This window comes from Trichechus manatus, unplaced genomic scaffold, assembly GCF_000243295.1.
Source record: "Trichechus manatus latirostris isolate Lorelei unplaced genomic scaffold, TriManLat1.0 scaffold00155, whole genome shotgun sequence".
NCBI lineage: Eukaryota > Metazoa > Chordata > Mammalia > Sirenia > Trichechidae > Trichechus > Trichechus manatus.
The window spans coordinates 2,271,097-2,342,781 of record NW_004444091.1 but is presented as its reverse complement, the minus strand read 5'-3'; the positions used below and the strand labels follow the sequence as shown (position 1 = coordinate 2,342,781).

Genomic DNA, 71,685 nt, shown 5'->3' with positions numbered 1-71,685 from the left:
CCCTCGGGGATATTCCTAAAGTACATTATCAGAATCTTGAAATCCGAAACAGGGAAGCCAGCCCTGGGGACTCCCTACAAGTCAAGGATTCTTAACATGGGGTCTGTCCATTGTCCAAGGGTTGTACAAATGGTTAATGCACTTAGCTGCTAGCCCAAAGGTTGGAGGTTTGAGTCCACCCAGAAGAAAAGCCTGGCTATGTACTTCGAAAAAATCAGCAATTGAAAACCCTATGGAGCACAGTTCTACTCTGACACACATGGGATCACCATGAATTTGAATCAACTCCATGGCAATGAATTTTTTTATCCATTGTCCAAAGACACAATTTAGTCATTGAATCCCTGAAAATTAGGTGAATGCATTTCATTCTGGGGAGAATGCATAGCTTTTATCAGATTCTCAAAGGAGTGCAGGACCCAAAGTAGGTTAATAACTCCTGAGAAATTTGGCAAAATGTTCCATATACCCTCAGGACCCAAAATACTATGAAACTGCATAAAATACTTGCCCAAAATATTTAAACTTTTATAAACAGACCAATCTAAAGACTATAGATTTAACATACTTGGAGCAAGAGAGTTTGACCTGGACAGCCTACGGCAGGATCACTAGCGCACCATAGAGGATACATGGAGAGCCAAAAAGAGTCCTGGGGAGGCCCTGGATGGTCTCACCGTAGGAGCCAGAGAGGGGCTGAGTGAGTTTTCCATAGAGTCCCCTAGGGTGCTTCCATTGCCTTTTTTGCAGGAATTGATGCTGAAATTCCAGACTGAAGTCTGCTGCTTTTATGATTCAAATTTCCACAACACCCAGGTCTTGCAGTGCAGTCTGGAGCTCAAGACCCTGAACATCAGTTTGCCCAATGCATTGTTAAATATTCCATAGCCAGAGGCCCTCATACATTAGACTTGGAGATACCTTCAGGGCATTAGAGGCCCCAGAAATTTCTCTGGGGCTACTGGGCACTAAAGCTCTTGCAGCTGAGCTTGAGAATGAGAGAGCCACCCTGAATTGTGTGAGGAGACAGTGGCTCCACCCAATGAGCAGGGAACCCAAAATTGGCCGGTGGCTCACAAGAGAAGGCCGTGGGCCTAAGGGAACCTGGGTGCTTTGATGAAAGCATGAACCAAGTAAATGCAGTCTTGGAGTAAATAGGTCTGTGTCTTAAGCTGGGTTCTCTAGAGAAGCAAAACGAGTGAAGCATATACATATGCGTGTGTCTGTCTGTCTTAGGCTGGGTTCTCTAGAGAAGCAAAACCAGTAAGGCCTATAAATATACATAGAGAGAGAGATTTATATCAAGGAAATGGCTCACACGGTTGTAGAGGCTGCAATGTCACAAGTCCATGGGTCAGGATAGAGGCTTCTCCTGAGTCACACAGCTGCAGGGGCTGGTGAACCCAAGATTGGTAGGTCAGAGAGCAGGGCTTTTGCTCACAGGCTGTGAAGATCGACGAATCCCAAGATTGGCAGGCAAGACCGCAGGTAAGCTGCTAGCTCAAATCCCAAGAACCGGAGGTCAGATAACAGGAGCCAGCTGCAGGAGCCAGCACAAGCAAAAAGCTCTCAAGCTTTGCCAGACTATCCACTTAAATTCAATGCAGGTCACATGCCCCAAGGAAACTCCCTTTCAACTGACTGGCTACTCACAGCAGATCCCATCTCGAGGTGATCACATAGTATCAGATCTCATCATGGAACTGATCACAACATCAAAGACTGCCCAACCACTGAGAATCATGGCCCAGCCAAGTTGACACACAACTGTCACAATATATATATGTATATATGTGTGCATGTGTGTGTGTATTTATATACATAGAGAGGGAGAGATTTATCTCAAGGAAATGGCTCATGCAGTTATAGAGGCCGGTAAGTCCCAAGTCCATCGGTCAGACGTCAGGCTGCATCTCCTGACTCCCGTAGCTGCAGGGGCTGACAAAACCAAGATTGGCAAGTCAGATGGCAAGCTGCTGGCTCATGGGCTGCAGAGGCTGATCAATCCAAGAATCAGAGGTCAGATGATGATGAGCCAAATGCAGGATCCAGAGCAAACAAGTGAGCTTTGTCAGAACATACATATATATATATTGGATGCAGGCCACACACCTGAAGAAACTCCCCTTAAAACTGATTGTCTGATCACATCAGATCACATCATGAAGGATGACTACAACATTATATAACTGCCAAACCACTGAAAATCATGGCCCAGCCAAGTTGACACACAGCCTTAGCCATTGCAGCCTGGGAGTGTTTGAGACAAGATATCTCTCCCAAGTGCCCGTAGTGAAATGGAGGCAGGATGGGGCTCACTTAAGCTTGTGGGGTACCCTGCTTGGTTCTGAATCTTGGCCTTCTTTCAAGGAATTATGTGACCCTTGAGCAAAGTTACTCAACTTCTCTGAGCCTTACTTCCCCCTACTCGTATCTGCTTAGGAATGGAAAGTGCTTTCCCAGTGCTTGCCACACAGTAAGTGCCCCACAAAGGTTGGCTTTGGAGAAGCCTGCTGGTGCGTAGAACTGGCACCAGCTGATCAGTGGTATTTGCCACCATCTTCACGACAAGGAAACTTCCCACCTCTACATCAGTCTCTAACCTACTGTATTTGATCAGTTCAAAGATGCATAATTTTTTATATTTTAATGTCAAATCAGGATTCATCTCATAATCTTAAAATTAATTTGCAACCATTTTTCTTTCTTAATGGTCTGTAAAACAATGGCACGTCTTCTAATCGATGTTATCTTAGATTTATTCGAATAAGAAAAAAATCCCTTCTCTTTTTCTGAGTCAGTAATAAAAAATGATTTTGGCTATAAACCTATCCTAAGTTCCTATAAGTCTCCAAAACAATTACATCAGAGTGAGCCTTTATGAGCTCCGTGAGTCAGGTCTGCAGAAGAGAGAGCCCCAAATGATCTGGATTCTGGTTCTCCTGACTCTCCACTTCTCACCCACAGCACCCACACTCTACTCTCCATGACTTCATCTATGCTGTTCCTTGCCAGGAGCTTCCTTCTGCTTTCCTTGGCCCTGGTGGACCCTGCTCTTCTTTTATGACTCGGCACAGGCATTTCTTCCTCAGCACAGCCCCACCTCCAGACACCCAACCTGAGGAGGGTTATAATGGGGCCTTTTACAGGCTCCCTTCACAGTCATTGTACCACATTTAATTGTCCATTTTTCTGTCCTGCCTACCAGAGCTCTCTGAGGGAGGCAAGGTGACTCACTCATTCATTCTTGTGTCCACATTGACAGCAGGGAGGGTAGGTCACAGTTACCAGCTAACATGAGGCTGGTCCCTCTGTCTTGTCTTTCTTGGGGCAGGTTATTGCCTATCTACTCCCAGCCCTGGTTTGGCCCGTTGGGGTTCTGACTTTTAGCTCAGAGTCCCAGTGTGGCACTGACAACTTGGTCCTCATCTCCCATGGGTCTGATATCAGGGGAGAGGATTGTTATAGGATCCTTGTCACTGGGTGGAGGAAAATACGGCTCAAAGCTGCAGTCAGTAATTACAGCTTGGTAGATTTTCAGTTAGGAACCTAACCTCTGCCCACAGCATCTACTCCTCTCTCTGTGCCTCAGCAGAGGGAGGGTCGGGTGGGCGAACAAGCCCGAGCTCACAGTGTGTGTGTGTGACCGGAGCTGCTCTGGTTCCTGTGTGTGAGAAAGATTGGGTGATTTTGAGACACCTCTCTGCTTCAGTTCAGGGGATTCCAGCAGCTGGTGGACTATTTCCCAAAATAGAGCTGAGAGCCTTTGGGATTCTTGGTGAATGGGTTGGTTATTAGGAGAAAATGAATTACCAAGAGTATTGTAAAAGATGTGGATTTACAAAACTTAAGAGGTCAGCAGTTCTTAGGATAACTCAGAGAACCAGCATGAATAGAGGTATCTGGCTAACCCTCCTGGCCAGCAGGAGGCAGATGTCACTCAGGCTGGGGCACCCCTTCTGTGAGGCTAGGTTCTGGTGAGTTGCTCGCAGAGAAGGCCTCGGGCCTAAGGTTGCTCTTGTGAGCAGCTTGTCCCATCACAGGTGCCCTAGTCACCGGATGGAGCCATTCCCTCCTCACACAACTTACACACCATGTTCAAGGCTGGACCGTGCTCCGGAAATGCAGGTGTTCCAGAGGGACCCCCCCGCCTCCACGCACACACACACACACACACACACACACAGTGTCTCCACATGGCCTGCCAGTGCTACGTCTGCTCTATCCTCCGAGCACTGCTCCAGGTGAGCCCATGGCAGCCTGCACAGGGCCCACCTGGATAGACCGCCCAGCAATCTCCTCATCTGCCTTGTGGCTCAAGAGTGGCAGGTCTGGGTGAAGGCCAGTCACCTCAAGATTAGAGCTGTTCCCAACAGAGTCCCTGATGGAGCAGGAGAAAAGTGGGGTGCGGAACTCAAATTCTAGTAAAAAGACCAGACTTAATGGTTTGATTGAGACTGGAGGGACCCCAGAAGACATGGCCCCCAGATTCTCTGTTAGCCCAAAACTAAAACCATTCTAGAGGCCAACTCTTCAGACCAAGATTAGACTGGACTATGGGACATAAAATGATACTCGTGAAGAGTGTGCTTCTTAGCTCAAGTAGATACATGAGACTAAATGGGCAGCTCCTGTCTGGAGGTGAGATGAGAAATCAGAGAGGGTCAGGAGCTGGTTGAATGGACACGGGAAATCGGGTGGAAAGGAGGACTGTGCTGTCACAGTATAGGAAAGCAATTAGGGTCACATAACTATGTATAAATCTTTGTATGAGAGACTAACTTGAATTGTAAACTTTCACTTAAAGTATAATAAAATTAAAAAAAAAAAAAGATAAGAGCTGTTTTTCGAGTCTTCTTCCATCCAGACCTAAGCTGCCAGGGTCTCCCAGGACGGTTAGAGAAAGAGCATCCAACCAGCCTTCTCCCCCAAAAGGGATCTCTGCAGATACCAGTTCTGGGAGTCTCTCAAATAAACTGAGTTTAGGGCACTAGTTCTCAACCTTGGATGCAAATTGGCATCATCTAAGGAGTGTTTAAAAAGTACTGCTGGCTAGGCCCCACCCCAGAGATTCTTATTTAATTGTTCTGGTGTGGGGCCTGAGCACGAGGCTTTTAAAAAAAAGCTTTCCAAGAGATGAGAACCACTGGTTTCAGCACATAGAAATGACTCCTGGCTGCTGGTTATCACGTGGAGAACAAAGAGGCTCATGTCTGAGAGAAAGCCACTTCATATGTGTCTCCCTCACAGGTTCCCCAGCAGGAGCACGGGGGGCCTGTAGTGTGGGGTCACCCTTAGGGGGGTTTCACCTGGGCCTGGATGGGGCTGCTACATATCTAGTCTGGAACGGTCTGCCCCCAGGCTACCCCCATCCTAACATTGTTCTGGACCCCCACCTCAATCTACCAGTGACGCAGTGGAACCCCAGATGTGGAAAGAGCATGTGCTTTGGAAGAAGACGTCACCATTTGCTAACTCTATAACCTCGGGAGTGTCTCAGCCTCTATCTTCCAATCTGTAAAACCTGTATAATATTGCCCTTTTGTACGGAATAGTTGGGAGAAGCAAAGTGCATCAAAACAAAATGGAAGTTACGGAAAAATAAAATAGCCCCATCGATTCCCCCACCCCCACCCCCGGCCACGGGTGATTTAAAACCATGTAACAACTCATACTAATGTATAAAAAAATGTCACTAAGTTATTTTAATCATGCAAACGCACTCAAATGACCCCTCTCCCTCCCAAGGAACTAACTGAAACTTTTTGCAACAAGGTAGAATATAAACAAAGATAATAAATGAAGGGTAGGTAACAAGGTGTTTGAACCATGGAAATGTTTGCTGACTGAAATGGTCATTGTAACGCTTGGAAAAGATCTAGATCAGTTTGGAATTCCTGGCGGACACCTCAGGCCTAAGGAAGAGTGACTTCAAAAGGGAAAACACAGATTTGATCATGTTATTGCCCACTGCTTTCAGGACAAAATGTGAGCTCCCAAGCAAAGCTTTTGTGATGTGGCTTCTGTTCAGCTTGTCAGGTGGCCCCAACAGGTGTTTAGGCCTTTGTCACCTGGTCAGGATGGGTTCCTATGAGTTCTTTTAGAACTCTAAATAGCTGATTCATCTAGGAGGATGTAGATATCAGGGATTCTGTTCTTTTTAAAAAATATTAACTGCTTACTTTGTGCCAGGCATTTTACACTGTAATTTTCACAACAACCACTGTTGTCCCCATTTTACCAATGAGAGAAGCTAAACCTCAGGGAGTTGAAGTCACAGCCAGGAAGCAGCAGGTCCAGGATTTGCATTCAGACAATTCAAACGCCAGATCCATGTTCCTCACCATCTTGGAGGAGGTTTACAAAACTTATCAAATTATAAAATTATTAAACTTCCTAGAAACTTTAAAAAGGAAAAGCTGCTGCCACTCTACCAGGATTTTTTAGAAAAAGCTGAGAGTTCTTACGGAAAGTATTGTGGATTGAAGAACATCTCATCCCTCTTCTGTACCCTTATCCAATATGCAGAACATTTGAGGCCATAGTTTTAAAACTTAAAAATAAAACATTGCTAGTGAAGTGCACACTAACCCTGTTCCTTTATCCAGGGGTTTTATGAGGACCCAGCTTTAAGCATCATGAGGAACCTGTACATAGATCAAGAGGCAGTCATTCCAACAGAACAAGCAGATAACTTCATGGTTTAAAATCAGGAAAGGTGTGCATTCGGGTTGTATCCTTTCACCATACTTATTCGATCTGTATGCTGAGCGAATAATCCGAGAAGGTGGACTATATGAAGAAGAACTCCCATCAGGATTGGAGGAAGACTTATTAAGAACCTGCAGATGACACAACCTTGCTTGCTGAAAGTGAAGAGGACTTGAAGCACTTACTGATGAATATTAAAGGCTTCATCCTTAGTATGGATTACACCTCAACATAAAGAAAACAAAAATCCTCACAATTGGACTAATAAGCAAAATCATGATAAACAGAGAAAAGATTGAAGTTGTCAAGGATTTCATCTTATTTGGATCCACAATCAACACCCATGGAAGCAGCAGTCAAGAAATCAAATGGTGTATTGCATTGGGCAAATCTGCTACAAAAGACCTTTAAAGTGTTAAAAAGCAAAGACGTCACTTTGAGGACTAAGGTGTGCCTAACTCAAGCCAGGGTGTTTGCAGTCGTCTCATATGCATGCAAAAGCTAGATAATGAATAAGGAAGACCAATGGGATTGACGCCTTTGAATTAGTGTGTTGACAAAGAATACTGAATATAATAATGAACAAATCTTCTTGGAAGAAGTAGAGCCAGAATGCGTCTTAGAAGCAAGGATGGTGAGACTTCATCTCACATACTTTGAACACGTTATCAGGAGGAACCAGTCCCTGGAGGACATCATGCTTGGTAAAGTAGAGGGTCAGCAAAAAAAAGGAAAGTCCTCAATGAAATCGACTGACACAGTGGCCGTAACAATGGGCTCAACATAATAATGATTGTGAGCATGGCGCAGGACTGGGCAGTGTTTCCTTCTGTTGTACACAGGGTGTCTATGATTCAGAACTGACTGGACAGTATCTAACAGCAGCATCATGTAATGGAAAATGTGCTGGAGGGAAGGAAGTCAAGAGGCTTGTGTCTTGGTCCCTCTCTGCCTCTCTCTAGTGTGACCTTGGGCAACTCACTTTCCACTTTGCCTTCATTTGCCTGCCTCCCCCATAGATGATAACCTAGTCTCCCCCTCCACAGGAAATAATTGAAAAAACACTCTAAACCACAGCAGTATTCAAATGACATTAGGGTGAACCATATGCAATTGACATCTTTATAGGTCAGAAACTGTCAAATATTATAATCTCACACCATTCACCCTAATACAAAGAATAACAGCTATCATTTATTAAATACTTTCTCTTGATTCCTAACAGGGTAAGTAAAGCCCATTTTGCAGATAAAGGAACTGAGGCTTAACTGTATCAGGACTTTTATACCTGGACCTGAGTCCAGAGCCCACGTTTGTTTGTTTTTACTGTGGTGAGTTCTGAAGGAAGATAACCAGTGTCGCTATTTTTCCTCTGACAGTAATTAAACCAAAAACCAAACCTGTTGCTGTCCAGTTGATTCCGACTCTCATAGCGACCCTCTAGGACAGAGTAGAACTGCCCCATAGGGTTTCCAAGGCTTTAATGTCTTTCTCCAGCAGAGTGAGTGGTGGGTTCCAACGTGGACCTTTCTGTTAGCAGCCGAGCTCTTAACCACTGCGCCACCAGGGCCCCTTACATTAATAATTACTGGACACCAATTACAGTGGCAAGGGTCTGGTTTAAGTATTACAGATCCTGTGATATCCTCATCATTTACCTTCTTCTTGGGCCCCTTGCCCCTTAAAATTTCCCTTCCCCAAAGGCCAGCCAGACACTAGGCTTATGGTCTTAATGTAGCCAGACCTTACTCTCTGCATAACTCATCATTGAAGAATTGGGTAAAGCTTTAACCACAACATGCTTCTTCTTTATTAGGAGATCAAAGCGTAAATTTTAACAAAATATATTATTTGGAGACGGGGAGAGCCAGCCCAGGTTTACCTCCTTTCCTTAAAGGCGCAGAGCTCAGTAGCCTAATTACTAGGACCTGGAAAAACGACCCCCTCCCCTCCGAGCCCCGAGGGCCCCCGGTGGAGTCCGGTGGGCGCCCGGGACGCTCCGGTGGAGCCGCGACTTTTTTAGCCCTTCTTGGTTTTCAGAACACCCATCGTCCTTCCTCACGCTAGCTCTCTGAGGACGAAACCTCATTTTTTGCATTATGAAATTTTCGTATCTGAAATCCGATGGAATGAGGTGGCAGAGCGGAGAACTGCAGGCACGAGCATTTACAAGCCTTCTGGGGAACGCAGGAAAACTCCCATTTTCAGCTCCTAGAACTACCGGGACCGCGTCCAGCTGGTGTAACAGCAGCGGAGCGGCGACTTCCGCTCTCAGAGCCAACCCACACAAGGGATAGGCTCCCGATTTCTCCGCCCCGGCCGAGCCCTGCCCCCGGCCGAGCACGCCCCGAGGGCTTCACTTGGCCCAAAATGGCCGCGCCGGTGTGCGGCGGGTGGTTTTGGCTGAGCGTGAGTTGGCGACACGGGAGGGGACGGCGGCGGGGAACCGCGGGGGCGGTGGGCCCTGGCTTCCGTCTTACACCTTTCTCCCGCAGGTCCTGGCCGGGAGCCGAGAGCTGCTGTGCGCCTGGCGCGCCCTGCACACTTCCTCGGCCTGCGCCAAGGTGAGCGCGTGGAGAGGGCGGGAGGTGGGCGCGCGCCTGCCGAGGTCCATGGGCGCGGGGGTCACGATCCCGTTTTGCTTTTAGAACCGGGCGGCCCGAGTGCGCGTGGGCAAGGGGGACAAACCAGTGACCTACGAGGAGGCGCACGCCCCGCACTACATCGCCCACCGCAAGGGCTGGCTGTCGCTGCATACAGGTGAGGGGACAATGATGGAGATGGTGGCGGGCGGGAGAGGTCGGGGACCACAGGGCTCAGAGAAAGGAGCTCTCATTTTTGGTCAGTATGTTAAAGGACAGTTTAAAAAAAAATAAAAAGCCATGACTCATACAAAAATAAAACGAACACGTGTCAAAGATATGAGGGAGTCAGAAATCTGTTAACACTGGTTCAAAGGAGCAGTAAGAAAGCAGTAAGAAAGCAGAGACGTGTATAGATTCGGTATACTCGTTGCGATACAGTCGATTCCGATCATAGCGACCCTATAGGAGAGAGTAGAACTGCCCCATAGGGTTTCCGATGAGCGGCTAGTGGATTCGAACTGGCAGCCTTTTGGTTTGTAGCCAAACGCTTAACCACTTTGTCACCAGGGCTCCAAATTCGGTATACCGGAATGAATTTGAAATGGATGCAGAACTGTTTTTGTCAGTGGGGTCGGGAATCAAATTATTTTGCATTGTTATCAGTTATCTAAGGAGCCCTGGTGGTGCAGTGGTTAAGAGCTGGCTGCTAACCCAAAGGTCAGCTGGTAACCCAAAGATGGGAATTCGAACCCACCAGCAGCTCTGTGAGAGTACCATGTGGCAGTCTGCTTGTGTAAAGATTACAGCCTTGGAAACCCTATGGGGCAGTTTTATTCTGTCCTATAGGGTCACTGTGAGTCGGAATCTACAGCGATGCCTTTACCAGTTATTTATAGTTTGCAGAGAGAGGTAATGAATAGCTCAGAGGCATTGAAAGGAGGGAGTTAAGCCCCTGTAGAATCAGATCCTCCAGAAGAGTGAGCTCCAAATAATGCAGTTTTCCATTCTTTGTTGTTAGTTGCTGTAACCTCGATTTCCACTCATAGTGAACCCATGTGACAGTAGAACTGCCCCATAGGCTTTTCTAGCTATGAGTCAGAATTGACTGGATGGCAGTAGGTTTGGTTTTTTGTTTTTATTTTTTAAATATTTACAATCGCAAATCGCCAGGTCTTTTCTCCTGCAGAGTTACTGGGTGGGTTGAAACTGCCAGCTTTTCAGTTTGCAGTCACGTGCTTAACTGTTCTCTACAAAGTGTGTATTTTGTTCAGTAAGGGAGTTCTCAGCTTAGATGTTTGAGATGCATCTGGAGAACTTACTGAAAATACAGATTCCTGTTCTTATCCCCTTTCAAGTTCTGGTTCTGAGTGGGCATGGAGAATCTTGAACAGAAATAGAAAGGAGCCCAGGACCACATTATGAGAATCCACTGATGAGGCAGTGACTCTGGCTCCTGAGAGAGCTTGTGTCCCTAATCTCAGAAGTAGCTAGTGGCACTCATCTGTCTGGTGCGTGGGATGACTAGTGCTTTTCTATAAGGCAGACAAGAGTGTGGAAAAGGGGCTAGATGTGGAGGGATCATCTGAGCTTTGTGCCCTGGCTTCAGGCCTCAGTCTTCTCTTTTGTAAAACAAGCATAATGATAGTCTCTTTTTCAAAGGGTTCGTTTGGGAATTTAGTGAAATAATGTACCTTGAGCTTTAAAGTGTTATCCTTATTCCACTGACAGAGGAAAAAAGAAGCAGGTGTTGGGGTGGGGGAGGGGATGTCGGGTTTGAGTGCCCATTGCTTTTGGGTGTTACCTCTGGAGTTTTGGCAAGTTCCGAGGCAGCAAGGCTGACTCTTGATGGTGTCTTCTCTTCAGGTAACCTGGATGGGGAGGACCATGCTGCGGCGCGAACAGTGGAGGATGTCTTCCTTCGCAAGTTCATGCTGGGAACCTTCCCAGGCTGCCTGGCTGACCAGCTGATCCTAAAGCGCCGGGCTAACCAGGTGGAGATCTGTGCCCTGGTGCTGAGGCACCTGCCTCCCCACAAGTTCTACTTCCTCGTGGGCTACAGTGAAACTCTGCTGTCCCACTTTTACAAGTGTCCTGTACGTCTGCATCTCCAAACTGTGCCCTCAAAGGTGGTGTATAAGTACATCTAGGACGATCCCCTGTTTAGTTTCAAGCTCTAGCCTACAAAGGACAGAAATGTGTGGGAAAGGAATGAAGTAGAACATGGAGAAATACAGCGCATCAGTACGAGGCATCATTTCCAAAGCTGCTGTTGAATAAATCTCTCTCTGTTGTCTTGCCTCTCAGTCTGTCTCTACTGTTTGGGTAAGTGAACTAGAGCAGGGTTTTTCGAGAGGCCCCAGGGCTCCCGGGAAAGCTGTCAGTTGTCTGAAATTTAGGTAGTTGCTGTGGTTCATTGAGTACTGTGTTGGGTACTTTAAAGTCCTTTATATTCTGTAGATGGAAAGACTCATTTTGGTGACTATAAGGTAGCCAGAGTTAATATTTTAAAAACAAGACAATAAGGACATGTATCAAATAGACCATGATGCTTTCTTATAACTTTAGAGAGAACTACTGTTAACAGTTTATTGTGTTTTATTTCCACATATACCTCTTTTCAGAAATACTTTAATGCATATTCATCTGTTCATTACATAAACTTTTAATGAGCTCCTGCAGTATGCCAAGCACTCTTAAGTGCTTGGGATTGATTAATGAGCAAAACACTCCAGATCCTTAGTGACAGTTATGTTTTAGTGAAGGGGGACAAGGGAGGGTTAGGCTTTATTAAAGACTCCAAGGAGGTGAAGAGGGTAGATATGCAGGTAAATGGGGGAAGAGCATTTCAGAAAGTTGCATGGTGCTGTGGGGGAAGGGGTTCTGCGGAGCAGGGTTTGCTGACCTCCAACCTTACCCTGACCCTGGCCTTCATCTTGACCATGACCCTCACACTTATCCTCCACTTGACCCTGACTCTCAACCTAACACCCTTATTCTAATCCTGACCCTGAACTTGACAATGTCCTTGACTCACACTAACCTTGACCCTCAACCACACCCTGACCCTTATCCTCAGCCTTACCTTCACTCCGACACTAATCCTCTCCCTTACCCAGAGCCTTATCCTGACCGTGACATAACCTGACCTTTACCCTCAACCTCAAGGTATCTGACCATCACTCTCACTTTTACCCAGACCATTCCTTTACCATATCCCCTGAGCTTGACCCTGAATCTGACCCTAACCTTAACTGATTTTCACCATGACCTTAGATCCCTATCATGACTTTGACCTTGAACCTTAGAGTCATTTAAATCTGACCCTCACACATCCTGACCTGACCCTTAACCTAGACTCTGACCCCTGACCTTGACCCTGAAACTCAACCTTCACCTATACCATGTCTTTGATCTTCATCCTGACATACCCTCACCTAGACCCTGTCTCACACTGATTCCAACTACATTTGACCCTGATTCTAACACTGAGCAACCCTGAACCTGATTATCATTCAGGTCCTGAGATTCATCCTCATCCTCATCCTGAACCTGACCATGATGAACTTACACTAACCCTGACCCTGATGATGAAATAGCCTGAACTTTATCCTCACCCTGACCTGACTGACCAGGGTAGTGACAACCTAACTCTGAACCTGACCCTGGACCAGATCCTCAATCTGACCATGTATCACACCTAGAACACGATTGACCTTGACACTAAACTACGACTTCACACTGACTCTGACCCTCACGATGATCTTGGGTCTCACCATGACTTTCACCCTGACTTTGATACTGATCATCATGCTGACTTCTTTGACACATAACCTCACCTTGAACCTGACCCTATGACCCTGACTGCCCCTCCCCCTTTTCCTGAGCCTCACCCTGAGCATGAACTGACCCTAGTCCTCACACTACCTCTGACCCTGCACTTGATTCTAACCTTGACCTTGAACCAGACTTTCATCCTGACTCCAATTCTGACCTATACTCTGACACTGACCCTCAATCTGATGCTAGACCTGACTTAATCTGAATTTGACCCTCACCCTCTTATCATAACACCCTGTCCTGAATCTGTTCTGACCTTTCACCCTTACTCTGACCTTGACTCTGAACATTCCCTCACTTTGACACTGATGCTGAACCTTGGCCTGAACTTGATGATGTCCCTTACCCTCACCTTGATTCTGAGTCTGACTCACTTTTTCCAACCTCAACTCACACGCTGATCAGGAAACTTTTCTTGACCCTAAGTCTAACCTAAATCCTTACCCAGACCCTGACCCTGAGTGACTTTCACCCTGATTCTAACCCTGACTGACCTTAACCCTCACCACCAACCTTACTCTGACCTTGATGCTAACCTTGAACTCAACTTTAACTTGAGTCTACTCTGACCCATACTTTCATTCTCATCCACACCCTAACCTTGACCATGACCCAGATCTTCTGTTTTGACCCTCACTTTGACCTTAACGTTACCTTTGCCTTTGCCCTGACCTGGGCCTTCACCCACACCTTGACACTGTCCTTGAACCTCAAACTCAAACTTTACCCATACACTATCCCTTATCTTTACTAACAACAACCCTGATCCTGACCCTCATCCAGACTGTGACCCACACAATGACCACAACTCTCATCTAGACCTTGATCCTCCCCTGATCTGAATCTGACCTTAAGCCTGAACCTGACCCTCTCCCTGACAAGTAACCTCATTATCATCTTCATCCTGTCACCTCCACTTCGTTCTATACCTGATTGTCACCCTAGCCTTACTCTGATCTTTACCTTCATCATGACTCTGACTCTCATTGTGAACCTACCCTTACTCTGAACTTGATGCTGAAACTCACCCTGAGCTGATCCTCATTCTTTCCCTGACTCTGACCATGACTCTGAGCTTCACCATGTTATGATCCTCACTCTGACCTTCATGTTGAATTTACCCTGACCCTAACCTGAACTTTCACGTTTAGTCTGACCATGATCCTAACTCTGAACCTCACTCTCAGAGTCTGACTCTGACCTTATCTGGAACTGAGCATTTCATTGACCCTCATCTTCAACCCGACCTTGAACCTGATTCTGATCTTGATCCTTATTTTGACCTTTACCCTAACATTGAACCTCACACTGACCCTGAACTGCACTCATGTTTACGCTGATGCTGACATTCCTCACAACTCTGGAGCTCACCATAACTTTCGCCCTCATCTGACATTAACCTTCATTGATCCACTTAGCCTCATCCTAAACCATATCCATATAGCTTTGATCCTCAAATTGGCCCTGACACCAACTCTGACCCTGATCTTGAACTTTACCCTTACCCATAACATTACTCTGATTCTCACCGTTACACTCACCCTGATCTGACCTTGTGTTTGACCTGACATTGACAGAGAACCTAATCCCTGAATTTGATTTATGTTCTGACACATCCTGACCCTCAACCTCACCCTGACCCTTACACTGAACCTTACTGTCATTCTGACATGATCATTACTTTGACCCTGACCCTGAACTTATCCTTACCCGGATTGATGCTGACACTCTCACTGAGTCAGACTGTCTTAGGCTGGGTTCTCTAGAGAAGCAAAATTAGTGAAGTGTATAAATATACAGTCATACTTCATATTATTGTGCTTTGCTTTATTGTACTCCGCAGATACTGCGTTTTTTACAAATTGAAGGTTTGTGGCAACCCTGAGTCAAGCAAGTATCCACGCCATTTTTCCAACAGCATGTGCTCACTTTGTGCTTCTGTGTCACATTTTGGTAATTTTCGCAATATTTCAAATTTTTTCATTATTGTATCTGTTATAGTGATCTGTGATCAGTGATCTTTGATGCTACTATTGTAATGGTTTTGGGGCGCCACAAACTGCGCCCATATAAGACAGTGAACTTAATGGATAAATACTGTGTGTGTTCTGACTGGTCCACCCACCAGCCGTTCCCCTGTCTCTGTCCCTCTCCTCTGCTCCCTATTCCCTGTGATATGACAATATTGAAGTCGGGCCAATTAATAACCCTACAATAGCCTCTAAGTGTTCAAGTGAAAGGAAGAGTCGCATGTGGCTTACTTTAAATCAAAAGTTAGAAATGAGGAAGGCGTGTCGAAAGCATAGATAGGGTGAGAGCTAGGCCTCTTGCGCCAAACAGCCAAGTTGTGAATGCAAAGGAAAAGTTCTTGAAGGAAATTAAAAGCGATACTTCAGTGAACTCAAAAATGATAAGAAGGCAGAACAGCCTTGTTGCTGATATGGAGAAAGTTTTAGTAGTCTGGATAGAAGATCAAGTCAGCCACAACTTCCCCTTAAACCAAAGCCTAATCCAGAACAAGGCCCTAACATCGTTATCACAAGATTTCCTCAGGAAAATACTGATCTCCAGTCTTTCCTACTAGTTCAGGACATTTATGAACCTATGTGAGAAAAATTGCTTAACCCTTAAAGTAAAGTTCGGAGGATTTATTTAGCAAGAAAAGTTCACTCAAATGAAGGGAGAGTGTCCCGAGCAAGGGTGGACAGAGGGCAAGAAACAGAGATTACAACAGAATCATTGGTTTTTGATTGAGGTCACAAAAAGGAAGGCTAAGCAAAGTGGGGGAAGGGATTTCCGTTGGATACATGTGTATAGGTGGGTTACATAATTGGTTAAGGTGATGCAATTGCAAGCATACGTGCTTTTTTGGCTGATCACAGGATAGTTACAAAGCAATCGTAGCACATGCTTTTCTGGGAACTTGTTATTAAAACTGGTTTCTCAGGCATGTCGTTTCCTGGGGTTCATTTATAAAAGAGGTTTTTCAATAACGTGTTTCAAGACCTGGGGAACAAGCTCTCATTATCCTGTCACAAAAGGTCTTGAGATAAGCACCTGCCTCTGGATTCCCTGGCACCATTGTCTTACCACAACCACAGAGTTAAAAAAAAAAAAAATTTTTTTCCTTATGCTTGTATCTGGATAAGGGTAAGAGGGTTGAAAAAAACAGAAGTCAGCACACAATGAAAAATAGAATCTGCTCCCAAACTTTTATTAGCTGTTTTACTTAGGCCCAAAGTCTCAAGTTTAGAAACACCTATACATTCCTTCCTCTTCATCAAGGATTTCAATAGCCATCCTTTGATCATTCTTAATGAATGTTTCTTCCACATGGACTAGTGGTCCTCAGATGGCTGTTCAACATTTTGAGTGATTTAAGACTCTGGAAACTATTGTGTTCAGGTGGCTGATTGCTGAGGCAAGATTTTAAGACCCAGGGCGCTTCCTTTTAGTAGTCTTATTTGTAGTCTGGCACCACCTTGCTTGTTGTAGCCAGGCACCACCTGGGTTCTTCACCGTGTCATAGCTGGACATTCAGCTTTTGTGATCTAGTGATTGGGGTTTGTATGGTGCTGGGCTGAACTGGAGGAATATTTGACCTTTTCAAAAGGCTAGTCTGATGGTGGGGCTCCTCAGAATCTTCACAAAGCTGTGCACCATTTATGTATATAATTCTTCACATAGCCATAAAATCAGTGTTTTAGGTAACGGCATTGGTTAAAAACTTCATAACAACATTTAATGGTTCCAATTACAATGACTACCAACATTAAAATAATGACACTAGAAAACAGGATTGGCCTGATCCAGGCACCTGCTCCATTGGGTAGCCAGCTAAAACTATCAGAAAAAGAAACACCAAACCCAATTTGTTCAGGAATGTGTAATCACGTGGCTTTTTGGCATATTTTTGCAATGTTGTGTTCTACTTCCCCTGAAGTGTTAATCCAAGTGCAGCATGAGATGTTAGCTATAGCACAGACTCCTCCTTGCTAAGCTAGCAAGAAATCTAGGGCAATTATATTATCCAAAACTACTTTGGCAAGTGAGTTCAAAGATCCTTCTTGAGCAGCCATAGCACTGGCAACATCAGCAGCTATTCCCTCCATGGTTCTGGAGATGTTCTGGATGGTATGTTCCAGATACCCTAGTCCATACCAAGGGAGGAATATCCTCAAAAAACTATAACCTAAACCAGGGTATTCCTTTAAGGGGTTCCCTCCATCTCTCTCTTGCTCATCATTTGACTTTTTCCTTCTAAAAGCTTTATTTAAATCATTGGTCCCATGCTTGCTGTCTTCATAAGAATGAATTTCTAGAGGAACTCCCGAATGGCCTTAAGTACATCGTCCTGTCATATTCCAACCATCCATACAAGATAAAGCCCAGGTATAGGACTTGTCCTTTGGGTTTGGATTGGCAATGGTTAGGTATCTTGATCTTCCACATAAAAATACGTACCCATATGGGGCACATATTATGCCACTCCCAGTGTGTTTATTTGGGAAAGGGATGGTTTGGTTCGTTTATTCCAGCCAATTTCCTGTTAAGGAATTATTACAAATAGGCAATTGTACTAATCTCAGCCAATTCCACATTGGAATACAAGAAAGCTTTTTTCCCTATACACACTGGTTAAATTTCCTGTAAAAACTGTGTTCCAAAATCTGGGAGGGGCATTATATGAAATTAATCTCTCATTTTTATAGTCAGAAGGGTTCCAGGGAATTTTAGAACACTCTTTAATTCTAATCTGGGTTAAATTGAAACATGGAACCTGGGGTTAAGTTGGTATCCCAGGGAGCACTACAGTCCTACATGTATGGTTCACCTATAGGTGATATTAAAGTTGACAGTATCAGGGGGAACAAAACTATATAGTTCAGCATGCAAGTGGCTAATGAATCTGAATTCTCATGTACAGTTTTGGGTAAAGGATGACAGATACAACACTTGCTAAGATTTGTGGATCATGCAACTACCTGAACTAGCTTGACAAAGACATTCTTATGCCAAGAATTAACAGGAGATGTGGAGAGTAGCAGCATGAGCAAAAAGCTTAAGGAGGACTTCATTATGGAGGAAAACAGCCCAAATGAAATAGATGAGGGCCACTAAAATACATATGGTGGCTATAACAAAATATACTTCAGCAGTAAAAGGCATAAATGAGGATTTAAAAAGTTACTAACCAATAAAGGATGAATATAATCAAAATACTAATGTTAAAGAGATATAATGCTACTACAAAACTCATGTATCTTACTGAATTATTATATGACTAGTGTTAGAAGCAAGGGGTATAGGTTCACAGAGAAAAAATGAAATGTTAAAACGGAATGATATTCCAAAGCTGCAATCCAATGATGATTTAAAAAAAGGAAATTATGATAACTGAGAAGGAAACTCCAAAAATTTCAATAGCTTGCATTAGGAGTATCTTCTAGAAATTCCAAGCTGTAACTGTCATCATAGAACATAAGAAAAATAAGGTAGTTGGTCTGTTTGATCAGCAACAAGCAAACACACCAGGCAGTATTAACTTCCATCATTTACATGGGAAGAACATTAAAACATGGAATTACTTGAAGTTTATGGAGTAAAACAATATCACTGCTGACCTTTTGGTTAGCAGCTGAGCTCTTAACCACTGCACCACCAGGGCTCCAATGACTAAAATAAGACTACTAAAAAGGCAAAGGCAATAAAACACAGTCCAAAAAGTGTATCTCTATTCATGTGGTCTAGTGTTAGAGATAAAAAGCTAAAAGCCTGGTCCTGGGTCTTGGGAAGAGCTGTCTATGTCAGATTTCGTCTGCTTCTTTTCCTGGTGATGTTTAAATTTTAGCTTTACATTTTAGTGTGATCTTTTCACTAGGTTCAAGAGTCCATTCGGGAGTCGAAGCTTTCTTCATTTGAGACTGGTGGATCCAGGTTTTGATGCTCTGTAATTTCGCAGTACAGGGATTTGTAAGAAGGATTAAATTAAGCTGGTGTCTCTTCCCATATATAAAATCTCCACGTGAAATTGTGGAGACAAGGGCTATTTCAGAGGGGGTGATGGTTAAAGGCAGCCTGGATTTGTGGGGAATGTCTCTTAGACTATTCCAACAAAGACTGATAGTATTTGGAAATATTAACTTGAAGAAAATTTGAATCGTTCCAATGAGTCCAGTAAGGGAAGGCCATAGGGCAGCCCATAATTATCTCAAATGGGGCAATGTGGACCAAATGGTGTAGATCGCAAGCTTAATAGGACCAAGGGAAGTACCTGAGTCCAGGATGGCTACAAGAAAGCTGATAGTTTAGCTAATTGGGATTTGATAATGCTATTGATTCTTTCCACCAGGCCCAAAGATTGAGAGTGATATGAGCAATGAAGCCTTTGAAATATGAGAAAAATTTTACAGACCTCCTTTATTACTTGGCTGGTGAAATGGTTGCCTCTGTCACTACAGAGGACTCTAGTGCAAGACCCAAGCTACAATGTCGTATAAACAGGGAGGACAGGTTTTTGATCAGGTCGTATCCATAGCCCAGTCTTTGAGTCCTTAACACAGCCTTTTTGTTGCCACTTTTGCATTTCTGATACGGAGGCTGAAGCTTGTTTTGTGCTAAGATTGGAGATTATTCTTAAGGCTGGAGATTACTTCTCTCTACAACTAAGTCATTGGGGAGTTCATTGGAGGTTTTGTCTGCAGAGTTCAGTAAACTTTCTGTACCTTGCAGGAGCATAAACTCTCGATTCTTCAAACACATGGAACATTGTGACATGGTCAGTTGTATCAAAAGACATGGCCAGTTGCATAAAAAATAAAAAATAAAAAATATTCCCCCACCAGTACCATTCCATTGTTTGTGTAAGTGCATCCGAGTCTAGGTGAGTTTCCTGATGTATGGTCAGGGCCATTGGAATATATAAAAGTTTAGGCAACACTAACTTGCCATTGGGCCCAGTCCATAACTGTATGGATTCATTTTTGGACAATCATATTCAACCCATTTTGTTTGCTCAGCAGAAGGCGTATTTTCTTTATATTTTACTAGGAGTGCCAAAGGTGTAATAGGGCATCCTCCATTCCCTCCTCTTGATTCCTCTGGTATCAGGGCAATGGGGACATGGAGGGCTCAGGAGATCCTAGGGATGCTGAGCAAGGGAGGAAGTCTTTGTAACATAGTGACAGGCTTTCCAAAGTTCATCCCAACAAGGCTCTCCTAATAGGCTTATTAAGTTGTCTTGCCCTACATGGTAAACTGAGTGAACTGAACGAGCCAAAGGGACATGTAAAGTTTGTGGGATAATGGGCTTACAATTCGGCCTTTCCAAAGTATAGGTTTTCCATTTATAGAGCATCCTTCTTGTTCCTAAGCATCGTGTTCATGTTCTGGAGCCATAGTCTGATGGCGAAACAAATTATGTCTAACGATTCCCTTTGGTGTCTGGTCTATTTCTAGGCTATCAGGGACAGGGAAGTCATGGCAGGTCCAACATTTGCCATTAGAAACAGTGGTAGCCTGGATAATTATGGAAGCCACCTGTTTAGCTTCCTTATCTACCAAATTATTTCCTTTAATTTCTTCAGTTTAGGGAATGCTTAAGTTGATGGACCTGTATTTTAATGACTGCAATTTCTGTGGGGAGCAAAATAGCTTCCAGAAGTTCAGCGCCTAGTGAGCGATTTTTTATATGGGTCCCAGCTGAAGTTAGGAAACTCTTTTCTTCCATAGGAGCCCTGATGGTGCAGTGGTTAAGAGCTCAGGAGCTAGCCCACAGGCAACTGTTCGAATCCACCAGCAGCTCCTTGGAAACCCTCTGGGGCAGTTCTACTTCATCCTATAGGGTCACTATGAGTTGGAATCGACTCGATGGCAACGGCGGTTTGGGTTTTTAGGGGGACTGGTTCCATAGCGTCCCAAAATCATGAATTGCCCCCAAAACATACCTCAAATCTGGATAAATGCTCACTGACCATCCAGAAGCTAGTCTGCAGGTGCTTGCGAGTGCAGTCAATTCACCTTGTTGAGCTGAAGTTACTTCAGGGAGGGATCCACTCTCAAGAACTTCAGTAGAAGTAGTGACTGCATATCCTCCCTGGTAACGAGAGCTAGTAGGTTCAGGTTTTAAATATGAGCCATCAACAAAATCAAGTCAGGATTGAAAAGGGGGGTCTCTTGTAAATCCTTTGAGGAGTTAACAGTTGATCAGTGAGGTCAAGGAAATCATGAGATGGGAGATCCAAGTTATCCAGCAGTGGCAAAAGCATAACAGGGTTTAATGACCTGACAGTATGCAGGTGGATATTGGAGGAGGCTAAAAGTAAGACTTCATAAGAACTTAACCTGCTAGCAGATAGTTGCTGTGTATGAGAAGAGTTTAGAATAGCAGACACAGCATGGGGAACATACCCATCCAAAAAATTTCCTAGCACTGTCAGCAGTAGTCTCCATGAGTCAGACCATGGCGGCAACTGCTCAAAGGCAAGGGGGGTATCTGCATGCCACTGCATCAAGTTGTAGACTGTAATATCCTACAGGTTGTTGCTGGCCTCCATGGGTTTGAGCAAGAACACCAAGGGCATTGCCAGAAACTTCTAATACAAAAAGAGAAAAGTCTAGATTATAATTTAGGCATCCTAAAGTAGGGGTGGCTACTAGGGATTCTTTCAATTCTGCGATGGCCTTCTGAGGATAACTGAAATGAGTCAGGCTTGGAACTCTAAGTATTGACAGAATGGCTGAGGTAAGAGAGAGAAGTAGGGTATCCAAATTCAACAATAACCACATAGTCCTATAAATCCTTGTAGCTGTTTTTTAGTAGTGGGAAGGGGGTAGGCCAAAATGACCTCTTTCCTCTTCGGGTCAATAGTAATTCCTTCAGTAGAAATGATATGTCCTAAATGTTTAACTGAAGATGCCAATTGGAGTTTTTCTCTGGAAGCCTTGTGCCCTCTAGCCATCAGATGTAATAGCAATGCTGTCTTCTAGACAGGCTTGTGAGGAACTTGAACAGATATTGTAACAGATCAGAGCTGTGTTTAAACTGCAAAGGTTGGAAGTCAGTGTGCAGGACTTGGGAAACAATACGTCCAGGTAAATTGTTGATCACCCCAGGTGAAAGCAAATAAATATGGACTATTGAAGTACACTGAAAAACTGAAAAAGGCACTGCAGAGGTCCACCACAGTGAAATATGTGGCCTCTGATGGCACTTTGGAAAGAAGCAAATGGGGATTAGACACAACAGGGAACCAGGGAACAATGATCCGGTTAATGGTCCATAAATCCTATACAAATCTCCAACCATGATTGTTTGGCTTATTTACAGGAAAAAAACAGGAGTGTTAAAGGAATAGCACAAAGAATAATTAATCTCTTAGTTAAAAAATCTTGACTATGGGGTCCAGCCCTCCTTGGCTTCCCTCTTTAGAGGATATTGAGAAAACTTTGGCAGGGGTTTAGAGGGACATGTACTTCAATGGGGGATGCAGACAATACCTGGCCCACATCAGTTGAAGAGGAAGCCCATAGATTATCAGGTACTTCAGATAAAATCTCCATCATAGGGGAATCAGGAGAACTTGCTTTAGGTTCAGAAGTGTTAAGTGTCTGTAAATAGAGAAAAACATCTTCCAAATAAGCATTCTCAAGGGGAAAGTTAGTTTTCAGAGAGGACTCTTTTTATTTCCCAGCTCATGTTTTGTTGCAATATCCAGGAGGACTTCTCCTTGTTCTGTAAACCTTCAGTGACAATTCCGTTTTGATAGCAAATCTCTACTTAACAAATTGACAGGTAGGTGGTGGCTTAGTAGGAAAGAATGCATATCATCTATTAAACCCATGGAAACAGGTTCAGTTTGAGAATGAATTAAAGTTTGTTTTTTATTGATAACTCCCACAACTCTAGAGGTTTGATTACTCCAGGATAGAGGTTTTTTCAAGTGTGTGGGATTAATTGCAGACAGAGGAGTACCTGTGTCAATTAGAATTTTGCAGGATTCCCCATTGACCAATAAAGTAGTTTCACTCTGTGCATGTAGTGGTACCATTGAGAAAAACCTCTGTTAGCTCCCTGGAGCCCCCTCATTCTGATCCTATTGGTGATGAAGCAGAAGCAGGAGGCAGCATGCTCAGTTTATTCTTTAATTTGGCACACTCCTGTTGAAAATGTCCTGGTTTCTTACAATAAAAACACACTGGTGATCCTGACTGGTTTCCTCCCCTTCAGGCTTCATTGTTGGATGTCTGCACTCCTGGAATTTGTAACTGTTGCAGCTTCAAAGCCATCAGTTTGTCTTGTCTGTCTTTAGTTCTTTGTTCACCAGCCTGATTTTGCAGCTCAGTTGTTTGGGCCAGTTTGTAAACAGTGTCCAAAATGTTTCTGAGGGGAGCTGTTTTACAATCTAAATGATGGTGTTTGACCAATTTTAAAAGCTCTGGGTTCAAACCATTGACAAAAATAGAACTGAAAGCAATCTGAGAATTATCACTATCTGATTTGAACCCCGACTATTCAATGAACAATCGTTCTAATCTATCTCTAAAATTGTATACATTCTCATCCTTCTCTTGTTTATAAGCTTGAATTTTGGCCCAATATTTTCTGTTTGGGAATGTCTTTGGGATTGCTTTAGTCAACCTATTATAAACCCTTCTAGCCTCTATCAAAAGATCTCTAGCAGCTGTTCTAGAGGAAGGGATTAGAGAAGTCCTGTCCTCGCACCATCTAGCCTCTGTCATCCAAAATTGGGCTTCCGCAGGCCCTAGCAACATATGAATGAATTGGTAACAGGTATCCCGGGCTGGTAGGTAGAGGTAAGGACTTTGAATTCCTCAGTAAATTTGCCCGGATCTTCCTGGGGCTTGGGAAAATCCTTAACCGTGATTCTCAGTTCTGCCCTTGTCCATGATATGAAAGTCACTTGTGGATTATCTCCATCTTGTTTGGGTGGCTTGACTTTAAAGGGCATCTCAACATGAGACTTGTCTTTGGTCTCTTTAAGTCCAAAGTCAGTACAATGAGGACTTTCAGTTAAAGCATTCTTAGAAGAAGGAAAAGGTGGATAAAGAGAGGCAGCTGCCGGAGAAGCAGAAGGAGAAGAGTGACAGCAGGAGTATGAGCAGAGGGAACAGAAGAAGTGTTGTCTGAAGGTATGGACTGACACTGTAATTCTTTTATTGGTTTAGCTTGTCTAGACATCGTATCTTACAGGGGAGCAAGCCTGTTTTCATGTTGTCTTTTAAATGCTTTTTGGTACGAATTAAAATAAGCTCCCTGTTTCTTTTGCCTAACTCTAAAACCTTTGGATTCCAATTGGTGGCACATGAAAATCAATTTTTTTTTTTTTTTAAACTCCCCCATAAAGGCCAGGAATTTCCAAGATCTCCTTGGGTGAGGGAATACCAGCACTGCACGTACAAAACAGAACTGAGGCCCTAATGTTTTGTCATGAAAGCAGCCGGAGTCCTCACGAGGAGGGCAGGCACTCTTTGGAGCTGACGTACCCCCTCCTGAACCCAAGAATACATCCACGTAATGGCAGAAACGCAACGATGCGTTGCCTATAGAAAGAAGAAGAATAAGGACCAGACCTGCTTGCCTTCTCACAAACGTCCGCTAGATGGCAATCTAAACTAACAATTCATTTTACCAATTCAAAGCACCCAACAGAGCTGTAATATTACGTTCAAAATATAAACAGAAATAAGACAGGATCTGAATAAGTCCTCAGGGAACTCGACACAAAGAGTGGAAGTTCAGCCTGAGAGGTGCTCACCTCCAAACCATGGACTCCGAGGCCTCAGGGAAAGGAAAGCACAAACGGCTTTTTCTGGTGCCTGCTTCATTCAATCTACGGTGTGTTGGAGGTCCACTGCAGAGGGGAGCCACTTTAGGGCCCCACATTAGGCACCAAAATGTCAATGCAAGAAAAACCACTTACAACTTAAAATAAAAATTCAGAGGATTCATTCAGCAAGAGAAGTTCACTCAAATGAAGGAAGATCACTAGCTCACACAGTGACAGCTAGTGAGTCCAGCAGGAATGTTCTGAGCAAGGACAGACAGAGGGCAAGACATGAAGAGATTACAACAGAATCATTGATTGGTTAGTCTTTGAGTTCACAAAAGGGAGGGCTAAGCAAAATGTGGGAAGGGGCTTCCACTGGATACATGTGCATAGGTGGGTTACATAATTGACTAAGGGCACAGAATTGCAAGCATAGTTGCTTTTTGGCTGATCACAGGACAGTTACATAACAATTGTAGCACATGCTTTTCTGGAAACTTGTTATTAAAACTGCTTCCTCAGGCATGTCTTTTCCTGGGGTTCCATTGTAAAGGAGAGTTTTCGATTATGCTGTGTTTCAAGGCCTTCTGGGAAACAGGCTGTGACATCCTGCATTTGCTTGACCACGGAAGAAAGATTATCTGGGAAACAAGCTGCCATCATCCTACCCCAAAAGGTTTTGAGATAAGCACCTGCCTCTGGATTCCCTGGCACCATTGTCTTAGCACAACCACAGAGTAAAAACAAACAAAACATTTCCTTATGCTTAAGTCTGGATAAGGGTTGTTGTTAGGTGCCTGCGAGTCAGTTCCAACTCAGAGCAATCCTGTGTACAACAGAACGAAACTCTGCCCGGTCCTGGGCCATCCTCACAATTGTTATGCTTGAGCCCATTGTTACAGCCACTGTGTCAATCCATCTCATTGAGGGTCTTCCTCTTTTTTGCTGACTTTCTGCTTTGCCAAGCATGATGTCCTTCACTAGGGACTGGTCCCTCCTGTTAACATGTCCAGAGTATTTAAGAAGTAGTCTTGCCATCTTTGCTTCTAATGAACATTCTCGCTGTACTTCTTCCAAGACAGATTTGTTCATTTTTCTGGCAGTCCATGGTATATTCAATATTCTTCACCAACACCATAATTCAAAGGCATCAATTCTTCTTCAGTCTTCCTTATTCATTGTCCAGCTTTCACACGCATATGAAGTGATTGAAAATACCATGGCTTGGGCCGGTTGCACCTTAGTCCTCAAAGTGACATCTTTGCTTCTGAACACTTTAAAGAGGTCTTTTGCAGATTTGCCCATTGCAATACGTTGTTTAATTTCTTGACTACTGCTTCCATGAGCCTTGATTGTGGATCTAAGTAAAATGAAATTCTTGACAACTTCAGTCTTTTCTCTGTTTATCATGATGTTGCTTATTGGTCCAGTGAGGATTTTTGTTTTCTTTATGTTGAGGTGCAATTCGTACTGAAGGCTGTAGTCTTTGATCTTCATCAGGAAGTGCTTCAAGTCCTCTTCACTTTCAGCAAGCAGAGTTGTGTCATCTGCATATTGCGGGTTTTAATTAGTCTTCCTCCAGTCCTGATGCCATGTTCTTCTTCATATAGTCCAGCTTCTTGGATTATATGCTCAGCATACAGATTGACTAGATATAGTGAAAGGATACAACCCTGATGCCCACCTTTCCTGACTTCAAACCATGCTGTAGCCCCTTGTTCTGTTTGAACGACCGCCTCTTGGTCTACTTACAGGTTCCTCATGAGCACAATCAAGTGTTCTGGAATTCCCATTCTTCACAATGTTATCCATAATTTTTTAAGATCCACACAGTCAAATGCCTTTGCATAGTCAGTAAAACACAGGTAAGCATCTTTCTGGTATTCTCTGCTTTCAGCCAGGATCCATCTAACATCAGCAATGATACCCCTTGTTCCACGTCCTCTTCTGAATCTGGCTTGAATTTCTGGCAGCTCCCTGTGGATGTACTCCTGGAATTGCTTTTGAATGATCTTCAGCAAAATTTTACTTGCATGTGATATTAACAATATTGTTTGATAATTTCTACATTCTGTTGGATAGCGTTTTTGGAATGAGCACAAATGTGGATTTATTCCAGCCAGTTGGCTAGGTAGCTGTCTTTCAAATTTCTTGGCATAGACGAGTGAGCACCTCCAGTGCTGCATCCATTTGTTGAAACATCTCAACTGGTAGTCCATCAGTTCCTGGAGCCTTGTTTTTCACCAACACCTTCAGTGCAGCTTGGACCTCTTCCTTCAGTATCATCAATTCTTGAAAATATGCTACCTCCTAAAATGGTTGAATGTTGACCATTTCTTTTTGGTACAGTGACTCTGTGCATTCCTTCCACCTTCTTTTGATGCTTCATGCATCATTCAGTATTTTCCCCTTAGAATCCTTCGGTATTGCAACTTGAGGCTTGAATTTTTTCTTCAGTTCTTTCAGCTTGAGAAATCCTGAGCGTGTTCTTCCCTTTTGGTTTTTTAACTCTAGGTCTTTGCACATTTCATTATAATACTTTACTTTGTCTTCTCAAGTCACTCTTACAAATCTATTCAGCGTCCTGTACCAGGCCCCAACCCCACGTGGCAGGGAGTGGGGCTCTTGGGCAGCTTGATGAGCTGGTCCAGGACCTCCTCGACAATCTGTACCATGAGATTGCCTACCTGCTCCTGTAGTGTGGTCGCTTGGTGGCCGAGCTGAAGTCCTCCATCATCTGAGGGGGTGGGGGTGGGCACTCTGACAAGGTTGCCCACTGGGGGCGCATCCTCCACCCTCTCCACCACAAGGTCCACATGTCCATCTCTCTAGAACGTTCTGTCATGCTCTCCTAATGCTCCAGGCAACAGCACCTACACGGCATGCATGTACTCACCATCTAGGCCACTGAAGGAGGTGGGGCACAGGGCAGACCAGCTGAGACCCAGCAAAGAAGGGCTTGGTGATTGTTCTCTAGAGAAGCAAAACCAGTGAAGCATATGTATATATACGTTTCCTTTATATGTATATATATGTATATATATATATACATATATACCAAAACCAAACCCATTGCTGTAGAGTCAATTCTGACTCATAGCCACCCTACAGGACAGAGTAGAACTGCCCTGTAGTGTTTACAAGGAGCAGCTGCTGGGTTCAAACTGCTGACCTTTTGGTTAGCAGCCTATCTCTTAACCACCGTGCCACTAGGGCTCCATACATACATACATATACGTGTGTGTGTGTGTGTGTGTGTGTGTGTGTGTGTGTGTGTGTGTGTGTACCAAGGAAATGGCTCATGAAGTTGTAGAAGTTGTAAAGTCCGAAGTCCATGGGTCAGCGTCAGGCTGGAGGCTTGTCATGACTTATCTAGCTGCAGGGGATAACAAAACCAAGATCAGCAGAGGTAAGCTGCTAGCTCAAGTCCCAAGAACCAGAGGTCAGATGATGAAGAGCAAGATGCAGGATCCAAAGTGAGAGCCTTGCTGGAAAATCCGTTATTAGGCTGAAGGCAGGCCACATCTCCAAGGAAGCTCCCTCTCAATTGATTGGCTGCTCATAGCAGATCTCATCATGGAGTTGATTACATCAATACAACTGCCAAATTGCGTCATTACATAACTGCCAAACTACATCATAACTGCCAAACCACTGAGAAGCAAGGCCAAGCCAAGTTGACACATAATCTTAACCATCACAATGCACCCCTTGTCAACTTGGCAACTGTACACATGTCCTTAGACCATACATAATCTCTAAATAAAGACAATTATAAAGTCATACTTTCAGGAAACATGATACAACTAAAATGCATACAACCAAAAATACACTAACCCTGTTTACATCTTATATAAGAAAACAAAAATATTTGATGCACACATACAAGGAAGAAATAATTATATCAGTTACATTCCTCATTTCTGCAACTGGTCATGTGGTTGCTGCTGGTATTTAGAACTACCTACTTCCTCCACCCATTCCGTGTTCCCTTTACCCTCAGCAAGCACCTCAGCTGGTCATGGTTCTTTGCCTGGTGGGGTGACCCAAATCTTCATTCCTGAAGGGTCTGGGCCATTAGCAGTCATGTTGGAATTGGTTGATGTAGTTTTTCATTGACTTTAATCACAGGGCATGGTAGTATGCTCTAAGGGATCTCCTGCATTCCAGACATACTCTTCTTTACCTCCATGCTGTAATATCAATCAGATTTTATCTTGGTGGTCAGGATCAATCACACCAGCCAATAAGGTAACTACCTTCTTTGCCTGTTGATCCACAGGCATGAGGAGCATGAAGTGGCCGAGTGACGTTCTTAAATTCCAGTTCAATAGAATCGGTGACGTGTCTCCAGGTGGGAGCATTCCTCCCTTTGAGCTAAGACCTCTAGATCCACAAAGCATAGGGTTGCAGGGACAGGAAGCAAAAATTTTGCAAGTGGGTCACTAGGGGTAATAGTGAGTGGTGCCAGTCCCATTTCCACCCCTTGATTCCTAGAGCCATGAATCCTGGCTATGGGAGAAACAGCATCATATATTGGGCACTGGTTTAGAGCATATACAGGCTCCTGGAGAACACTGCTCCAACTCTGGAAGGTACTGCCACCTGGCTGGTGCCATAATTGTGTCTTTAGAAGGCTATTCCATCGTTCTATCAAGCTAGCTGCTTCAGGATGATGGGGAACATGACAAGACTAGTGAATTCCATGAGCATGGGCCCATTGCCACACTTCATTTGCTGTGAAGTGAGTCCCTTGATCCGAGGTGATGCTGTATGGGATACCATGATGGTGGATAACACATTCTGTAAATCCATGGATGGTAGTTTTGACAGAAGCATTGCGTGGAGGGAAGGCAAATCCATATCCACAGTAAGTGCCTATTCCAGAAAGAACAAAACACTGCCCTTTCCATGATGGAAGTAGAACAATGTAATCAACCTGCCACCAGGTTCCTGGCTGATCACCTTGAGGAATGGTGCTGTATCAAGGACTCAGTGTCTCTGTTGCTGGCAGATTGGGCACTCAGCAGTGGCTATAGCCAAGTTGGTCTTGGCTAGCGGAAGTCCATGTTGCTTAGCCCATGCATAACTTCCATCCCTGCCACCATGACCACTTTGTTCATGAGCCCACTGGGCAATGACAGGAGTGACTGGTTTCCACAGAATGAACCATCTTATTCACCTGATTGTTAAAATCTTCCTCTTCCGAGGTCATCCTTTGGTGAGCGTTCACATGAGACACAAATAACTTCTTTCATCCACTCAGAGAGGTCTATCCACATACCTCTTCCCCATACCTCCTTGTCATCAATTTTCCAATCATGTTCCTTCCAAGTCCCTGACCATCCAGCAAAACTTGGCCACAGCCCATGAATCAGTATACAATTGCACATCTGGCCATTTCTCCTTCCAAACAACGTGAAAAATCAGGTAAACTGCTCAAAGCTCTGCCCATTGGGAGGATTTCCTTTCTCCACTGTCCTCCAGGGAGGTCCCTGAAAGGGGCTGTAGTGCTGCCACTGTCCACTTTCGAGTGGTGTCTGCATATCACACAGAACCATCTGTAAACCAGGCTCAAGTTTTCTCTTCTTAGTCAACTGATCATAAGAAACTCTCCAAGTGGCTATAGGTGCACACTGGGAGACAGAAGGTAATCTGACAGGAGTGGAGACCAAGGGCATTTGGGCCACTTCCTCATGCAACTTACTTGTGCCTTCAGGTCCTGCTCGGGTCCAGATGGTCCCTTCTCTGCACCGTGGTGCAACAGGACATGAGCCCACACGCGAGCAAATGCAGCCTTTCTCCATTTCAGTGGTTCCTCCAACCCCCTCCCCAGAGCTGAGGTCAGGCAGACCTGGGTGCGTGTTGCTGGACAAGAGCACGGTCCAGACAAGGAACTATCCTGACGGGGCAGCAGAAATGTTGAAGCCTCATCCCCCAAAGCTGCAGACTTCAACCAAGAATCAATGGCAGGACAGTGCATGTCCCATCTTTCTAGAATGAATGACAGAAGACGTGGAGACTGTGTGAGGCTGGATGACACGTCCAAAGCAAGTGAGTCGAACAATGTTCTGTTGTGATCCATAGGATTTTTGTCGGCTAATTTTCAGAAGTAGATCACCAGGCTTTTCTTCCCAGTCTGTCTTAGTCTGGAAGCTCCACTGAAACCTGTCCACCATCGGTGACCCTGCCAGTATTGGAAATACCGGTGGCTTAGCTTCCAGCATCAGAACAACACACAGGCCACCACAGTACAACAGACTGACAGGTGGTGATGGTGCTTGCTCTCTGGGGGCCCTGTTCTGAAATGGTCACAGTTATTACTTAATTTAAGCCTTGACACACCTTCCAGGTACTGTCCTTGTCCCTGGTTTGCAGAGGCGGAAACTGAGGCTCAGAAAGCTTAAATAACTTGCTTAAGCCACTGGCTGGGAAGTGGCACAGCTAAGATTTGAGCCCTGGAAGTCTGGCCACAGAGCCTGACCTTTAGCAACTGCGTGTCCTGGGGGTGGAGGGTGGGGGGCCTGCACGTGATGACAGCCCCCGAGGGCCTTCAGGGTCCAGTAGGCAGGAGGCAGAGCCTCCCCAGTGTGCGTGGTGTATCCTGACCCCACGCGGGGTTTGCTCTCCTTGTTTTCAGTGGATGGGCTTTGTTTTGTTTTCACACGAGACCATCTTATAAAATGTTTGGAAGCCTGTTTGATATTTAACACGAGGACAACCAAATGGGACACAGAAAACAAATACAACCAGCACAGAGTCGGAACCACAGGAGCACCTGGCACAGGCTTCCTGGGAGACCTGGGGCTGCCTTGCTAGCTGGCACAGAAACGGGATACGAGAGGGGGCAGCAGGCAGGAGTGGGGGCCTTAGCTTCTCCTCGGGCGGTGATGGACCACTTCCAGAGCAGGGGTCAGACTGTGCTGTGCCCTGGACTTCTGGAGGAGACCAGGCTCCCAGCCCAGCGGTTTCTCTCTGGCCGTGTGTAGGCGGAGGTGCTCAGCCTCAGGACCTGTGAGGGCTGGTAGAGGGGACACTGTACAATGAAATACTACTCAGCCTTAAAGAAAAATGAAGTCCTGACACACACTACAGCATGGGTAAACCTCGAGGACATTATGCTGAGTGAAAATCAGTCACAAAAGGACAAATATTACATGGTCTCAGTTATATGAAATGACAAGAAGAGGTAAATAGATAGACCAATGGTTGCAGTAACTTGAGAAAGCAGCTGGGAGGTAACGTCCACGACCACCCCAGCTCGGAGTTTGGGTGTAACCGTGTGCACCCTGGGGACTCTGTGTTGAGAATGGCTCATCCAACGGCTGCATGTGCAGATGAAAGGTCTGAGGCTGCTCTAAGCTCCAGGCAGCAAGGTGCAGGCGCACCTCCTGCCCTGCCGCCAGAAATATGCGAGAATCCTGCCTTTGCGGGGATAATCTGGCAATACCTAAAAAAGCATTAAACATTTTCATACACTTTGATCTGGCAATTCTACTTTTATGAATTTATTTATCCTATGGAAATAATTACCATTGGGTGCTAAGATTTATTGACAAGGTGTTCCGTTAACATGATTTATTACAGTGAAAAAATGAAATATCCAAAGGCCCCTCATAGGGATTGGTGTGTACGTGATGGTACCAGCCATTACGAACTGGGCTGTAGAAGGTGTGGTCAAAGACCCGCAGAGAGTCCATGATGTATTTAATAAAGGGGTGAGTTACAACACACTCTATGATCTAAATTATGGTTATAAAAGGTATATATGGTCATAGAAAATCACAGAATACTCCTTAAAATGTTATCAGCATTCTAACTGTGGCGATGGTAGCACAATCTGGCTATGTTCAAAACCACTAAACTGCACTTTAAATGGGTAAATCGTGAATTTTATCTCAATAAAGCTGTTTGTAAGAATGTTAAATGTTAGCGATTCCTTCTGTGTTGTGGAATTATAGATGGCTTTTCTTCTCTTTTTTTGTGCTTTTCTACAATGAACATATAATTTGTTAACAAAGAAGAAATGCATTGATAAAGGACCAAGGATCACAGCTTTCAGAAGCTCGGCCTCCTGGAGGTGTGCCCAAGGCTGGGAGCGCCCGGTGGCTGGAAGAGACAGGTGATGGTGACTCTAACCCTTTTACTTTCATGCTTCCCATCCCCTTGCCCCTGGAGGACCTAACGCACCCTTCTCATGAGGGACACGTATGTTCACACCACTCTGCTCTGTTTCTCATGTAAGGAAGTGTTGGGGACGTCGTCTGCAGTAATAATGACCCAATTCACTCATTCATTCCACAGATATTTGCTGAGCATCTATCCTGTACCAGACACCTTCTGAGCAGGGAGAACATTCGTAAAGGAACTGTTCTCCCTGCCTTACATCCCTTGTCCCGGAAGCAACTTGTGACACCGGCTGGCCACCATTTGGTAAGTGTGTAAGTGGTAAGACCTCCCAGCAAGCTATCCTCTTATGTTTGCAAAACCAAGCCAGCACAGAAACACCGGGCGAAGACCGGCAGTTCGTTCCGGAATTCCCGCCGCTAATTCACCGACTCCCCAACAACGCAAACACGGCCGCAAAAAAAGGCACCCGGCCCGGCAACGATCCAAGCTCGCCCGAGCTTTCAGCACCCTCAAAACCTTAAGTCCCCGTCCCCCAAAGTGAACAGCTGCCCGTAGCAGCCCACCCCGCCTTCCCCCGCGGAAACCAACATCCTCTTTTCTGCCCCCAGAACCTGTCAGCCGCTGAGCGCCGCCCCCGCACCGCCTTTTCACGGGGCCGCAGGCGGGCGCTAGGGTGGGTCTCCAGGGGCCGGCTGAGGTCTGCCGGGGGAGAGGCGGAGCGCGCCGGGGGAGAGGCGGCGGGGGCCCGGGGGAGAGGCGGCGAGGGGCCGGGGACCGCCGGAGGAGGGGCAGACAGGGGCGGCGCAGGCGCGCCGGGGCGGCACCGCTGAGCCGATCGCGTGACTGCGTATTTGGTGAAAGCTGGGGGTCAGCCGGTCTCGGGGCCGCGCTTCCGGGTTCGGGGCGTCAGCCGCTGCGGCGCGAAGGAAGTGCGTGAGCCGGCTCCCAGTCCCGGCGGCCGGCCTGCACGCCCGCGCCGCCCCGACAGGTCCCGGGCCTGAACTTTCCAAGTCTGAGTCGCAGTGCGGCCCGTGCTGACCTGCCCGGGGCTCCCCGCCAGCGCGGTGGTTAACGAGTGGGCGAGGATGCCGTACGAGATGAGTAAGTGCGGGCTGAGGTCCCCGGCCGGCCGCCCCGCGCTGCCCGGGTCCCCTTGCCGTCGGCGGCGGCTTGGGGCGCCGGCCGTCTGGCGGGGTCCCCGGGCGCGGGGAGGGTGCGCAAAGCCAGCGGCGCGCCACCGGGGGGCCGGGCCGGGAGCGAGGACCAGGAAGTCGGGCCTTCCCCTGTGCTCCTTAAAAGTGGTGGCCGCCCCTCCGCAACAGGTGACTGTCTGAGACAGGCTAGGGCCCCTGTCCTCTTCCCCTCCCAGCCCACCAGGGCCCAGGGCAGGGGATGCCCATAAAGTGCCCCCTGCTGGAGGGGTTTGTTGTTGTTAGGCGCCCTCAAGTCGTTCCAACTCACACCTACTGTGTGTACAACGGAACAAAACACTTCCTGGTCGTGTGCAATCCCCAGAGTCATTGCTATGTTTGAGACTGTTGTTGCAGCCACTGTGTCAATCCGTCTCATCGAGGGTGTTCTTTTTTGCTGGCCCTCTACCTTGCCAAGCATGGTGTCCTTCTCCAGGGGCTGGTCCCTCCTGTTAATATATCCAAAGTACTTGTGGTGAAGTCTCGCCATCCTTGCTTTGAAGGAGCACTCTGGCTGTACTTCTTCCAAGACAGACTTGTTCGATTTTCTGGCAGTCCACGGTATATTGAATATTCTTCGCCAACACCATAATTGAAAGGCATCAATTCTTCTTCGGTCTTCCTTATTCATTGTCCCGCTTTCACATGCTATGAGGTGAGTGAAAACGATGGCTTGGGTCCGGTGCACCTTAGTCCTCAGAGTGACATCTTTGCTTTTCAGCACTGTAAAGATGTCTTTTGCAGGTCTTTTGCGGTAGATTTGCCCAATGCAATGCGTGTTTTGATTTCTTGACTGCTGCTTCCATAAGTGTTGATTGTGGATCCAAGTAAAATGAAATCCTTGACGACTTCAGTCTTGTCTCCATTTATCATGATATTGCTTATTAGTCCTCTTGTGAGGATTTTCGTTTTCTTTATGTTGAGGTGTAATCCATACTGAAGGTTGTAGTCTTTGAGCTTCATCAGTAAGTGCTTCAAGTCCTCTTTGCTCTCAGCAAGCAAGGTTGCATCATCTACATATTGTAGGTTGTTAACGAGTCTTCCTCCAATCCTGATGGCAAATTCTTCTTCATATAGTCCAGCTTCTCGGATTATTTAGTCAGCATACAGATTGAGTAAGTATGGTGAAAGGGTACAAACCTGATGCACACTTTTCCTGATTTTAAACCACACAGTGTCCCCTTGTTCTGTTCGAACAACTACCTCTTGATCTACGTACAGGTGCCTCATGAGCACAGTGAAGTGTGCTGGAATTCCCATTCTTTGCAATGTTATTCATAGTTTATTATGAGCCACACAATCAAATGCCTTGGCCCGGAAAATAAAACACAGGTAAACATCTTTCTGATATATTCTGCTTCCAGCCAAGATCCATCTAACATCAGCAACGATATCCCTTGTTCCGTGTCCTCTTCAGAACCAGCTTGAATTTCTGGCAGTTCCCTGTTGATGTACCGCTGTAACTTTTTTAATTATTTCAGCAAAATTTTACTTGCATGTTATAGTAATGATATTGTTTTATAATTTCCACATTCTGTTGGATCATCTTTCTTTGGAATAAGCACAAATATGGATCTCTTCCAGCCCTTTGGCCAGGTAGCTGTCTTCCAAATTTCTTGGCATAGATGAGTGAGCACCTCCAGTGCTGTATCCATTTGTTGAAACGTCTCTGTTGGTATTTCTTCAGTTCCTGGAGCCTTGTTCTTTGCCAGTGCATTCAGTGTAGCTTGGACCACACTTCTGTCAGTTTGTTGTACTGTGTTGGCTTGCGTGTAGCTTTGATGCTGGAAGCTGTGCCACTGGTATTTCAAATACCAGCAGGGTCACGCATGGTGGACAGGTTTCACTGGAGCTTCCAGACTAAGACAGACTAGGAAGAAGGACCTGGTGATCTCTTTCTAAAAAAATTGCCCAGTGAAAACCTTATGAATAGAAGCAGAACATAGATATAGTGCCGGAAGATGAGCCCCTCAGCTTGGAAGGCATTCAAAATATGACTGGGGAAGAGCTGCCTCCTCACAGTAGAGTCAGCCTTAATGACATGGATGGAGTAGAGCTTTCGGGACCTTCATTTGCTGATGTGGCACAACTCAAAATGTGAAGAAACAGCTGTAAACATCCATGAATAATTGGAACATGGACTTTACGAAGTATGAATCTAGGAAAATTGGAAGTTGTCCAAAAATGAAACAGAATGCATAAAGATTGTTATCCTAGGCATTAGTGAGCTGAAATGTACTGGTATAGGCCATTTTGAATTGGACAGTTATATGGTCTACTATACCAGGAATGACAAATTGAAGAGGAGTGATGTCATATTCATCGTCAAAAAGAACATCTCAAAATCTGTCCTGAAGTACAACGCTGTCAGTGATAGGATAATGTCCATTCGCTTACTAGAGAGACCAGTTAATACAACTATTATTCAAATTTATGCACCAATCACGAATGCCAAAGATGAAGAATTTGAAGATTTTTGCCAGCTTCTGCAGTCTGAAATTGATCAAACATGCTATCCAGATGTATTGATAATTACTGGTGATTGGAATGCATGTACCATAGGTTTCTATAAAAGGTATTTTATCATTTCATAAATAAGTTTTACATATTTTTCCATGGCCTTAAATATTTTTACACTATGGTGTTAATAAGGAGCTCTGATGGTGGAATGGTTAAGTGCACAGCTGTTAACCGAAAGGTTGGCCGTTTAACCCACAAAGCCACTCTGTGCAAGAAAGACCTGGCGATCTGCTTCCATAAAGATTACAGCCTAGAAAACCCTATGGGGCAGTTCTGCTCTGTCACATGGGGTCGCTAGGAGTTGGAATTGACTGCATGTAACTAGAACAACAACATCATCTTAATAGTAGTAAAAGTATTAATTAATTGTGTGTATACATATGTGTGTGCATATATAATGACCTTTTAACTAATTCTTTGTTGTTTTTAATTTGTTTCAAGTTTTCTCAGGAAACACTCTGCCAGGGTCCTTTCAGTGGTGTATATTTTACTTGACTTTTTGATTCTTTGGGTTCAATTTTAGAACCCAACCACCTGCATTCTGCTATTTATTAAGATGTTTGACCTAACAGGCCAGACGGCAGGCCTCTTGCTTACAGGCTGCAGAGGCTGTCAAATCACAAGATCAGCAGGTAAGCTGCTAGCTCAGGTCCTAAGAACTGGAGGTCAGATGAACAGGAGCCAGTTGCAGTATCCAGAGCGAGCAAGAGCCCACGAGCTTTGCTAGAAAATCCACCTATATTGGATGCAGACCACATCCCAAGGAGACTCTCTTTCAGCTGATTGGCTACTCATAACGGATCTCATCACGGAGGTGATTACATTATTACATAGCTACCAAACTACATTATAACTGCCAAATCACTGAGAACGTAGCTCATCCAAGTTCACACAAGTTAGAGTCCGTGACACAGGTTTGTTCTCTCTTGAGGGAGAAGAGATCATTTCTATTATGGAGTGACAAGGTTATAGCCTAACCTTTCTTCAAAGCCTCTTATTGACTCTGTTATCTGTAATGGGATGAATCATTGTTCTGGTTCATCTGAGAAATTATATGTCAGTTGGTGGATAGAACATCATATTTATCACTTGGTTAAAGAAAACCACTTGTTGAATTGTTTCTTTTCATTTGTCTATTTCTTTTAACATTCACACAAATATAAAATCCACAGTAGATCTCATATCCTCAGTACCCTTTAAGCAGTGTCTTAGTCATCTAGTGCTGCTGTAACAGAAATACCACAAGTGGATGGTTTTAACGAAGAGAAATTTCCTCACAGTCAAAGTATGCTAAAAGTCCAAATTCAGGGTATCAGCCCCAGGGGAAGGCTTTTTCTCTGTCAGCCTTCTCATCAGTGTTCCCCCGGACTAGGAGCTTCTTGGCACAGGGACCCCTGTCCAAAGGATGCGCTCTGCTCCTGGCACTGCTTTCTTGATGGTATGAGGTCCCCCTGTCTCACTGTTCACTTCTGTCTTTTATATCTCAAGAGATTGCCTCAGGACACAATCCAGTCTTGTAGATCAGGTCCTGCCTTACTTACACAACCGCCACCCGTCCTCCCTCATTAACATCATAGAGGCAGGTTTACAACATACAGGAAAATCACACAGTACCAGGAATCATGGCCTAGCCAAATTGATTCACACATTTTTGGGGGGACATAATTCAAACCATGACAAGCAGTAACCCCCCCATTCTCCTCTCCCCTGAGTCCCCGCTAGCAACTAATTAACTTTGGTCTCTGTGCTTTAATCATAGATTAAAATTAGGGCTGTGTAACTTGCTCAAAGTTATCTTATATGGACCCATATTTCAGCTCCGCTCAAACCTGTTCAGCAGCTTAGCAACATGCAAGTCCCCACTGACAGACAGCTGGTGGTGGCAGCCCATGAGGTGCACTGGCCTAGAATGGAAGCCAGGTTTTCCCCGTGGAAGGTGCGGATTCTGCCACTGAACAATCAGTGTCCTCGTTTTCCGTTGTAATACGGGTGGCTGTTTGACATAGAACTTGCCAGTAACATAGACAAAGTCACTGGGCCTCATACTTTCCCATGGAAACAATGCAAAGCCTAAGAAGGAAAAAATAGGCTTTTTCCCTCATCCTTCAGTGTTACTCTTTCTTATACAGCAGCCAGCTGCCACAATGACTGTGCGGTTGTGTGGTAATGGAGGCAGAGCAGGCAGGGAAGAGGAGCCTGGGTCACTGATGACTTCGCAGAGCACCTGTGTCATCCTGCACGGTAACCTCTCGGCTTCCTGTTATACGTGGAGATAAAATGGTAAAATTCTTGTTTCAGTTTTCCCAGTGTTTTGTTACAAACACATTCCTCCCTAACCAGTGAGATTGTAATTTTGTGTTGAGAGATTCTGGACGTTGATTGTAATTTTGGGCCTTAGAAAAATGTCATGAAGACCTTCCAGCATTGCTGATGTGAGAGAGAAATGTACTACAATTAGCCTTCCCTTTATAACTAAATTTCGAATTGGTCTTCTACTCTTCATCTATTTCCTCAGCCCCTGTGGCTTTTACCTACAGTCCTTGGCTGAGACAATCATATCCTGGTGTTTAAGCTCAAGACTCACACCTAAGGTCTATATTAACTGTTATTCTCAACAATTTGTGATCCTGTTGACCACTGTTCAATTTGTTTATATAAGAATACATCGTACAATATGTGTAATTGTCACTCTTAACATAATTAACATTAATTCTTTAATACTTCCCTTTGTATGTTGTTGTTATCTGCTTTTGAGTTGGCCCTATGGTTACCTCATGCCTTATGGAATAAAATGGACCATTGTGATTTATAGGATTTTCATTGGTTGATTTTCAGAAGTAGATCACCAGGTCTTTCTTCCTAGTCTGAGTCCGAAAGCTCCGCTGAAACCTGTTCAGCATCATAATGTCACACAAGCCTCCACTGACAGACATGTGTTGACAGACATGTGTTGGCTATAAGGTGTGTTGGCTGGGAGTCAAAGCCAGGTCTCCCATATGGAAGGTGAGAGTTCTACCACTGAACCACCAGTGCCTCCTAACTTTTTGAGGAATCTCCAATATGTTTTCCATAGAGGCTGTACCAACCATTTTAAATTGCTACCATTAATAATAGTCATCATAGGGGTTTGAAGTGGTATCTCATTTTTGTTTTGATTTGCATTTCACTAATCACTAATGACTTTGAACATCTTTTCACGTGCTTATTGGCCATTTATATGTCTTCTTTGGAGAAATGTCTGTTTGGGTCCTCTGCTAATTTTTATTGGGTTGTTTATCTTTTTGTTGTTGAGTTGTAGGAATTATTCATATATTTTGGATATTACACCCTTATCTGATATATGATTCCTAAATATTTTCTCTGATCTATAGGTTGTATCTTCACTTTCTTTATAAAGTCTTAGATGCAGAAAAGTTTTTAATTTTGATGAAGTCCAATTTATCTATTTTGTCTTTGGTTGCTCGTGATTTTGATGTCACATCTAAGAGTCTATTGTCAAAACCTAGATCCTGAAGTACTACCGATACATTTTTACCCTAAATTTTCATAGTTGGAGTTTATATATGGTCATTAATCCATTCTGAGTTAATTTTCATATGTGATGTGATATATGGGTCCAACTTCATTCTTTTGTCCAGGCCCATTTGTTGAAGAGACTTTTTTCCCACACGGAATGAGTTTTTCACCTTTGTGGAAAATTAATTAACCATAAATGTGTGGGTTTATTCTGGACTCTCAATTCTATTCCATTGGTCTAGATGTCTGTCTTTATACCAGACTGTTTGGATCATTGTGGCTTTATAGTACATTTTTTCATAGGGATGCTGAATTGTCCTACTTTGTTCCTCTTTTTAAGATTGCTTTGGATTGATCTGTGTCTTTTTGCAGTTCCACATGAATTTCAGGATTTGCTTTTCCAGTTCACGAAAAATGGCTGTTAGAATTTTGATAGGATTGCAGTGAATGAATCAATAGATCACTTTGGGTACTGTTGACACCTTAACAGTATTACGTCTTCTAATCCATAAACACAGGTTGTCTTTCCGTTTATTTAAACTAAAAAAACTAGTCACCCTTGAGTTGATTCTGACTCATGGTGACCCTGTGTGTTTCTGAGTAGAACTGTACTCTGTAGGGCTTTCAATAGCTGGGACCTTTTGGAAGTAGATTTTCCAGGCCTTTCTTCTGAAGTGACTTCCGTTTATTTAGGTCTTTTTAATTTCTTTCCATAATGTTTTCTAGTTTTCCATATCCAAGTCTTTCACCTCTCTGGTTTAGTTTATTCCTAGGTGTTTTTTTGTTTTAGACATTATTGTAAATGGAAGGGTTTTCTTAATTTCCTTTTTAAGTTGTTCATTGCTAGTTTATAGAACCACAACTGATTTTTTTGTGTGTTGAGCTGTATCCTACAATTTAGCTGAATTCATTCATTAGCTCTATACTTGTGGATTCTTTGGAATCTTCTGTATATAGGACACTATCATGGTGGCATAGTGGTTAAGAGCTTGGCTACTAACCAAAAGGTCGGCAGGTGGAATCCACCAGCTGCTCCTTGGAAACCCTCTGGGCAGTCCTCCTCTGTCCTGTAGGGTTGGTATGAGTCAGAATTGACTTGACAGCAGTGGGTTTGGTTTTTGGTTTTTTTTTTTTGGATCATCTATGAATAGAGATAGTTTTGCTTCTTCCTTTCATATTTGGATACCTTTTATTTCTTTCTCTTACCTAATTGCTCTGGCTAGGACTTCCAGTACACTGTCAAATAACAGTGGTGAGAGTGGACATACTGGTCTGTCCTGTTCTTAGGGGGAATGATTTCAGTCTTTCTCTGTGAATATGATGTTAGCTGTGGGTTTTTCATAAATGCTTTTTAGCATATTGAGGAATTTCCCTTCTCTGTCTAGTCTGTTGAGTGTTTTTATCATGAAGGGTCTCACATTTTGTCAAATGCCTTTTCTGTGTTGATTGAGAGAATAATATGATTCTTCTTCTCTGTTTCATTGATGTGGTGTATTACATTGTTTAATTTTCTTATGTTGAACCATTCCTGGGATGAATCCCACATCACCATGGTGTATAATCCTTTTAATATGTGATTGGATTCAGTTTGCTAGTATTTTGTTGAGGATGTTTGCATCTAGATTCATAAGGGATATTGGTCTGCAGTCTTCTTTTCTTGTGGTATGTTTATCTGGCTTTGGTACCAGGGTATTGCTGGCCTTTTAGAAAGAGTTAGTAAGTGTTCCCTCACAATCATTGCTATGTTTCAGTCCATTGACTTGAACTTAAAACAATAAAAATGTAGTTATTTCTACTGTCTGGCTTCTCTGACCTCCAGCTGCCAGGATCCTCAGCTGTAGGCAGTCTTATAGGTTGGCTGGAAGTCCCCCATGTAGTCCACCTTTGATCCCATAGGTATTAGGCCTCTCGAGCAGCCTGGAACCCACCCAGCTCCTGACCTCCCCCGCATGCTGGGTCATGTAGACTGGAGGGCTGTCCTCCTCAAACTACAGTCCTGCCCTATCTGCTGTGCCCCTGTCAGAGGGTCTCTCACCCCCACACTGAGCCACTGCCCTCAGGCTAGGGCATGACTTTAGGAGAGGGTCTGCCACGTGGGATGCTGGGCGGACCTTGCAGAATTTCCCCCACCTCCACCTCCCGTCCAAGAGAGCAGTAGAAGTTCATGAGGAGTTGGGATCCTCGGGTGCTGTTGTAGTCACCTTGTTTGTTCCAAGTTTGCAAGCAACAGAAAGTCATTCCTTCTTTTTAAAAACTGTGCTTAGGTTTGTTCTGTAAGCCTTCATCTAAAGTACAATAATAAATTAAAAAAAACAAAGAGAAAAATAAATTGGTTGTAGAGGTCTCACCAAGGGGTCATAGAAGGTTACCCTTTACCTCCTGGGTACTCTGTCTGGATAACAGAGTTTATGCCTTACCAGGATCATTTTTTCTGTATTTTGTTAACTTTATCATATCTTGATTATTAAAAACAAAACTAAAAAAAAAGCCAGAGGGGGGAAAAAAAGACATCATATTTACACACACACACAAAAAAACTGCTTAAGTTCCAGCAGATGCCACTTAAGGGGTTTGCCATTTGATACCCCTGGGGATCATTTCTGTAAATACCATCGACACAGTCACCTTCTGTACATGTCTCGGGTAATGAGAGGTGGCTTCCACAGCTACTATCAGCCTTTTGTTGCTCTGGAATTTTCCTTAAGACAATACTTTTCTGGAAGCAATTAAGAATGAATCAAGCTTCAGAGAAGGAGGGCTGGCCAAGTTGGGGCCTGGAGGTCGAGCTCCCTCTGCACCCCACCTGCCTCAGAGCCCTGAGACTGAAGCCTGGCCTTGGGGGTGGGGAAGTGGTGAACTTCACGAGGCAAGCATGCATGATGGCGATGCCAGGGAAGGGGTCTGAACAGGCTGCGCTTCTCTAGTAGCCTGGCCTTTGCCGATCAGTTTGTGATGCGCCCCCCCCCCCATCCTGTCATTGTCACCTCAGGCCTCCTGGCCTTCTGCAGCTCCCCGAGGGTGGGAAAAGGGCTACAGTCCAGGTCTCCAACCAGGCCTCCCCACCCGATGACCCCCTCCTGTCCTCCAGCACAGCCTTTGCCCACCACCCTCCTTTTGTCTGCCCCCCTCTCTCCAGGCTCCTGGTGGGGCATGATTCACAATCTCCAGCCTGGACATGAAACTGGGCACTGGTCTCCTCCCCCACAGCCCCGGAGATGGAGGCCATGGCCCGGGCACCCTGAAGCCCAGGTCAGTCGCCTCCCATCCATCAGCGTGTGCCATCTGCCACCTGGCAGCCTCTCGTCTCAGAATTCCATCCCAGGCTCCAGCCAAGGTAGGGGAGGGGCTGATTCGACCCCTCTTTCCTGGATCCTTCCCAGGCACCTTGCAGCCTCTGCCCTCGTCTTGGCCTTTGGAACCCTGCCCCCCCAGCCCCTGCCATCCCTGGGCTGCGGGGAGCAGCTCCCAGCCGTTCCAGGAAGGCTGAGATACTGGACACCCTCAGACCCATGAGCTGGGGAAGGCAGGAAGGAGGCAGCCCTCAGGACCTGTGTCCGTTATGGGATGGCTTATCCTGGCCCAGTCCCCTCCAGGGATTCTTGCTGTCTGTCTCCTGGTGTCTGGGTGTCCACCTCTGCAGGGAGGTTCGCTGGTAGCCCGCACTCCACTTTGGAGTAGATGCTGTGGGTGCATGCATGGCCCCCTCCCCCCGCCACCCCCAGGCCTTTCCCTGCACACCCCAGCCTGCATTCTCCGGCCATGGGGCCAGAGGGCCTGGCATAGCCTCTACCTTCAGGGATAAGCCCAGCATGGGCCAGAGGCTGGGAGAGGTGAGCAGGGCCTGGCCGGGCCACCCAAGCCAGCTGAGTAGTGAGGTGCGTGGACTGGGCTGGCGGGCGGTCTGGCACAGGGCATCCATGAAAGAATGTTCCTTCAGTTACAGGCTCTAGAGAAGCAAGTGCTTGGATGCGGATTTTTATCATGGATGTCTTGAGAGTCTCTGTATCTCACAAGCTCCCAGTTGATGCTGTAAATAACTATTATAGAAATAGGATGTGAATGAAAAGTAGAGAATGCTATTAGAGAAATCAATAAGCGGAAGGCTAATGCTTGAAGGGGAGCCGTTGGTATACCGATCATGCCAGAGAGAGAGAGAGAAAACATTTACACAGAGACCAGGAAATAAAAGAGTAAGTGAGCAGGGAGGAAAGAAACGGGAACAGACATGGGGGGCTGCTCCTTAGAGAAAACTGAATTATTTTCTGATTTGTTGGTTGATCGATTATTATAAGGTTGAAAGAGAATGTGTTCAGGAATTCTCCCAGATTTCTGGAAAGACTGGCCAGAGAGTAAAAGGGGGAAAAAAAAACCTAAAAAACTCAAGGGGAAGAAAGAAATGTTAGTTGCAAAATCAACAGGAAAAGTACTGATTGCATATTACCATGCTATAAATGAAATGAAAGTTTTTTTTTTCCAAAAAACACAGCAGAAGAGTTTCAGCTGTACTAATTAAAAATCATTGATGCACAACGAGTTCATTGACTTGAAAAACATATTCTCCCTGAAAATTCACCCATGTTGATTATCAAATAGAACTATATGGGTTGTTCTACAAAGGTGAAGCCTTAACCTCATAGGTGAACCCTCAAGTTAAGCCTTGGACTCCTGACGCCCTGGAGGAAGCCAGGTTCATGTGTTGCAGCCTGGGCAAGCCTGGATGCCTCTCATGGTCTGGGATGAGGAAACCCCTCCTTATTGTGACTTTATTGCCAGAGGAAGAGGCCTGTGGAGCTTCGTGAAGAACGCAAGCGTGTACTCTGGAGGCTGGAGCAGGATCTGCCTTAACTGCCAGTGTCCTCTGAGTGGAGCATGGCCTGAGCCTGGGGGAAGCCCTGCCCAGGGAAGAGCTGAAAGCCAGGAACCTGTCACTCTGTCCTTACTCAGCACTGTCTCCTTCCATTTCAGGTCCCAGGTGTGGTGCAGGAAGAGATGATCCATTCTAGGCAGCTGGGGACTGAGCACAACCATCTTGCACATCCATGCAATCACAAGTAAGGATTTTAACTGCTCTGACTGGTGTGTGGACCAAACATCATTCATCTGCCTCCAGATTGCCTAGTGGCCCTGCTTCCACTGCCACCTCTCTTCCTGAAGTGGCTTCTTGGGCTTAGAAAGCACATTCACTTAGACTTCCAGAAGCTGGAGCCAGGAAATGGTGAGTACTGCAGAGAACTGGGGTATTGTTACTCTAAGGGGTGAGGCTAGATATGAATTGTTGCAGGGCCATGTGCTCTGGGCCCTGTGGTTCCTCAGTGAGGTAAACAGTTGGAGAGGAGGCCAAGGGACTGAGCCCTAAGAGGCTTCCTGGTGCCCTGCTCCACTGTCTCTGGGTCCTTCCTCTACACATATATGGATTTTCAAGCTTAGAATGCCTGAGGTCACTTTCCTTATGTGACTCTCAGGGCTGACATCATGGGGCGTTAACATCCCTGTCCTGGGCCTTGGTTCTCTGTGTTGAATGACAGAACCTGCTGACCAGAGTCTGAAGACAGAACAGCTCTGGCTGAGGAGACCAAGCCTCAGCTCCTCCAGAGCCATCCTGTTCCCATCCCTGCAAACAGTTTTCTTGGCTTCCCCCAGGCACTGGAGCCTTTTCTGTGCAGTTCTAAAACTACAGCTCCACCTCATACTGTGTGATGTGGTAGAAAACAGGAGAGAGGACTAGTAGCGGAAGGCCCTGACTTTTAATGGTGTCCTGGGTGGGGCTTGGTCCTCTCTTGAATTTACCAATGAAATGAGGCAGGGAACAGTTCAGCTGAATCATGTGTGGCATCTCCACATCCATCCTTTTTGGAGGGATGCTTTTTCCTTGAGACTTTCAGGTGTGTGAGAAGCATGTTACCCCAGCCTAAATCTTCTTCCTCCCACCCATCTTATAGGGTTAGTAGTAAGTCCCTATAATTTTCACCTGCTCTCTACAGTCTTGAGTGGGAATCTAAAATAAAAGTGTTCTTTTTTGCCAGACAAGCTGAACATGTGAGAGGTGTATTTAACTTCTTGGGTTTACAGTTTCCATTGGAAGAAAATTTCTAGATTGATTTGTGTTTCTACTGAGAATTTTTCAATTTAATGGATATAAACTTTTCAAACACAGAGGAATGCCTATTATTAGCTGATGTAAGAGTAAAAATTCAAAAGTAAAACATGTTATTTCTCTTCGTTATACAAAAGGTAGCTTGGAATTTATACTTGCTTTTTAATTAACAAATTTTCCTGGAGTTTTTGTAACAGTACATAGAGAACTTAAATTTAAATTCTTATAAAACTCCATAATACTGCATATGGTTGATCTTTGTTGTTTTGACCGTTTGTCACAGGTGGACACTTGGATTGTGTCTAATATTTTGCTCTTAGAAAGCTTGCTGTAGTGAATATAAATGTAAATTTCTAAGATCCAGGTATCAAAAGTTTAGACACAATAAGCCCTTCTGAACTAAAATAAGTTAAATCAAAATGAAGGGATTTTCACATGACTTTGTAAAATTATATGCGAGAGGCAGAGCCAACATGGCCCTGTAAACAGAAGCACCATGCTATCCCTCCACAGCAAAGACCTGAAAAACTAAGTAAAACAGATACAAATGTCAGTCCTGGAACCCTGAGCATCAAATGAAGGGATAAAGAACTCAACCAAGCACTGAATAGAAGAAGAAACTGACAGAGAACAGAGAGCGAGGAGAGTTACGGAGTGGGGGTCCCCTACCAGCACACCACAGGGACTCACCATCTTGGACCCCTCAGCTGCCAAGAACGGTGGACAGGGTGGACAGGAAGGCAACTTCACGGAGCTCCCAGCAGGAGACGGAGCACCAGTAACCAGGGACACACGCCTTCGCACCCCCCACCCTTCTCTCCGCGTGGCCTCCACCACTTGTAGCGGGCTGAGGTCGCTCAGGCGGAGCAGTACGGCTCTTTGCAGCTTGGATTCACCCCGCCCCCACCGGCCAGCTCCTCCAATGTCATTTTTGTTGTTGCTGTTTTGGCTTCTTTTTTGTTTCTTCTCTCTCACCTCCTTCCTTTCGTTTCTCCCGCCCAGCTGGCACCATGTGCCATCTCCGTTCTTTCCTGCCAGGTTGTGCTGCACCGCTTGGCTGGGGAGTCACTTCCCCTTTCGCTCCGCCACGCCGCTGGGCCCCCTTGGGACTTTTTTTTTTTTTTTTTTGGTCAGTTTCTTGTCTCTCTCTACCTTCCTTTCCTTTCTCCCGACCACCTGGCTGCGTGTGCCTTTTTTTTTCCTTCCGATTTCTTATCTCTCCTCCCTTTCTTCCTTTCCTTTCTCTTGCCCACCTAGCCGTGTGTGGCGTCTCTGTCCCTTCTTGATGGGCTGTGCCACACCGCTCAGCTAGAAAGCCACTAGCACACAGCTTCCCCGGGTCCACGCCACTCCACCGGTAGGCTCCCTCAGCACTCTTTTTTTTTTTTTGGCCTCTGTTTTTCTCTCTTCTTTCCCACACCCACTTAGCTTCACGCCTAACATCCTCCCCCTTCCCTCCTGCCTATCTGCACTGCGCGCTGAGCGCGGCACCCCCAAGGAGCACCGGTGCAGACCACCGAACCCCGCCCTGTACTGCCCCCCCAGCCCTGCCATGTCGACCCCAGTACCTGCCGCAGACAACCCATCACACCCACCCCCACTCCGCTGGACCTGCCCTGCTGCATCATAGCTGAGCGACCAGCCCCGCCCACCCAGACAAGGTGGTGAGAAGTGTCATGCCCACAGACAACTAAAGAATGCCTAGCCCATCTGCCCAGACATAACTAAATAAAACAAAAAAATTATTATATAAAAATTACATTTCTTTCTTGTTTTAAGCCATTGCTTTAAGCCTTTATTGTCAGCTATATCATAAACAAGCAGTGCATAAACTGTTCACGTGTAGTGTAAATAATAGAAATCTAAATCCCTGATAATGAATAGACCGTGTCAGTTTTTGTGGCCTCCTGTGTGTCCCACCCTAATCTCATCTACTTCTTGCTTGGAGGTTATTGCAATCTGCTGCATTTGAGAAGTTTATTATTATTACAGTTATTATTGCTGTTATTATAGCTTTGACAGCCAAGTCTTTTTTTTCTTTTTAATAATGCTTTTTAAGTGAAAGTTTACATAACAGTTTAGGTTCCCATTCAACAATTTCGATACAGATTGTTCAGTGACACTGGTTACATTTTTCACAATTCGTGAACATTCTCAGTATTTCTGTTCTGGTTGTTCCCTTTCCATTAATCTAGTTTCCCTGCCCCCTTACATTCTTATCTTTTTTTAAAATAATTGACTGTTTGATCTCATATAGATGATTTTTTTTAATGGAGCACAGTACTCACAGGTGATAATTCTTTATTTTGTGAGCCCGTCTGTTATTTACCTAAGGTGACTTGAGGGCTAGTTTTGGTTCAGTATTTAAAGAATATCTCAGGGAAGCAGGTTTGGGGAGTCCTCCCAGTCTCAACTGGTCCTGTAAGTCTGTTTTTTTTGTTGTGTTTTTTAGGAATTTGAGATTCTGTTCCACATGTTTCTCCCATTCCGTCAGGGTCCCTCTATTACGGCCCAGATCAGCATGGTTGGTAGTGGCAGCCAGGCACCGTCTCATCTAATTCTTCTGGTCTCAGGGTTCATGTAGATCATTAGTCCTGTAGACTAGTTTCTTCTTTGAGTCTTTGGTTTCCTTCTTTCTCTTTCTCCAGATCAGTAGGGACCAAGAGCTGTATCTTAGATGGCCACTCACAAGCTTTTAAGACCCCAGATACTATTCACTAAACTAGGAAGTAAAACATAGACTGTATGAACTGTATATATTATGCCAATTGGCAGAGATGTCCCACAACACTATGGTCCTAATCCTTCAAACCCAGGAAACCAATCCCTTGGGGTGTTTGATTATATATAACAAGTATCCGTAAATGTGACACCAAGTCTTAATCCATAATCTATATTATTTAGTTTTACCTCTTTTGAGCTTCCTGTAAATTTAATTATAACTATGTCTGGGTTCTTCTGTGACTTGTTTTCCTCAGAACACTGTTGAGTTTCATGCATGTTGGTGTCTGTAGCTCTAGTCTACTCCTGTTGCTGTGTATGCATGTTCCCATTGTATGAATGGGCCAGAGTTTACCTGCCCATTGTAGAACTTACAGGGTTTAGGTGGTTCAAGTGTAACTTTTACTCTTGTAAGTGTTGCTGCTCTTATTCTCTTCCTTCTCTTTCCAAATCCCAAGTGCTCATGTACAACCACTCTCTAGCGAGGGGAAATCGCTGAGTTGCAGATCCTAGCCAAAGTTCTAATTGACTAAAAGAGCTGATGCAGTTTACAAACTTTCCCTCCCACAAAATATGCATGTATATTTTATTTGTTCCATCTGCTTATCTTACGAAGTAATTTTTGCTCTTATAATCAATGTATAAAGCAGTATCTTACACTTCTCCACTACTGAAAAGCCTGTGCATGTTTTCCCACTGTTCATTTATATCTCTGTGACTTTTTAGGGCTTCTTTATAAACTTTGGAAAATTTTCCCCTAGTATGTAACTTACCTTCTCTCTCATTTTTGCTGCTCTTTGATAAATTGTTGTGAATTTTAACATAATTGAATTTGTCATTCTTTTCCCTTGTGTCTTAATCTCCTTAAGTTTTTTTCTCTATTCTGATGTCATAACATTGTTTGCTTATAACTTCTGAAAGTATTATCATTTTACATTCTCATAATTAAAGCTGATCTACCTAGAATTTGATTTTTGCATATGGAGTACAAAGGAATAACAGCAACAACAAAACCAAACCCACTGCTGTCGATTCGATTCTGACTTATAGCAACTTTATAGGACAGAGTAGAACTGCCCCACAGAGTTTCGTAAGCTGTAATCTTTACAGAAGCAGTTGCCGCATCTTTCTCCCATAGGGTGGCTGGTGGGTTCAAACTGCTATTCCAGTTAGATAATTATTTGATAAAAACAAACCTTTTGCCTTCTACTTGATTCCAACTTATGACGATCCCTTGTGTTTCAGAGTAGAACTACACTCCATAAGATTTTCAGTGACTGGTTTTTCGGAAGTAGATCGCCAGACCTTTCTTCCAAGGCACCTGTACTTTGCCTTCAGCCTCCAACCTTTTGCTTAGTAGCTGAGCACTTAATTATATATACAACACAGGGACTCCAATTAGTTGATTCTACCCGAGATATTGAAGTATGAGTGCTTTCTGTCACTGCCCTACAGTGCTTGCTGGGTCATGAATCAACTTTCCATAGAGATTAATGGGCCTTTTCTGGTGCTGTTTGTTTTTTTCTGTTGGTTTATTATGTATTTCTATAATGTTACTGTACTGTCTAGATATATTATCATTTCATTTATAAAATATATATGAATACAATTTTATATATGATGTATAGACAAGCCCATGCCTCATTCTTTAAAATATCTTGGTTATTTGTGGACATTTGCAATGACATATACATTTTTTTTTTGTTTGACATATACATTTTTGAAGAATTTTTTTGTGAAGTTCAAAAAGATAAAATTGGTTGGAATTTTACAGAAATGCATTGGAAATAATGATCTGTTTGTGGAGAAGAGTTGTCTCAGAGTGTGCACTATCTTTTCATTTATTTCAGTCTTATTGGATGTCATTTAATGTTTTATAATTTTCTTATTAAGCTCTCTTACTAATTACACTCGTTTTTGATACCTTTTATCCTTACTAAAAATATGTTGTCTTTTTAAAATTAATTTCTCAACTGCTTGGTGCTAGTATACATAAATGAAATATTTAAAATAAACCTACCTTGATATTTATTTTGTAATTTGAGTACTCTCAGTCCTATAATCATCTGCACCATCTTTGGGGGTCCTATATGTACAATTATTTAACCTAGAAGTATAGATTGAAGTGGTTTTTTTTGTTTGTTTGTTTTGTTTTTATCTTTAACATTCTTATTTCTTTACCTTTTTTTTCCTTTTTCTTTTTTGGTATGTATTGTCTGCAACCTCTAGGAGTAGGAGTAGGAATGGAATAATGGCTCACCTTGTTTTTTACCTGCTTTTACTAGAAAAGTTGACATTTTCAGTACATAATGTCTTTGATGTACATTTTTTATATATGCCCATCTTCATCATTTCTTATCTGATTATAACCTTCTAACAAAACTCCCAGCTTTTATACCTGCCCCCCTACACAGGTTCTTAACATTCTTTTTAAGAGTTGTCGTATTATTTTCCGTCTCTGATCAAAGGCATAAAATTGCTCTGCATTTCAGTCATATGAGAAGCTGGAGTCTTTTCAGAAGCCAGCACGTTGCCCCGAACATGATGTGCCCACTGGCTTCAGTCACTTCTCCAAATTCCTTTACTGTTACTCTCCAGCATCTCACTCTGCTCAGGTCATGCTGGGGTTTGGGTCTCCCTAAAACATACCAGGCACACTCCCATCTGCTGGCCTGTGATCTGGCATTTCCTCTTCCTGGAACAGTCTCTTAGCTATCCCTTGGGAAATTCCTTTGCATCTTTCAAGTCTTAGCTCAGATCTTTCTTTTCAATAAATTCAGTTAATTAGGCTGTTGAGATCACAGGGCAAACGACTGCCCCCAAAGCTTAAGGGACACGTAGGCAGATACAATCATTCCAGAGCAGAAGCCCAGGAGCAGAGTGCCTATGTGTCCCTCAGTTTGGGGGGCAGTTGTTTGCCCTGTGTGATGGTTAAGATTGTGTGTCAGCTTGACTGGGCCATGATTCTCTGTGTTTATATGTCATCACTCCCATGATTGAATCTGCTGTAGTAGCCAGTCAGTTGAAAGGGCATTTCCTTTGGGTGTGGCCTGCATCTGAATATAAGCAGACATTCTGGCTTTTGGCTCACTCTGGATCCTGAGGCCGCCTCCTGTTTGTCTGACCTCCGGTTCTTGGGGCTTGAGCTATCAGTTCATCTGCAGATCCTGGGATTCATCGATCTTCACAGCCTGTGAGCAGAGTCCTTCTTTCCAGCCTGCCGATCTTGAGTTTGCCAGCCCGTGAGGCTACATGAATCAGGAGAAGCCTCTATCCTAATCCATGGACTTGGGATGTTCCAGCCTCTATAGTCGTGTGAGCTGTCTCTTTGATATAAATCTCTGTATGTATTTGTACTCTTTACTGGTTTTGCTTCTCTAGAGAACCCAGCCTAAGACACCCTGTGACCACAATAGCCTAATTAATTGAATTCATTGAAAAGAATGCCCTGTGACCTCTGAATAGCCTAATTAATACTGCTAACTGTATTGTTAGTGCTGTCAGTATTCTGCATTCCAATAATTAGGTCTGTCTTTAGTGAACCTGTGCCCTGGAAGTGGCTTCACCAGTGCTTCTCTGCTTCTCCCCTCCCCACTGTGGTGAGACAGGAAGGCTGAATGGGGCTGAGGTGGATATTTCACTACTCCATGTCTGTTAGACTCGGGTAAAATAGTTTTCCTTGAAAGCAGGCCTTGTGAAGGAGAACAGAATGCTCTGGGTGAGTTTCAATGGCTGCTTTTCCTCTGGCCCCTACTCACAGCACGAGGGAATTTTTCTCTGATCTTCACCCTAAGGACCTGGTAGGGTTCGTGGAGGTAAAACTCACAAAACTGTATGGGTCTCCCTAAGATGGGCTGTCTGGCATATTTAACCCTGAAGCTTGTGCATACCAAGCCTCCAGCAAGCCCTGTTACACTTTAAGTCTTGCTTCTCTGGTCCTGATCCTAGCGGTGGTTTCTGCTCCTGGGCTTCTGCTCTGGAATGATTCTCTGTATCTACCTATGTGTCCCTCCAGTTTTGGGGGCAGTCATTTGCCGTGTGACCTCACTACTCTGAGTTCAGTATGTTCAGCTTTTTTCTTGAGGATGGGAGTGATGACTTCTAAGCTCTTTACATATTGGACAAAAACCTGAAAGTCTTCATTTGTGTTTTGTATCATTACTATTGTCTATTTTCCTTTATTTTCTTGGTAGTATTTATTCATGCTGCTTTTATTTTTCCAGTGCCACAGTTTACATGTTTACCCTTTGCTAATGACCTTTCCATTTTGTAAATACCCAGCGTGTCATCCCTTTCCTGGACATGAGGGGCAGTGGCGCTGTTTGACTCCTGTGCCTCTATGTTGGGAGTTGTTGAAGTCGAGGACATCTGAAATCTATACGAGTGTTTGCAAAATCATCACAGAGTGCTCCCAAGTTTTTAGAATTGAAAGTGTGGTTTTTTCCTTCCTTACCAAGCCAGGTTTCACTAGCTAGTGTTTTCTAAAATGATTTTGCTTTTCCCTATACTAACTCACTAAAGGTAAATATGCTTGTGTTACTGCTTATCCCGACTGTGCTGTATTTTTCATACAGCTTACCACCACGTGACATGTTGTTGTTGTTGTTACTTGCTGTGGAGTCATTTCTGACTCAGTGACCCCATGTGTGCAGAGTAGAACTGCTTCATAGGGTTTTCAAGGCCGTGACCTCTCAGAGCAGATTGCCAGGCCTGTCTTCCGAGGAACCTCTGGGTGGCTTTGAACCACCAGCCTTTCGGCTAGCAGTCAAGCTCTTAACTGCTTATGCCACCCAGGGAACTTGGCATTGTAATTCATTTATTCACCCAAAGAAGTGATGATCCATGTGCATCCAGATATTTCTGTTTTGCTCAGTGCTGCATCTGCTTTGCCCATGTGAAGTAGGCTCTGTGTCCATATCACCTAAATCAATTTTAAGATGTCAGGGTCTTAAGGAAAGCAGCCTTGTCTGAGACACGAGGCTCTGCCAGGAGAAGGAAATCTAAGTTGTCTGAATTGAATAGGATGTTTCCTTTTTCTCTTGTCTCTACTACCCAGTAGGCTCTAGATCATCCATGTAATTGAGGATTAGCAGCCAGAATAACAAGCACACTCTAGGCATATGCACAGAAATGGGATTGGCAGGAATTTAGTCCCAGGCACATTGACCTGCTTTCTAACCCTGGCTCAGCAACATACCATTTGGGCAATATTGAGCAGGTGGTTAATTGATTGTAACTTTACTTGGCTATATCCTGTTTGAAGCAAAATCAGCTTAGGTGTGGCATAAGGAATAAATGAGCTAGTGTGCTGAAAGCTTTTTGCAAATCCCTTCAGATACTGTGGTTGCTCAATAAATGAAACATTTTTTCATGAATATATTGTAGGACTAGAAGTTAGGGTTTTTGATGGCTTTAAAACATGTAACCTGGCCCACTGCAGTGGAGAGTTTTTAATGTGGCACTGGATCAGAGTACGCTGTGACAGTCGTACCAGAAATAATTAGGGATGACCTTGACAGCTCACTTCATCCCATAGCGTATCTATTCTACAGCTGCTTGGCAGTTCAGTAAAATTGTAGCATGGGAAGTGCAGTGTAGCAGCCTTTTGTCTCCTCACTACACGTAGGAGCTAAAGGGTTGATGCTGTTTCACAGAGGCCAGTCCTACAGCCCAGAGGATACCAGTGGTCAGGAATCAGGTAGTCATGCTTGTGTGCGTTCCAGGGGCTGCAGATGTGAGAGAATTTTGGAGTGGAGCATCTGCAGGGTTGGTGTGTAAGTCTCTGTTTCTTAGGATCCATGAGCAGTTTAAGCTAAATCCCCTGCACATCAAGGAACTAACTAGAAAATGTGAATATCAGCCTCTTGTTCACAGCAAACACAAGGGCGTGCTATTCTGGTCTTCAGAGATTGACTCTTTGTCATCTTACAACATTAGCGTGTGTTTGTGTGGGTGTCTGGGTATCTGTTTGTTGTGGGGAGCAGTCACTGATAATTGCCATACACTAAGTAGCTTTGGATTTCAAAGTTTGAAAATTGTGATGATACATGGATTCTCTTGTTTCCTGTCTCTCACCTGAGCTCTGTTTACATTTTCAATACCCTTGCCTGTCTCCATGAAGGGACAGAGTGCATGACAGCACAACTGTAGAGTTACTGAAAAGTAGGTGACAGGCATGTAAAAATTCATAATTCCCCCAAATAACATTCTCTTTTCAGCAGGTGGACCTGTCAGCTCTTGATCACCTGGGATTCTTTCTTTAAGAAACTACAACAAGCTCAGGGCCTTGGGTTGCCAGTTTGTGCAGGCCACTAGGCCTCCCATGGCTGATGAGGTGCAAAAGGAAAACTGCCAGTCCTACAGTGTTTCCCAGTTGTTAACATCTCATCCTGCTTTCACCCTGTGCTTCATGTTTTGTCAAATATTCTGGTGGGTCCTGTGCAAGGAGGTGAACTTTTTTTTTTCACAAGACATGACCTGAATGTGGAAATACAGCTTTCATTGTAAAGCATTTCTCTAATTTATGCTGCATGTTCTGACTGTTCTAAACCATAAAGCTAGAGACGAATGAGACTGGAGTTGGTCACAGTCAAACTGTGAAGAGATAATTTCATTGTACTGGAAGTATTTGTTAAGTCTGTGAGACAAGATGCAGCCCATGAGGAAGTGAATGTAGACAGTGAAGGGATGAGACAGATGGCCAAACCCTGGCCTTAGTAGAACACAGAAACCTGTGTCAAATGCCCATGAAATCTTGTATCCCCCAGACTGTCAGCCTCACCTTTCCTTTCACACACGTTGGAGTACATGGTCCCTTGCTGAACCAGAATATGTGGGATGTTTTAGGACTCAGTGGCTGTTGAGGACGTGGCTGTGGACTTTACCCAGGAAGAGTGGGCATTGCTGGATCTTTCTCAGAGGAAACTCTACAGAGATGTGATGATGGAAACATTCAGAAACCTGGCCTCAGTAGGTATGGATGGCTTCTTTTTTTTTTTTCATTTATTTATTCTTTAGTGACCAAATATGTTGTTATGGATTGAATTGTATCCCTCAAAATATGTGTCAACTTGGTTAGGCCATGTTTCCCAGTCTTGTATGATTATCCTCCATTTTGTGATTGATATAATTTTCCTGTATGTTGTAAATCCTAATCTCTGCCTGTGGTTAATGAGGCAAGATTGGATTATGTTGAAGAGGATTAGGGTCGGATGTAACACCCTTGCTCAGGTTACATCCCTGATCCAACGTTAAGGGAGTTTCCCTGAGGTGTGGCCTGCACCACCTTTTATCTTACAAGAGATAAAAGGAAAAGGGAAATGAGCATAGAGTGGGGAGCTTCATACCACCAAGAAAGCAGTGCCGGGAGCAGAGCACATCCTTTGGACCCAGGGTTCCTGCACAGAGAAACTGGTCCAGGGGAAAATTGATGACAAGGACCTTCCTCCAGAGCCGACACAGAAAGCCCTCCCCTGTAGCTAATGCCCTGAATTCGAACTTGTAGCCTCCTAGACTGTGAGAGAATAAATTTTCCTTCGTTGAAGCCATCCACTTGTGGTATTTCTGCTATAGCAGCACTAGCTAACTAAGACATGTCATACTCATTGATGTTACTCCAGTATGTGGTCTGAGGAATGAGAATACATTGTTAAATAAGTATGGTCATTTGCTCTCTGGAGCATGCATATCCTGGCTTCCCCATGAATACTAAACTCCGTGTATTAAACTGACTGCCAATTTCAATTGTGGTTAAAAGCCTTAAGGCTCTGTAAATGTTGTGTGAGCGTTGACTGCAGGGTTTCTTTGGTGCACAGAGAGAATATTTGTGGTCTGGGACCTTGTAGAGTCTTACTGTGTTTATTACAAGTTCAACATGATTATTTTGCTACAAATAAATTCACTCCTGCCCGTCTCCAGAGACCTTGAGGACCAAAGTATTGGGTCAGTGTCAGGAAAGTGTTCATTGCTCTTCCCTGTCTTCCCTCATGATATGCCTTTCTCCATGAGCACCATGTCAGCTACACCCCTGAGGAGAGTGCAGAGAGCATTCCTCCAGGACCACTGGGTCATGGGGCACTAAGAGGCAAGAATCCTTTGAAGGACCAGGCCTGCATGGAGGGAATGAGATTTGAATAAATCAGTTAGAAAAAGTCTTTTTTGGTTTGACTATGTACTTCACAGATACCTGAGCTTGGTTTTCTGACTTTCATCTGTGTTCCTCTTTTAACGTTGCATGTGCATTGTGTCCAATACCTTTCTACTTTGCTTTATAGTCACCGACCCTCTCAATTTTCATGGAAGTATGTCCTAGTAAATTGGTTTTTGACTATTGTTGAAGTACTGAAACAGCAAAATGTATTAAAGTCTTTCTTTTCTCCCAGCTACCTTTTCCCTCTGAGTAATTTCATTCCCTTTTGTTTCATATTGTGAACCTGTACTTAAATCATTGGGTCAGTTTCTCGAAACCTTAATGATGGAGAAAAGCTATCCACTGAAAATATAATAATACCATTCATGAAAAATTATACCTGGTCCTCGATGGTAGGAGAAATCTGCGAATTGCATGGCATTGAAGATCAGGATAACAACCAGAAAACACATGTGAGGTGAGTGTCATTCGCTTGAGAGACGGCAGAGTTTCAGGAGAGAGTCTTAAGAAAGTATCATGGCATTAAAACATGTATGTGTATAAGGAGCCCAGGTGGCACGTATGGTTAAGCACTTGATTGCTAACCAAAAGTTTGGCAGTTCACACTTAACCAGTGGTTCTTTGGGAGGAATATCTAGCAGTCTGCTTCCATAATAATTACAGCCAGGAAAACCTTATGCTGCAGTTCTACTGTATGAGCTGGAATCGACTCAACAGCACCTAACAATGTGTGTGTGTATGTATACACATGTGCACACACACAAAAACATCAAAACCAAACCAAACGTGTTGCCGTCGATTCCAACTCATAGCAACTGTATAGGGCAGAGTAGAACTGTCCCATGGGTTTCCAAGGAGCGGATGGTGAATTCGAACTGCCGACCTTTTGGTTAGCAGCTGTAGCTCTTAACCACTATGCCACCAGGGTTTCCTATACACACGTGTGTGTGTATATGTATGTGTACACGTACGTATATGTACATATATATGTATGTATATACACACATGTGTATGTGTGTGTGTGTGTGTATATATATATATATATATAAAAACCCATTGCCCTCGAGTTGATTCCAACTCATAGCAACCCTATAGGACAGAGTAGAACTGCTCCATAGGATTTCTAAAGCTGTAATCTTTATGGAAGCAGACTGCCACATCTTTCTCCCACAGAGCCACTGGTAGGTTCAAACCACTGACCTTTCGGTTAGCAGCCAAGTGTTTAACCACTGCACCACTGGGGTTCCCATATATATGTACACAAACTCACGTGTATATATGTATGCATTTATATACGTGTGTTATATATATATATATATACACATATATGTATGTATGTGGTATATACATATATGTGTGTATATAGATATATGTGTGTATGTATATATATTTATATGTATATGTACAGATCCAGCCATACGTCTCTTAATGTCCACGATACCTTCTGTGAAATAGGATGTTATGTGATTTGGACATTGTGTGAACACCATAGTATATATACAGGCAGTCACCAGTGTACAAACGTCCTACTTAGTACAGCCCGTAGTTATGAACCAACCCCTGTGAAGCCTGTTATATTAAAAATTTAAAGTACATACAATGGTTCGTAATAACAAATAAGTGGTAATTTGTAGTGTGCATCAAAACATTATTATTATGATGTTAAAGATGTTTGTATATTGACATTTCTGAACTCTTATAACCTTATGGGACCATGGACATATAGGCGGTCAGACATTATGTGGCTCATGACTGTATATATATCTCAAACCCATTGCCATCGAGTCTGTTCCAACTCATGGCAGTGCTGCTGGGTGGGTTCGAACCACCAACCTTTAGGCTCTAGTGAAGCACAAACCTTTTGTGCCATACAGGTGTCATATATGTATAAGACCAGCTCTAATATTATGTGTTCACAGAACTTTTACAGTACAATATTTTCATAAATGAGTCAGATGTTAAACATTTGAAACATATTTCACTTATATACAGTTATTTATATACAGTTATCAAAGAGACCCATATTTTAGAAACACAATGAAAATAATGGTAGCATCTCTGCCAGTTGATTTAATCTGTGAAACATGAGACAATCCAGGGCAAAAAATACATGTTTACTCTTTATGGTAATGATGAAATAAATGGTAACAAATTTATATCCAACTGCATGCTGCCTATTTTTAACAGAAGGCATATGGTAGAGAACCTCTGTGAAAGTAATGAAGACAATCAGTGTGGACAGACCTTCAGCCAGATTCCAAATCTTTCTATGCTAAAAAGAACTCCTGTGGAAGCATATCCTTCTGAATGCCTTGAGTTTGGAAAATCCTTGATGGATCATTCATCACTTAAGCATCATGTCATATCTCACTCTGGATGCAGTGCCTCTCAGTGTAAGGAATGTGAAGAAGCCTGCAGTTGTCCCTCTTACCTCAGCACTCTTGTGAGAACTCTTCTTACTGGAGAGAAACCCTATGAATGTAAGGAATGTGGGAAAGCCTTTAGTCAGTCCTCAAGCCTCACTACACATATAAGAATTCACAGTGGAGAGAGGCCTTATGAATGTAGGGAATGTGGGAAAGCTTTTAGTCAGTCCTCAAACCTCATTAAACATATGAGAACTCACAGTGGAGAGAGGCCTTATGAATGTAAGGAATGTGGTAGAGCCTTCCGTCATTCCTCAAACCTCACTAGACATATGAGAACTCACAGTGGAGAGAGGCCTTATGAATGTAAGGAATGTGGGAAAGCCTTTAGTCGGTCCTCTGACCTTATTACACATATAAGAATTCACAGTGGAGGGAGGTCTTATGAATGTAAGGAATGTGGGCAAGCCTTTAGTCGGTCTTCTGACCTCATTACACATAAAAGAATTCACAGTGGAGAGAGGTCTTCTGAATGTAAGGAATGTGGGCAAGCCTTTCATAAGTCCTCAAACCTCATTATACATACGAGCAGTCACACTGGAGAGAGGCCTTATAAATGTAAGGAATGTGGGAAAGCTTTTAGTCAGACCTCACACCTTGCTGCACATATAAGAACGCTCAGTGGAGAGAGGCCTTATGAATGTAAGGAATGTGGGAAAGCCTTTCATGAGTCCTCACACCTTGTTATACATATGAGAATTCACAGTGGAGAGAGGCCTTACGAATGTAAGGAATGTGGCAAAGCCTTCAGTCGGTCCTCACACCTCACTTCACATATAAGGAGTCACAGTGGAGAGAGGCCTTATGAGTGTAAGGAATGTGGCAAAGCCTTTAGTCGGTCAGCAAGCCTTACTACACATATAAGAAGTCACAGTGGAGAGAAGCCTTATAAATGTAAGGAATGTGGGAAAGCCTTTCATAAGTCCTCAAACCTCATTATACATATGAGCACTCACAGTGGAGAGAGGCCTTATAAATGTAAAGAATGTGGGAAAGCTTTTAGTCAGTCCTCAAACCTCACTAAACATATGAGAACTCACAGTGGAGAGAAGCCTTATGAATGCAAGGAATGTGGCAAAGCCTTTCATAAGTCCTCAAACCTCACTATACATATGAGAATTCACAGTGGAGAGAGACCTTATGAATGTAAGCAATGCCGCAAAGCTTTTAATAGATCCTCGCACCTCACTAGACATATGAGAACTCATAGTGGTGAGAGGTCTTAAGTAAGGAATGTGGGAAAGCCTTTAGTCTTTAGTGCTTACTGAACATAAATACCCTCACAGTGGGAGAGACTTTAGGAATGTAAGGAGTGTGGGAAAGCATTTAGTTATTCTTCATCCCTCACAGAATACATAGGAAATCACCCTGGAGAGAAACATTTTGAATATACAGAATGTGGGAAATTATGAATCCTCAAACTTCACTAAACCAAAAAATCAAACCCAGTGCCGTTGAGTTGATTTCGACTTGTAGTGACCCTATAGGCCAGAGTACAACTTCCCCACAGGGTTTCCAAGGAGTGGCTGGTGGATTTGAACTACCGACCTTTTGGTTAGCAGCCATAGCTCTTAACCACTGTGCCACTAGGGCTCCCAAACCTCACTAATCTTACAAAAATTCACAGTGGAGAGAGGCTTTATAATGTAAGGAATTTGGCCACATATGTAAATTAGGATGAAACAGCAAATGTTAGTTGCAGAATTTCACTTCACCCTTTAACCTAAGCATGCACCTCCTACAAATAAGGCCAATTTTCTACCAAAAAACCCCCCAGATATTCACTGTCCCACACAACTAATGAAAATTTCTCCAGTTGTTCATAAAGTATCTATTACAGTTGGTTAAATTTTTTGAAGCTAGGATCCAAACAAGATTTCTACATTGCCTTTTTATTCTTAAATCTGTTTAATCTGTCTTACACAGAACATTCTCTTGATTGTCTTGTAAAGTGTTAAAATGTTCCGCATTCTGTTACAGTAAAACTTGTGAAAGTCAGAAAATTGTCAGAGAAGGAAAACTCACTGGGTGTGAGGTAGGATTCTTAATAGAGAGCAAGAGAAAAGTGGTAAGCACCCTGTCAAAGGTGGAAAACATTCAAGACCTGGAAAAACAGGCAGTCCTGTCGAGTTCCGGCTCTCACAGGTTTCAGTGTATTCATTTGATCATGATTTTGTTTAGTTTGTCTTTTGTAATTTTGTAAGGTAGACCCCCAGTTCTGTCTAATACAAATGTAATGCGAGTCAAAGATGTAATTTAAAATATTTTAGTGGCCATATTAGAAAATTTTAAATGTGTAAATGAAATTTTTAATGAAAAGTGTTATGTAACACAATATAACCAGTTATTGTCAGTGTAAAAATTGTAAATGAACAGCTAAAGTAATCTATATAACTTTATTTATGAGACATTTTACATCTCCTTCCTTTTGTACTCAGTCTTCCAGTGTCCAGAAACAGCACATCTGGTACATTTTACTGTTGAAAGGTAGATTCACAATCCCAGGTTACTCCAAACATACTTTTCCAATAATTGAATCAAGTTTATTGTTATATTAAGATTAATTAAATTCAGGTTTTTAGTTGCACTAGCCACATAGGTTGTTGACACAACCCTATTAGTGTTTGAATGCAAAGGAAGTCCCTGGATGACTTTGTACTTTCCTATTGCAGACCTGGAAACCCTGGTGGCATAGTGGTTAAGAGCTATGGCTGCTGACCAAAACGTCGGCAGTTCACATCCACCAGGCGCTCCTTGGAAACCCTATGGGGCAGTTCTACTCTGTCCTATAGGGTCACTATGAGTCAGAATCAACTCGATGGCAGTTTTTTTTGTTTTTTTTTTTTTAATTGTGGATGTGGAATCAAGCGTTTCTCCCCAAACCTCTGGTTCCTTTTAAAAATCAAAATCTTGCAATACATGGGCTCAGTGCTAAACCAAAACCTGTTGCCATTGAGTCAGTTTTGTCTCGGCTTTTCAGTAGACATCTAAAATACATATTTTCTTACATCATAAATTCTTCTTTGGTCTTACTTATTCATTGTCCAGCTTTCACATGCATATGAGGTGATTGAAAATTCCATGGCTTGGGTCAGGTGCACTTTAGTCCTTAAAGTGACATCTTTGCTTTTTAACAATTTAAAGAGGTCTTTTGCTGCAGATTTGCCTAATATAATGTGTCATTTGATTTCTTGACTTCTGCTTCCATGGGCATTGATTGTGCATCCAAGTAAGATGAAATCCTTGACAACTTCAGTATTTTCTCCATTTATCATGATGTTGCTTATTGGTCCAGTTGTGAGGATTTTTGTTTTCTTTATGTTGACATCCTTGCCAGCATCAGGGCCCTTTGTTCCTTCCGGAAGTCACCAGAGAGACCACTGCAGAGGAAGCACATGGGTGAGAGACTGACTGGACCAGGGCCCAAGGGCCCCACCTTCCCAGGATCCCACCCATCTCTTTCTCCCTCCAGGCACCCTTAGCTTCTAGAATGAGGTGAGGCCATGCCCATCCTCATGTCCAGATGCTCCCTGGATCTCCAAACCTCCCTGCCCATGCTTTTAATGAGTTACCTGCTTACCTCCCTGTCCCCCTCTGGGCCAAAAAGCAAGATCCTTCCTGTTCTATGAGGGCAGCTGTCCCTGGAAGTGATTTCCTACAGTTTTGCACGTCTCAGCTGGGCTCTTAGTCTGTGGATAGAGTGAGAGCTTGGGTGATCCCCACCACCCAGATACCGCACAAACCCTAGTCCATTCCGGACACACAGGAGCCGAGATAGTAGCCAAACCTGGGTCCCCAACTGTTTCCCACAGCCCGGGGTCTGCAAATCCCTGGTTTCCAATGATCTCCCACTTTCACCACCCCCAGGAAACTGAGTTAACCCATCCCCTGTCCCTCCTCACTGTGGAGGAGTCTCATCTCTCCTGATCAGGGACTACAGCTGTTTCTGGCTGAGGTTGGTTTCCTGGGAATTCTCATCTGTCTTTGGCTCTGATCCTGGAGAAAAGGGAGTTTAGGAGACTGACCACCCCCTAGGCATATAGAACCCCAAGTCCATCTCTGATCATTATTTGTGGGTCATTAACCAGGCCATTTGGACAGTGTCCTGGGTGACACAGAGGTATAAGGTTCCAGGGAATCATTGCCCACAGTTCTCAAAGTCCCCTGGGGACTATAAGCCATTTTTCATCCCTCTTCCCAAAATAGGAGTCCCTGGGTGGTGCAAATGCTTACACAATCAACTACTAACCCAAAGGTTGGCAGTTTGAACCCACCTAGGAAAAAAGGCCTGGCAATCAGCTTCCAAAAAGATCACAGCCTTGAAACCATATGGAGCGCAGTTCTGCTCTACACATGTAGAGTCACTATAAGTCAGAATCAACTGGATAGCAACAGGCTTTTTTTCTTGTCCCCCAAATAAAACCCAACCAAAGAGGCATGACTCTGTATCCCCAAGTGCTGCTCTCACTTGACTGGGAAGAGAGTATTTGCTGCACCACAAAGGCTCTTTAGGGAGATCAAATCAAAACCACAATGAGATACCACCTCGCCCCAGTCAGTAATGGCAATGAAGTAAACAAACAGAAAACAACAGGCTTTATCGAGATTGTGGAGAACCTGGAAACCTAATCCACTGTTGTTGGGAATATAAAATGGTACATCTTTAATGGAAAACATCTTTTTTGACAATTCCTCAAAAAGGTGAACATATAACCCAGTGATCCCAATCTTGGGTATGTACCCAGAAGAAGTAAAAGCAAGAATGCAAGCAGAAATCAGTGTTCCCTGCAGCACTTTTCACAATAGCCAAAGTAGAAAAAAAAAAAATGTTTATCAACAGAAGAATGAATAAACAAAATGTTTATTTTGTTTCTTCATTTCTACTTACGACTGAGTATGTATACAATGGGATATTTCTCAGTCATAAATAGAAGTTCTGATGCATGCCACAACATGGATTAAAGTTGAAAACACTATGCTGAGTAAAAAGTCTCAAAAGGATAACTACTGTATGATCTCACTTATATGAAATAAATGTATAGAAACCAAAGATTATTAGTGGTTACTAAGGGTGGGAGGAAGGGAGAAAGGGGGAGTTTTTGTTTAGGGGAATTGAGTTTATGCTAATGATGGAATAATTTGGAAAAAGATGGTGAGAATGGTTTCACAATATGAAGAATGTAATCAATGTCACTGAATTGTACTTGTACAAATTGTTGAATTGGCAGATGTGTATATTTTTGCCACAATAAAAGAAACATTCAGCTGCAAGGCAAAACTGATAGCTGAGATTATAGCACCTACAAAAATACTTATCTTCTAAAAACTATACAAATCATACGGCATCTAGAAAAGAATATTGACCAATACAATTAAACCAGAAAAGAAGAAATAAAATGTATGTAGATGAGAGAAAAAGAAACAAAACTGTCCCTATTTATAGACTACATGATTGTCTACACAGAAACCCTCAAATAATCTACCAGAAAAACTAGAACTGATAAGGGAGGTTAGCAAGTTCTCATCCTATGTGGTCAGTACGCAGAAACCAGTTGTGTTTCTACCTAGTAGCAATGAGCAATTGAAAGATGAAAATTTAAAAACAACACTATCTATAGTACCGTTAAAAGTATGAAGTACTCAGAGATAAATTTGGTAAAGATGTGCAAGACCTGTACACTAAAATATTTGGAATATTGCTGAAAGTACAGAAGACCTAAAGAAATGAAGATACACACTCTATTCATGGATCGGAAGACTCAATATTGTTAAGATGTCAGTTGTCCCCAGATTGACCTGTAGCTTCAACAAAAACCCAATTTAATTCCCAACAACATTTTCACAGAAATCAACAAACCAAGTCTAGAATTTATATGGGAAGGTAAAGGAACTAGAATAAGCAAAAAATCTTGAAAAAGATTAAGTTGAAAGACCAGCACTACCTGATTTCAAGACTTACTAGGAAGTTATAGTATCCAAGAGAATATGTGTTGGTGAATGAATAGACACATAGACCAAGGGAACAGAATAGAAAATTCAGAAATAGACTCACATATACATAGTCCATTGATTTTCAACAAAAATTTAAAGGATTCTCAATGAAGAAAAGATCATTTTTCAACAAATGATGCTATAAAAACTGGACATTCATGTTAAAAATATATAAGAACCTTGATCCATACTTTATATTCAAAAGTCAACTCAAAAAGGATCATAGGCCTAAATGTAAAATCTAAAACATAGATGTAAACAAAGAAGAAAATATTTGTGACTTTGGGTTAGACAAATATTTCTTAGATATGACATAAAGACTGGTTCATTGTATTGAAAAAATGGATAAGTTGTCCATCTTCAAAATTTAAAATTGCTACTACTAGAAAGACACTGTTAAGATAATGAAAAGGAAAACCATAGAATATCTGCCGAACACATATCTAATAAATAAACTTGTATGAAAGATACATAAAGATCTCTGAAAACTTAATGATAAGGAAACATATCCAGTTTAAAAATGAGCAAAATAGCTGAACAAGATACTTCACCAAATAATATGTATGACTGGCCAGTATTTCTGTTACTAGTCATCAGTTGAATGCAAATTAAAACCTCAATGAGATACCACTGCAACACACTGGAATGGCTTAAAAAAAAAAACCTTACCAGTTGCCTTGAGGATGTGGATGACCTAGAACTCTCATATACTGACTGTGGGATTGTGAAATGGAACAGTCACTTTGGAAACATTTTGACAGCTTCTTACCAAGTTAAACATGCATTTACCATATGACCTAACAAACACACTTGTAGGTATTTACCCAAAAGAAATAAAAAATTATGTTCACTTAGTAGCCTGTACACCTAGGAGTTTTATTTACTATCACCCAAAACTGTAAAGAACCCAAAACCCCCAACTGGTGAATAGATGAACACACTGTGGTGCATCCTTGCAGTGCGATCCTTCTCAGCAATAAACTGAGCAGTAAAAACAAACTAGTGACACACACAGTAATGTGGATGAATCTCAAATGCATTGTGCAAAGTGAAAGGAGCCAGACTCAAGAGACTATATACTGTGTGATTCCATTTATATGACATTCTGGAAAAGGCAAACTATGAATAGGAAAGAGAGCAGTGCTTGACAAGGGCTGGGGGTGGGGAGGTTAATTCAAAAGGAGATCAGAAAGAATTTGGGATGATGAAAGTGTCCTATATCTTGTGTATGATTGTCAAATGTCATGGCAAATACTGTAGAGGAGGGAGGAGACTTTCAGATGAGGTTACCTGCACGCTTCATCTAACTGGACATTCATCTAGCATCCATTTTGTGCCAGACAAGAAATAAGGGTAGGAGGAGGTATTCTTGAGGGGATTACTATGGAGAGGATCAGACAAGGCAAGTACTAAATGATTCGTTTAAAAAAGAATAAAGAAAATGTCACGCCTATTCTTGAACATAGACACAGGAGGCCACAGGCCAGCACAGTATGCCCTCCTCTGCCTCGCCTGCCTGTGATGGCATCTGTGTAGCTGAGCAGGGCAGCTCCATGTTAGGGCATGATCAAGACCATCCAGACAAGATCCTCTCTCAGCACTCCATTTTAGATGAGCTGGGTACTGTGCTGAATCATCAGTCTGGTTTCCCCTACAGGCCCAGCCTTCCCTGGGGAAGATCTGAGTTCTGTACACAGGCAAGGGTGGTGGGCAAAACAGGCAGGGGTGGTTCTAGGTTTAAAAGAGGCTAAAAGAGACATGGCAGCTGAGTTCAAAGCCTGATCTGGATTTTTTTTTTTTTTTTTTTTGTATAAAGGTATGATTGGGGTAAATGTCAAAATCTGAGTAAGGCTGGTGGATTAGATAATAGTATCATATCAGTGTTAATTTCCTGGTTTTAACACTTGTACTGTGGTTATGTAATGTCCTTGTTTTGAGGAAATACACACTACAAGTATCTGAGGGTAAAAAGGCATCATGTCTGCAACTCGCAAATGGTTCAAGAAAAGAAATAATATCTATATAGGTAGGACGTTAGGTAGGTAAATAGACAAGTGTCTGGATGGGTGGGTGGATGGATGGATATGAACACAGTAAATGTTTACATTTGGAGGATCTTAGTGATGCTGTTGTTAGGTGTCATTGAGTCAGTTCCGACTCATAGTGACCCTGTGTACAACAGAACAAAACACTGCCTGGTCCTGGGCCATCCTCACAATCATTGCTATGTTTGAGCCCATTGTTGCAGCCACTGTGTCAGTACATCTCATTGAGAGTCTTCCTCTTTTTCAATAACCCTCTACTTTACCAAGCATGATGTTCATCTCCAGGGACTAGTCCCTCTTGATAACATGTCCAAAGCAGGTGAGACAAAGTCTCTCTGTCCTTGCTTCTAATGAGCGTTCCGGCTGTACTTCTTCCAAGACAGATTTGTTCGTTCTTCTGGCAGTCCATGGTATATTCAGTATTCTTCGCCAACACCATAATTCAAAGGCATCAATTATTCTTAGGTCTTCCTTATTCATTGTCCAGCTTTTGCATACATATGAGGCGATTGAAAATACCATGGTGTGGGTCAGACATACCTTAGTCCTCAAAGTGACATCTTTGCTTTTTAACACTTTAAAGAGGTCTTCTGCAGCAGATTTGCCCAATGCAATATGTCATTTAAGTTCTTGACCGCTGCTTCCATAGGCGTTGATTGTAGATCCAACTAAAATGAAATTCTCAACAACTTCAATCTTTTCTTTGTTTAAATGATGTTGCTTATTGGTCAAGTTATGAGCATTTTTGTTTTCTTTATAGTGAGGTATAATCCATACTCTAGGCTGTAGTCTTTGATCTTCATCAGTAAGTGCTTCAAGTCCTCTTCACTTTCAGCAAGCAAGGTTGTGTCATCTCCATATCACAGTTTGTTAATAAGTCTTCCTCCAATTCTGATGCCATGTTCTTCTTCATATAATCCAGCTTCTCAGATTATTTGCTCAGCATACAGATTGAATAAGTATAGTGAACGGATACAACCCTGACGCACACCTTTCCTGATTTTAAAACCATGCAGTATCTCCTTGTTCTGTTCGAACGACTACCTCTTGGTCTAAGTACAGGGTCCTCATGAGCACAATTAAGTGTTCTAGAATTTCCATTCTTCACATGTTATCCATAACTTGTTATGATCCACACAGTTGAATGCCTTTGCATAGTCAATAAAACACAGGTAAACATCTTTCTGATAGTCTCTGCTTTCAGCCATGATCCATCTGACATCAGCAATGATATCCCTGGTTCCACGTCCTCTTCTGAATCTGGCTTGAATTTCTTGCAGTTTCCTGTCAGTGTACTGCTGCAACTGTTTTTGAATGATCTGCAGCAAAATTTTACTTGCGTACGATATTAATGATATTGTTCAATAATTTCTACGTTCTGTTGGATCACCTTTCTTTGGAATAGGCAATATTGATCTCTTCCAGTCGGTTGGCCAGGTAGCTGTCTTCTAAATTTCTTGGCACAGACGAATGAGCGCTTCCAGCGTTGCATCCATTTGTTGAAACATCTCAGTTGGTATTCCATCAATTCCTGGAGACTTGTTTTTCGCCAGTGCCATCAGTGAAGCTTGGACTTCTTCCTTCAGCACCATTGGTTCTTGATCATATGCTACCTCTTGAAATGTTTGAATCATCAACCAATTCTTTTTGGTACAGTGACTCTGTATTCCTTCCATCTTCTTTTGATGCTTCCTGTGTCATTCAATATTTTTCCCATAGAATCCTTCAGTATTGCAATTCAGGGCTTGAATTTTTTTCTTCAATTCTTTCTGTTTGAGAAATGTGGAGCGTGTTCTTCCATTTTGGTTTTCTAACTCCAGGTCTTTGCACATTTCATTATAATACTTTACTTTGTCTTCTCAAGCCGCCCTTTGAAATCTTCTGTTCAGCTCTTTTACTTCATTTCTTCCCATTTGCTTTAGCTACTCTACATTCAAGAGCAACTTTCAGAGTATCTTCTGACATCCATTTTTGTCTTTTCTTTCTTTCCTGTCTTTTCAGTGACCTTTTGCTTTCTTCGTTTCTGATATCCTTGATGTCATCCCACAACTTGTCTGGTCTTTGGTCATTAGTAGTCAATGCATCAAATCTATTCTTGGGATGATCTCTAAACTCAGGTGGGATATACTCAAGGTCATACTTTGGCTCTCGTGAACTTGTTTTAATTTTCTTCAGCTTCAACTTGAATTTGCATATGAGCAATTAATAGTTTGTTCTGCAGTCAGCCCCTGGCCTTGTTCTGACTGATGATACTGAGCTTCTCCAGTGTCTCTTTCCACAGATGTAGTCGATTTGATTCCTGTGTATTCCATCTGGTGAGGTCCACGTGTATAGTCGTCGTTTATGTTGTTGAAAACGGTATTTGCAATGAAGAAGTCATTGGCTTTGCAAAATTCTGTCATGCTATGTCTGGTGTTGTTTCTACCACCGAGGCCATATTTTCCAACTACCGATCCTTCTTCTTTGTTTCCAACTTTCGCATTCCAATCACCAGTAATTATCAATGCACCTTGATAATTAAGATGCAATCAAGATCTTAGTGATAGGTATATGGAAATAATTATTCTATTTTTGTAAGTTTTCTATACATCTTAATTATATCAAAATACAAATTTCAGTAAGTTTTTAAAAAGAAATAGCTGTTTGATCTTTAACTCTGGAAGACACAGGAACACGCGGTGTCTGGCTGTGGGCCCCCTCAGAGGCTCTCCCAGTGGTTGGAGGGCTTTCCCTTATAAAGGCTCAGGGAGGGGGAATGTTCCTCAACTGCACTGCCACAAGAGACAGAACCAAATGAGAACCCCAAGCTTCTCCCAGGTCAAGACGCCTTCCTCCTCTCCTGTGGCCTCTGCCCCAGGCCAACTGCAGGCCCTGAGGGCCGACTTGTTACCTGGTCTGCAGTGAGAGGGAGCTCGGGAGTGACTAGGCCCTTAGGAAGCAAGCTGAGGCCCATGAGACTCCACCATCTTCTGTCTTTCTGCTGGTCATCATCCTTAGGGCAACAGTCTCTGTCAGGCCAGGGCCAAGTCAGTGCTGGCTGTCACCAGGCCTCAACATGGACCTGGGAAGGCCCAGGACATGGATAGCTGTCCTTGGAGGCAGAGAGGTAGGGGGCAGGACAGAGGTGTCCTTTCTGGAATAATCTCCCTCCCACCCTGGGCCCCTTCATTCTCCCTGGCAAGGCAGAGGTGACTCACAGACTCTCTAAGGTCCTTAAATTCTCCTCAGAGCTAAGTGGTGCCCCCTTGCTGCCCTGTGAACTCAGACCACCTGCTGTCTGAGAGGCCTGTCACCATCAGCCCCACCTAACACCACTGAACCCCCTCTTTGCTGCCCAGGGCCAAACTGACCACCCCCTCAGCAGAGTCTGATGCAGGGGCCAAAGCCTCCCACCCACACTGCAAATTCTTATCACAGGAGGCCTCGTTCTCGCTGGGGTACAGTTCTCAGGGCACATGTTTGAGCAACCTGAGCTTGAATAAGATAAGTAATTTCTAGCAGATCGTTTTGCCCCAATAGGATGTTCTATGAGACTTCAGTAGATCACTATATCATTCCAGTCACCAAAGCCAAGAGCCAGACCAAATGCAGACTGAAGTAGGGTGGAGACGTGGTTCTCTCTTCTCAAACCCGGGTCCACTCACTGACACAGAAGGGTATGGAGGGAAATGGGATGGGGGATGTACTTTGGGTGGAGAGTTCTTCAACTCTGTCTAGTGGGAACACTCAGCCTTATCTGGCAGCAAACACTAGGTGTGACATTTGGGACACAGGAAGGGAAAACTCGAACAAACTCAGAAATGCCAAGACACAGGCCCTGGCACATCTTGGTCACTCGGTAAATATTTACTGACACCTGGATTGTTCTCCTTTCTCTGTTCTCAAGTGATGGAGTTGAAAATCAGAAACTTGATCTAAAAACAGGTTCCACTAAGCAGCGATGTCTGAGTCTGGGTAGACCCTGAATGAGGCACCAGGGAA

At 43.6% G+C, this 71,685-nt stretch overlaps 2 protein-coding genes across 7 annotated transcripts; both read left to right on the top strand.

Moving 5' to 3' along the window:
• The first annotated feature begins 9,071 nt into the window (after window positions 1-9,071).
• MRPS24 (mitochondrial ribosomal protein S24) lies at window positions 9,072-15,017 on the top strand. Of its 2 annotated transcripts, XR_002825591.1 has the most exons (5): window positions 9,072-9,120; window positions 9,207-9,275; window positions 9,360-9,471; window positions 11,160-11,618; window positions 14,977-15,017. XR_002825591.1 is itself a non-coding variant. In XM_012558297.2 (4 exons), the coding sequence occupies exons 1-4, from the start codon at window positions 9,082-9,084 to the stop codon at window positions 11,441-11,443; spliced, it is 504 nt and encodes a 167-aa protein (XP_012413751.1). In that variant the 5' UTR covers window positions 9,072-9,081; the 3' UTR covers window positions 11,444-12,123. The 2 variants fall into 2 exon arrangements, 1 of the variants encoding a protein (XP_012413751.1); XM_012558297.2 differs by lacking the exon at window positions 14,977-15,017 and having other exon boundaries at window positions 11,160-12,123.
• An 18,895-nt stretch (window positions 15,018-33,912) lies between these two features.
• On the top strand, window positions 33,913-62,355 carry LOC111822301 (zinc finger protein 699-like). Of its 5 annotated transcripts, none has more exons than XM_023740436.1 (7): window positions 33,913-34,153; window positions 38,892-39,042; window positions 43,415-43,612; window positions 45,244-45,493; window positions 55,940-56,066; window positions 57,549-57,699; window positions 59,430-62,355. In XM_023740436.1, exons 4-7 carry the CDS (start codon window positions 45,491-45,493, stop codon window positions 60,892-60,894), a joined length of 1,746 nt encoding a protein of 581 aa, XP_023596204.1. In that variant the 5' UTR covers window positions 33,913-34,153; window positions 38,892-39,042; window positions 43,415-43,612; window positions 45,244-45,490; the 3' UTR covers window positions 60,895-62,355. The 5 variants fall into 5 exon arrangements, with proteins under 5 accessions (XP_023596204.1, XP_023596207.1, XP_023596205.1 ...); XM_023740437.1 differs by lacking the exon at window positions 33,913-34,153 and adding an exon at window positions 38,333-38,698; XM_023740439.1 differs by lacking the exons at window positions 38,892-39,042; window positions 43,415-43,612.
• The last annotated feature ends 9,330 nt before the right edge of the window (window positions 62,356-71,685 follow it).

What these genes read in the sequence shown, in the direction of transcription:
- MRPS24 (XM_012558297.2), top strand. Translation starts at nt 9,082, where the DNA reads ATGGCCGCGCCGGTGTGCGGCGGGTGGTTTTGGCTGAGC. An exon ending in GCGGGTGGTTTTGGCTGAGC is followed by an intron (nt 9,121 to 9,206) that starts GTGAGTTGGCGA and finishes TTTCTCCCGCAG; the next exon opens with GTCCTGGCCGGGAGCCGAGA. An exon ending in CTTCCTCGGCCTGCGCCAAG is followed by an intron (nt 9,276 to 9,359) that starts GTGAGCGCGTGG and finishes TTTTGCTTTTAG; the next exon opens with AACCGGGCGGCCCGAGTGCG.
- LOC111822301 (XM_023740439.1), top strand. An exon ending in CAGAAACCTGGCCTCAGTAG is followed by an intron (nt 56,067 to 57,548) that starts GTATGGATGGCT and finishes TCATTGGGTCAG; the next exon opens with TTTCTCGAAACCTTAATGAT. An exon ending in AACCAGAAAACACATGTGAG is followed by an intron (nt 57,700 to 59,429) that starts GTGAGTGTCATT and finishes TATTTTTAACAG; the next exon opens with AAGGCATATGGTAGAGAACC.